Source organism: Castanea sativa, chromosome 3, assembly GCF_040712315.1.
Source record: "Castanea sativa cultivar Marrone di Chiusa Pesio chromosome 3, ASM4071231v1".
Taxonomy (NCBI): Eukaryota; Viridiplantae; Streptophyta; class Magnoliopsida; order Fagales; family Fagaceae; genus Castanea; species Castanea sativa.
Genome location: NC_134015.1, coordinates 1,042,016 through 1,114,104, shown reverse-complemented (window position 1 = coordinate 1,114,104; position 72,089 = coordinate 1,042,016). Strand labels below are relative to the sequence as shown.

Here is a 72,089-nt window from a genome sequence, read left to right as displayed (position 1 = left end):
ATATGGACTTAGGTTGATTTAGAAATTCTGCAGAAAATTGCTGATCCCACGATTCTCGATCCATCGAGTCTATTCTTCGATCAATCGAGCCTTGCAAAAATAGAACAATAATTTTCTGTAATCACTTAATTCCAAACTTACATTAAACTAAAATTTGAGCAAGTCTAAACCTAGACTAAATGTTTTGATCATGGTTTGCTAACATATACAATTTGAAGTTCAAATACATTAATTCCTAAAGTCTTAGAACCTAACACACTCAACATTCGATTGAGTGAATTCTTTAAGAAAAGAACATACATTGGCTTTCAAATCTGTTTCTGTGGCCAATCACACATCATAAGCTATAGTTATAAGAGAAAAAATTAAACATGAATATGATAGAGAAGAAAGACAGCTGGCATAAACCTTGAAACAACTTTGGATTCAAATCCTCTAGATTTCCTAGAGTACTCTACCAATAGATTTCCTTAAATCCTAACCACTATTTATGATTTAAAGGTCTAGATTCTATCATGTTATCATTCCACTAAACATTTTTTTTTTTGAGAATGCACTAACAATAATTTTAATTGTTTTATTAGTAGAGTACTCTAGGAAATATTGAGGATTTGAATTCACAAAAGAATCCTCACCTCACTATTTTATTTTTTATTTTTTTGCAAGGGAGTCAATTTCATACTAGATGTCGTTTCGGTTTGGCTAAGGGAACGAATGTTTCGGTACCAATTAATACCGGTGTACTGTTTCGGAGTTACCTCTATTTTAATATATATATATATATATATATAATTATATGTAACAATAATTATTTTGTTGGGTTAAAATTAAATGACCCTTGGCAAATTAATTAATTACCCAAGTTAATTAATTAGATCTGTTGGGTTCTAAGACTTTAGGTTAAAATGTATTAAAACTTCAATTTGTAATGTTGGCAAACCATGATCAAAACGTATGGTCTTGTTTTAGACTTGCTCAAAGTATGTTTAAGTGTAAAGTTGGAATCGAGTGTACTGCAGGATTTACTGTGTAAATCTGCCTGGCTCAATCGATCGAAGCTCGTGCAGATTATTTTTCTACAGAATTTTCCAACTCAGCCCAAGCCCGTTTGACGTGTAGGGTTTTATGTTTTGTCTTAAGTATAAAAGGAAAATCCTAGCCACATTTTGAGGTTGCTCTTTATGCTATGTGTGAATCTCGTGTGAAATCTAGAGGTGTTTGCCTTTACATACACTTAGGGTTATCAAGATCTAGATTGATGTCAAGAGCTTAGTGATCAATTCAGTTGCAGATTCAAGAGCTTAAAGATATACAAGCGGGAGTGTTTGTGCTTGCTGGGAATCTAAGAAAGAAGTAGTCCGTGGACTCAGAGCTGTCACGTGGTCGTGGCAGTAAGTTTTCTACCTGAGGTAGCAATTGGATGTTAGTGGTCTAAGTCTCTATTGTGTAAACTTCAATTCTTTCATAGTGGATTTGTTTTACCTTGAGGATAGCTAGGTTAAATCCTCCCCAGATTTTTTATCGGTCTAGTTTTCTTGGGTTATCATATCATTGTGTTCTTTATTTTTCGCACTTTACAATGATATGATATATTTGTGTTAACCTAGATTTGTTTAATTTGACTAAGTAATCACTTGGCTAATTAACTAGTTTAATCTGGTTGTGTTTTAGGATCTAAAAACTGTATAAGTGGTATCAGAGCAGGTTAGCTCTAGTGTTTAGATCCTTTAATTTAAGAGTTGATCCTTGACCCCTGTTGTCATGGAACACGGTCACTCTCTTGTGATCCCATCTCACTTTGATGAGAATAATTGTGCTTATTGGAAAGTAAGTATGAAAGCTTTTTCGAAATCTATTGATGAGAGAGTTTGGAACTCCATTGAATACGGATGGGAGAAACCCATTACTCTAGTGATTGAGTGGCAAACTTCTCAGAAAGAAGCAGCTGTTTTTAATAGCAAAGTTATGAATGCTATTTTTAATGCTATTTTTAATGCTATTTCTATGGAGGAATTCAAGAGAACTCTAATGTTGAGGTTGCTCACACTGCTTGAAATATTCTCCAAACTGTGCATGAAGGCACAAGGGCAGTTAAGATCAATAAGCTGCAGCAGTTAACAACTAGATTTGAAAGCATTAAGATGTTTGATGATGAAACTTTTGATGAATTCTATGCTAAGCTTAATAATATTATTAATTCTGCTTATAATTTGGGTGAAATCTATGATCAACCTAAAATTTTTAGGAAGATACTAAGATCTTTAACTGAATATTTTAGACCCAAAGTAACTTCCATCACTGAAAGCAAGGATGTGGACTTCATCTCTGTTGATGAACTTATAGGATCTCTTCAGTCTTATAAGTTGGACCTACCTAAGACTAGTGAATCCAAATTAATGGCTATTAAGTCTGTTGATGATGTTGATGTGAGTGGATTTGATAATTAGCTCTTTGTTACAGAGATTGCCTATCTTGCTAAGAACTTTAGAAACTTTCTTAGGAATAACAACAGAAGGACAAGAGGTAAAAACAATGTTGAACCTAGAAATTTTAGGAGGAATGAACCCACTAAGGTGAACAATAATGAGAAACCTAAAGAAAAGTAGGCCGACCTTCTAATAATTCTATGGGTCAACAATGTTTTGGTTGTCAAGGGTATGGTCATGTGAAATCTGAATGTCCAACATTCTTAAGGTCTAAGGGTAAGACTATGGTTATAACCCTTAGTGATGATGAAGTTTCTTACAATGAGTCTAGTAGTAATGAGGATGGAAACTTCATTGCTTTCACTACTACTGATGTAGTTGATGAAAGTGTTGCTGTTGAAGAGAATCCTTCTAATGGGGAACTCTCTGAGGATGCAGATTTACAAGAAGCCTATAATAAGCTTTGCAAAGTTGCTGCAAAGGATGCTATGAGTGTTGATTTAGGCTTAAAGAAAATTGCATCTCTTAAACTTGATAAGAAAAATTTGCTTGTAAAACAGTTTGATGCTAAGGAATTGTTGAATAATGTGAAGACTGAGAACATGCTTTTACTTGATAAAGTTAAGAATTTGGAACATGACTTATCTGTTGCTAGAGAACGAACTTATAGGTTTGCTAGTTCCAAACTTGAAAATATGTTGAGTGTTCAAAAGTCTCCTTCAGACAAAAGTGGCTTAGGTTTTGTAGAAAGCATCTTTGTGCCTGAACCATATTCTACAAACTTTGTTCCTTCTTCTGAGCCCCTTGTGAGTGGGGTTGTCAAACCTGTAGAAGTTACACCTCCTAGGAAGATTAGGGTTGATCTTTAAGAGTCTAAACCTAAGACTTCCAATCCTCCTAAGGGCAAGTTGCATGATAGACCTGTATGGGTTTGTCATTTTTGTGGAAAGTCTGGGCACATACGTTCACACTATTTCAAGTTGTAAGCTGCTAAGCGAGCAAATAAACCAAAAGTACATGTGCCTTAAGCATAAAATCCTATGGTACTTATAAGTGAGTTGGTAAAGGCTTTAAACCTTTATTCCAATCCTGGAGTTGCTCAGAATTCTAATTTGAATAATAACTCCAATGCTAGAGTTGCATCTAAAAAGCTTTGGATGCAAAATGCTCGATCTAATTGAGTCTTTCTGACATGGTACTTGTGCTTCATGGCTCTTCTCTTTGTGACCATTCTCCTTTGTTGTTTTTATTTTCTTTGTCTTTCTAGGATTTGCATTGCATAACATTCATGCATTTCATTCTAGGTTGTTTTTGTTATTTCTTTTCAAAAATTAAAAAAAAAAAAACACAAAACAAAAAAAGGAAAAGGGAAGCAAAATGTGTTTTGCATTTTTTTTGGATTTGAAATCAAAGTTGGCCAATATATATTTACATAACATGTTTATGTACCTTGTTTAGCTTGGATGAGCTTATTTTATTCCATTTTACTAATTTGAGCTTTGTAGTGCATGTTGTGTGGGGAGGATCTTTATAGTTTTTTATCACTTTTTCTTGATCTTACGTCACATGCCTTTGATTGTTGTACTTGATCTTAATGAGAAAGATAGAAATAACCATCTCACCACTGTTTACTAACCAATCATGAACACCTTAGTGCATATCGTAAGATTTTGTGCTCGATAAAGTGTAGCACACGCACAAAAAGAACATAAGGTGTAGCCTCAGTTTAAATGCTAAAATTGGTGTGTACATTATTGAACTATAATTAAATCAATCAAATAAAATTAGTGTGTAAATTATCTTGGCTATTTTTAATAATTTTTTTATTAAATAAAATTGGTGTATACATTATGAGGTAAATCAAGAAACTTACATAATTGCAAACTTTTATTCTAGGAGATGTGAGAGTTATATGATGTAACTCTTTTGGTGATAGTCTCTTTCAAAATTATGTGATGAATTTTGAAGAAGTTGTGCTTGATTACTATTTACATATCACCTCACATGTATCTTAAGCTTTTGTTAGTTGCACACACTACACAAGTTACTCTTTGCTAAACTTTGTACATGTTATTGTATGCGATTTTGATTTGGCCATCTAAGATTGAAACTTCCTTGAGTTTAAATGCAAAATGTGTTTGAAGTTTGAGAATTTAAGGAAAATTGATTGAAAATATTAATTTTGGGAGATTTGGGTTCAATATATGTGTTTTTGAAAATCATTTCATCTCATACTCAAACATTTTATTCATAAAATACTATGCTTTGAGGAGTTTCTGCATAAAATTTTTCTGTTTTTCAAAAAATTGATTTTTCCAGATTTTCGATTGATCGAACCTGTTTCTTGACTGATCGAAATTGCGATTAAAATTTTGATTTGAATATGTTTTGCTCGATCGATGCTCGATTGATGCTGTATCGATTGAATGTAATTTTCGATCGATTGAATCAAATTTTCAATCAATCAAAAATCGCATAGACCGTTTTTTAAAACCTTTAGCTTTTCACGTGTTCATCACTTTTTCCACATTTTCAAAAGCTTTTCTCTCTCTCTTTGATCAGTCAAGGAGTCAAATAAATTTTTTGTCGTTTTCCTTTGAATCTTTTGCAAGGTTTTTGTCTTCTAAGGCCGGTAAGACCTTTTTGCCCCTCCTTTTTCATTTATTTTCATGTTTCATGCATTTTTTCATGCATTTTGGGGTTAATTTCGAACCTATGAAAATTTGGGGATTATTTTGATTTTAGCCTTTTCTTTGGAAATTGATCAATGGGTTATTGTTGTGGAAAAATATAAAACTAATATTTGTGAATTAATTTGATCAATTTGATGTCTTAGAAAAATTGAAAATTCTAGGGCTTAAAACTACCCGTTTTGGGGTTTTTGTTCAATTGAGCTTAATTTGATGAAATTGGCTTGTTAGATTGATTAATTTGATCATTATTTTATGTTATCTATCTTGTAAAACGATCAATTGATCAATTTGTTGAGATTTTTGAAAGTGGGTTTTCAAATTTTTGGGTTTTTGATATAAACTCTATGCTCAAGCCAATTTTGTGATTTCAAAGTAAAATTGAACTTATTCTCACTACTTTAGAGCATGCATCATGTCTTGATATTGTTCATGCATCATGTAGATTGTTATTTTCTATATTTTTTGTGCTAGCTTGTAGTCTGCCCTTGGGTTTTTTTTTTTTTTGTCTCTTTTTGTCTTTCCTTTTTGCTCTTTAGTATCATGTCTAGGAAGACTAGAGCTAATAGGAAAGCCTCCTCATCCTCTACTCCTTCCTTTGAGAGTGATAGGTCTCCGAGTGAGAAAAACCAGGAAACATATGAGAAGCTGAACCTTTTTAGGAATGTTTGGGCTGAGAGAAAGGTTCTTTTAGATGAGCTTGACCCTAAGATTAAGAGAAACTTTGAGTGTAAGGGCTGGTTACCATTGCTGGACATTTCACATCCCCTTCCAGCTATCTTGATCAGAGAGTTTTACTTGAACCTCTCTGTCAACTCCTATGATTCCAACATTCTTGTGAGAAGTTGGATACAGGGTGATGAGTACACCATTACTCCTTCAGTAGTGGCTAATTCTCTTGGGGTACCACTGGTCCATCATCTTGTTTATCCTTATGTTAAGTCTCCTCCCTTTGATGACATCATGTCATACATTACTGGTGCTTTTATCCAGTGGGGTTTTGATCCTCGGATCACGTTTGCCGAGTTGACCGAGATTCATTAGCTTTTCTTTAGGATTGCTTGTCATTCTTTGTGGCCTATCTCTCATTTGCACAATATTCCTATAGAGAGATATGTGTTTTTATATGCCCTTGTCACCGATGCTACTATGAGCTTTCCTCATCTTTTCTTTCGTTCCTTGATTGAGGTTCATCAGAGTAGTTCTACTGCTCATGCCCTTTTCTTTCCGTTTTTCATTCATCAGATCCTTTTGCATTTGGATTTAGAGGACTTTCCCTCATGTGAGCCTGTCCATATAGTTACCCCTATAGTTGCCACCTTTCTTAGGCAGAGGGCTGCTTAGATGAGAGCAAGCTTTAAACGCCCTAGGGTTGGGTTTTCTGGTGTCGCACCTTCTCCTCCTTCTACAGGTGATCAGCTACAAATGAGTATGTCGATCTGACTGCTGTTGCTGCTCCTCCACTATCTACTTCGGATGTTTCTAGCATTCGTCGTGATTTGGATACTGTTATGACCGTACAGGCGACTTATGGTTAGCTTTTGGTGGACGTGCTTACCAAGCTTCAGGCTTTGCGAGCCGATTTGGTGAGTTTTAGGTGGTCACCTCCACCACCTCCTTTTGAAGATGAGTGAGTGCCCTTTGGCAATTCATCACAAAAAGGGGGAGTACATATGTAGAGGAGTTTTTGTTTTTGTTGGAAGATTTTGTTGTTAGGGGGAGATTTTGTTGTTTTGAAGCTATGGAGCTTTAGATTGTATCTAGGTGCTTCATTCTATATTTACCTTTTTTGGCTCATGATGTATCTTGTTTGGATTTTCCATGATAGGGGGAGATACTTTGATTATATATGTCTCTTGTTTCACATTGTTTATTGATTTATATTTATGAGGTTATTTATGATATATGTCTTTATTTTGTGTTATGTGGAATCAAGAATTGTTTTGTGTTACTTGTATTTTCCACATATGAGTTTATGTGTTTGTTGAGTGTTACAGGAATATACAGGTTGATTCAATCATGCTGCTGTCTACACTTGCAATTGATGAATAGTAGTTAGGTTGAATTTGTTGTGTTGGGCAATGATTTTGTAATGAGCTGTTTTTGTAACTTTGAGCGCTTCGTTTAAGTTTGTGTTTTGTCATGGATTGCTAAAGGGGGAGTTTGTTGGGTTTTAAGATTTTAGGTTTAAATGTCTAAGAACTTCAATTTGTAATATTGGCAAATCATGATCAAAACGTTTGGTCTTGTTTTAGACTTGCTCAAAATATGTTTCAGTGTAAAGTTGGAATCTAGTGTATTGCAAGATTTACTATGTAAATTTTTCTGGTTCGATCGATCAATAATTAGACTCGATCGATCGAAGCTCATACAGATTATTTTTCTATAGAATTTTCCAACTCAGCCCAAGCCTTTTTGACGTGTAGGGTTTTATGTTTTGTCTTAAGTATAAAAGGAAAAACCCTAACCACATTTTGAGGTAGCTTTTTATGCTGTGTGTGTGAATCTCGTGTGAGATTTAGAGGTGTTTGCCTTCATATACACTTAGGGTTATCAAAATCTAGATTGATGTCAAGAGCTTGGTGATCAATTCAGTTGTAGATTCAAGAGCTTAAAGATATACAAGTGGGAGTGCTTGTGCTTGCTGAGAATCCAAGAAAGAAGTAGTCTGTGAATTCGGAGCTGTCACGTGGTCGTGGTAGTAAGTTTCCTATTCGAGGTAGCAATAGGATGTTAGTGGTCTAAGTCGCTATTGTGTAAACTTCAATTCTTTCATAGGGGATTTGTTTTACCTTGAAGATAGCTAGGTTAAATTCTCCCTAGGTTTTTTACTGGTTCGGTTTTCTTGGGTTATCAATCGTTGTGTTCTTTATTTTCTGCACTTTACAATGTATGATATATTTGTGTTAACCTAGATCTGCTTAATTTGACTAACGCTCTGTTTGTTTTAACAATGATGTTTTCTAAAAAATGAGTCATTTTCCAAGAAACATTTTCTATAAATTTATCTCATTTTTCAATGTTTGGTAGCAACTTTAAATGAGTTGAAAAACAACTTCCTAACTTTTCTTATTTAGCTTACTGTGAAATAGTGTTGTTTTCCAAAAAAAAATTAATGGAAAACAATCTCTAAAAATAAGCCATACTTTTTATGTTAACCAAATATAGTTTTCCTTTGACTCATCTTTTTTTATGCTACCAAATAATGCAAAATAAGGAAAACTATCTTTACACAAAGTTTTCCATCGAAACAAACGGAGCGTAAGTAATCACTTGACTAATTAACTAGGTTAATCTGGTTGTGTTTTAAGGGGTCTAAAAACTGTACAAGATCAAATTACATGCAATGCCATGGTAACACAAACAAATTACAAACTAAACTAAATACAGCGGAAAATAAATTTGACACAAGTGGTTTGTTTAGATCTGGTAACACACATCTCTATAAACTAAGCTCAGATCTTAACCCAAAAAAAAAAAAAAAAAAAAAACCCAAACTCACAATTTCTATATTCGTTCCCTCATAACTTTTATTCCATTCCACGAAGCCCAAAACCATAGCCACAAAGCCGAAAACCCAAACTCACAATATCTCCACTCACTTTCTCAACACTACTGCAAAACTTTTCATTAACTTCAATTCATTATCGAAAATTTCATAAACGAAAAATGCAAAAAAAATAAAAAATCTCATGAATATTTACTATCACTTTCCTTTTCATGTTCATAACTTTGTCCCTGGAATCATTTGCACATTGAGAAAAAATCCCACTGGAAAATTGTTGTTGGCTTTTGTTTTTTGTCTGTTTTGTGAGAAAATCTCAAAGGTTCAATGTATTTGAACTGTTTTCACTGAATTTTAGAGGGGTTTTGTGTATGATTGAGATTTGAATAGGTTCTATATCTAGGTTCACGTTCAAAATCATCTAGGTTCATATTTTTAGTTTTTAGCTTTTAAATTTTTTTTCTTTTCTTTGTTTTATTAAAATTGATAAATTAATTTTTGTTTATTCAAATGCTGATGGAGCGTTTTTTATTATTATTTTAATGCCATTCATGTATACCAACTTTTCACACCATTTGTCATGTAGGTATTTTCCATTAGTGAGTTAATAGCAGGGACCAGATTCATCACTAGTTGAAAATAATATGGACCAAATTGATTGCTACAAAAAGGTATGGTTTTGAAACCCGGACCGTTCAATGAACCGTTAAAGGATGAGGTTCAAGGTTTTTGAGATTGGACCGAGGTTGAATTGTAATGACGTCATAATTAATTTAATAATTATTTAAAATATAAACAAATATATTAAATTAATAAAAATTGAAAATTTATCTAAAAATAAAGATAAATAATTATATTCATACATACATGTATATATATTTAAAATTTTTGTTAGAGCTCTTAAGTCATGACAAAGCTCATTTGAGTACCCATTAATTATTATTTTTATTTTATAAGACCCAATAAAATGGTAAAGAGATAAATTAATCTGTCTGCCCATGGCCAAGCCCATTTGAATAGTCCACCATTTATGAATTAAAAAATATATATATATATATATATATATATATATATATATATATATATATATATATATATATTGTGGGGGTAAAAGCTATTGAATAAACGTTTGGGTTTTGGGCCTAATCAGCAGGTACTAGTTTATTTTTATCAAGGGTCTCTAGGCCCGCAGGTCAGTCTACACTGCAGAGGTCCGAGGAGTTGTCCGAGGAGGAATGTCTCCTCGGACAAGCTCAGCAATGATCCTGAGACTTGCTAAAGGGATTAGAGGCAAGCTTATGGAAAAACTTATGGGTAAGAGGGTGATCCAAGCACCCTTTAGAAGTAGGAATGTGTGAGAAATATCTGAGGAAAAAGCTGCTACCACTACATTAATGGGGAAGTGACCTCCCTGGCCGCATTAATGGGGAAGTGACCTCTGAACAGTTGAATTCAGCCTTTCTTCCATTGTTTAAAGACTTCAAGAAGGTGGCGGATGGGATAATTATCCAAGGGAAAGATTTATATGACACGTGGATGAACTAGTAAAGAGGAAGTATATAAGGAAATGAGAGAAGAAAGAGAAAGGGATCTGGACTTTCTACTGAGAAAAATAGGAACTAAGAACTGTAAACTTTGGTATAAAAAGAGAGTATTTATACAACTTGTCATCGGCTTACGTCCGAGAAGATCTCTTTGACATATTCGTTTATCATTTGCACAATTTGTGGCATTCTAGCCTGTTAACCAAACTTCCAACATCCCAAACCTAGGTTTGAAACTCACTCTGTACAAATTTTATTGCATAAGGCTCATTGAGCCTGAGCCCAACACTCACTTTTGGGTCCGGGTACAATTGTACGCTTACATATATATATATTGGATTTTCGCCCATTTAAAAAAGGTTAAATACGAAAGCTAAAGCCTAGAAGTGGTTGACAATAAAGCAACAGCAAAAAAGAGGACTCCATTTACCAAAAAAGAAGAAGACATTGGAGGGAAAATGAAGAAACAACATTTTTAAAAACACAGAGAAGGAGTGCGAGTGAGACAGAGAAGAAGAATAGGAAGATGGCGGTGCGATCTCAAGTCTGATAGCATCTCACGGTGGTTGAAGCTTCAGCCTTCAACAATTGCTGTAAGCGTGGAAGTACCAAAAAAGTTTCAAAAAAAAAAACATTTAACTGTCTGATTGTGAGAACCATTTACGGTTTTGAAACCTGAAAGGTTTAATTGCAATTGGCACGGTTCACTGACTTTCTTGCATAGGCCGGTTCTTGAGGCTTAAAGAACCGTCTTGATAAACGGTTCCCAATTAACTTGGTTGGACTGTATCGTCTGGTCTGGGTTCCACAACCTTGCAAAAATGTAGGGGCCAAATTGACTATGACTCCAAAATGTAGGGACCGAAATGATGTTTTTACCTATAATTTATTTTTTTTAACTCTCATTTAATCTTTTGAGAGAAATCTTTGATTTTTAATGTAGTCACATGTAGTTGAGTGCAAAAAAGTGAATGTATGTGATGAGACTAGAAAAATCATTAAGGTCGTCCACCTTAATGGATGACCTTTCGTTATTTGTAGACCATCAAAGAAAAAGACGCAACCGTTTAAGCACATTTAACACATTAAATAACGACCATTACTTATCGGCCTTAAACTCTCATCAAGACAAAAACCATTACACTCAGGAAAATAACCACATGCAATTATGAAAAGGGAGACATTTATGAGCACAACATCTACCCAAGACACTTATAAAAGTGACAGTCCACCTCATTTGCTTGGATATGAGTAAAAAACCACAAAATATTATCTATATACAAAATACAAAGATTGATACTAACTTAAGCATATGAGGCTCCCCACCAGGAACAACCCAATGGTCTCTTCGATCAGCTTTCTTTTTCTTGTAGAATCCTAAAAGACCTTTCAGAGCTCTTGATTTGGACAAGTAACCCAATTGGTGATTTTTGGCATCAATAGTATGTACTTTATGTACAATAATATGTGTGAAATAAACACCACTCTATAAATGAATTAGTAGTTCCGCCACTCAAGGTTATTAAATCCGGACCGGACCGTATGGTCCGACCGGATTAACCGTGAACCGTTGATGAAAACGGTTTTTTATATACAAGAACCGGGCATTCAAACAATATGAGAGAACCGCTTGAACCAAGGTATAACCTGGGAAACCATTCAAACCGTAAGCCGGTTCAACCGCATGTCTGTGAAGAAATTTGCTCTCTGATTTGAAATTCTGGCATGGATCTAAAGTGAGAAAAAAAAAATAAAAAGAGAAAATGATGAAGGAGATCAGAAAATGAAGCAAAAAATATAAGAAGCACCGATGGTATGGTGAGATTTAAATAAAAAAAAAAGAAAAAAAAGAAAAGAAAAGAAGGAGACGAGATGAGTTCGCAGACGTGAGGAGGAAGAAGAAGATGGTGCTAGGAAACTATGAAGGAAGTAAAGCATCAGGAAAGTAATAATGTGCATAGATAAATTTGAAATGACGTGGGTGGGTGGGTGGAGTCAAAATTTAATAATGAGATTAAAATTGATACTGAACCCTCTTAGGTGTTGAAAAATGCAAATGGTCATTGTACTAACACTAGTAGTACTACTCTGACCGGTTAAAAAAAAAAAAAAACACTAGTAGTATTACTTTATTTACTAAAAGTCCTGCGTTTTTAATTTTTTTTTTCCTTCTTTTTTTTAAAATTTTTTTTTAAAATCTAATCATCTCTACTGTTATTTGGATTTTTTTAAAAACATTATAGGGAATTCATTAATTTATATCATTTAGGTATAATAAGAATAAGTAATAATCTTTTATTTGAAAGTTTATTTCAATTTTTAAAGATATTTTAGTCAAATTTGCTAATATTTACAAATTTAATATCTTTATATTTATTTAATTTAATTATTAAATTAATTATGATGTCATCACGGTTTGACCTCGGTCGAACCTCGGTTGAACCTTTAAAACTTTGAACGTCTCCCTTTAATGGTTCTTTGAACGGTCCTGGTTTGAAAACCTTGCTGCCACTTATCTTAAGTTCCAAAGCCTTGTGGAATATGCTTTTGTCTAAGTGTGACACCGATCGAAAAGTTTTCATGAACTTATTTTCTGAAATGTAAAAATGCCTGTTTTTCAATTTCACTTTTGGCCACATAATAAAAGTGCTTTTATGAACTATTTTGTCTTGTGTGGGTTTTTTTTTTAACCGTTAATGTGAATACACTTTCAGTAACCGGATATTCCAACATAAACATTCTAATTAACGAGGACTTGACTCTTAAAGGTTCATGATAATGCGGTTGGATTTTTTGTCCCAACAAACCAATTGTTGTCCACATAAAAATGATTTAGAATCATATCTCAACGAGAACTAAGTATATTCTTAATCAATGAATCTCATATTATAATCAATTCAGTCTTATACTCTACTAAATTACTACACTTACTGTAGTTGGCCGCAAGAACAACTATAACTAACTAAGAAGCACAACACATTACAACACAGAAGCCTAATTAACACTATACAACACCCTAATGCATGTCCTATGTCCTATCCAACTAACAATTAACTTTGTCAAGACTGTAAACAAGACGAGCTTTGTCGAGTAGTGAATGTTCAAACTCAGTTCGAGAGCAAAAGTAGAATATTCAAGCTTGTACGAGCCTAAAAATAATATTCAAGCTTGAGCTTGTTATAAAGTATAAAAGTTCGAGCTTGTGTTGGCTTGGCTTGGCTTGGTTCATTAGTCAAGCCAAGCTTGAGCTTACAATCAAGCCCAAACTCAAGCTCAATATCATGCTTTTGAGCTTGAGATCCAAAACAAGTATATTATCAAGTCTATATCAAGTTTATTATCTAGCCTATTTGGTTTGGATGAGTAGTCTCAACTTATAATTAATTAAAGTCTTAAAAGGATATGAGTTTACTTGTCAATCTCGTATCAATTTTATTACCAGACTCATAAATAAGCCTAGGCTCAACTTGTTTTGTTACTTTTGTATTGAGCCTTGGTATTCATGAGCTTGTTCATGAACAATATTTTTTACTCAAGCTCGGCTCGTTTATTAAACAAGCCTAAAACTAATGCTTAAACTTGGCTTGTTTATAAACAAACAAACATGAACGAGCTTTTTATCCAACCAAACCCGAGCTGTTTATGAATGACTTAGTTCATTTACAACCCTAAACTTTGTACAAGTATCCACTACACACAGTGATCATAGAAAATGTTGCATTGTACTGGAGCCTTAACAGACGCTAATTAATTTTTGGTATACGCAGAGTTCAAATCTCAAATATTTTATTCGTCATCGAGAAACTTTACTAGTTGAGCTAACTGAAATCCATGTAATTGATTTTACATTAGGTTGTAATATCCTTAGCATCACGTTTTGGTTTCCAAATCCAAAGTGTCCTATAAATTTCCTTAGTCTTAGTTGGTCACATTGTTAGTTGTGTTTTGAATATTTGATTTTAATTAGTTGTTTATGTCTAGAAAATGAATATTGTCAATGTCATTACTCATGCTCAAGAGATTGTTCCAAATCAGTCTTATACAAGTTCACGTATGAAATTAATGAGATTAGCGAGTGTTGTTCAGAATTACTTAATTTTTTGCTTTTTTAGCCTTTTGGTGGATTGCAATAGTTATCCAGTTTCTTGCTTTGTATCTTTTAGGTGTATTTTCAGAGTGGTGAACATTTTTTATCTGTTACATTTATGTTTCTTTTGGTTAACGATATTTAATTTCATTTATATATCAGTATATATAACTATGATACTATAGATACAATGGTAGTTTTATATATAGTTCCAATATTTTAAACTTATAGTGCCATGCTCAGTTGTCAAAGTTTGATATGCACATGAAAATATAAAATTGAATTCGAGTTTCTGTAGGCAATTTCAGACATCAATCATAAGATCAGCATTGGGGGGCCTTGTGGACAAAATGTCACTCCCACACGTTTTCATGATTTCATTTTGTGATGACTGATGAAATGGGAAAGTATTGCTTTTGTGGACAAAATGTCACTCCCACATGTTTTCACTTTTGACTATATAGAAAGAACGGTTCCTAGAAAGGATAGAAACTTAGACACTCGACGTCGTTTCAAATCCAAATTATAAGTCAAGTCGTCTCCAGTCGTGGAAATTTAGAGGTGTTGTGATTTGGTTAGATTTAGTTGTGTTTATGTTTGCTGGGGTATTATCTTCTATTCTTTGGTATATATTTAGAGGTTATGGAAAGTTAGTTACCTGTTTTCTGAATGTTATAAACTATCCATATTTTTACTTAACATTATTTCAAAGAACTAAATAATTGAGGGTGTTCGTTTTTAGACCCCTTAAAACACAACTAATTAACCTAGTTATTTAACCAAGTGATTAACTTAGGTAAATTATGCAGAACTAGGTTAACACATAAATCATATCATACAAAATAGCGGAAAAAGAAAGAACACAATGATATGATGACCTAGGAAAACCAAACCAGTAAAAAACTTAGGGAGGATTTAACCTAACTATCCTCAAGGTAAAACTGAATCCACTATGAAAGAATTGAAATTTACACAATAGGGACTTAGACCACTAACATCCTATTGCTACCTCGAGTAGGAAACTTACTACCACGACCCCATGATAACTCCGAGTCCACGGACTACTTCTTTCTTGGATTCCCAGCAAGCACAAGCACTCCCGCTTGTATATCTTTAAGCTCTTGAATCTGCAACTGAATTAATCACCAAGCTCTTGACATAATCTAGATCTTGATAACCCTAAGTGTACGTGAAGGCAAATACCTCTAGATCTCACAAGAGATTCACACACACAGTATAAAGAGTATCAGCAGCAACTCTAAAAATGTGGCTAGAGTTTTTCCTTTTATACCTAGGGCAAAACATAAAACCCTACACGAAAAAAGGGCTTGGGCTGAGTTGGAAAATTTTGCAGAAAAACAATCTGCACGACTTTCGATCGGTCGAGTCTAATTCTCGATTGATCGAGCTAGACAGAATTGTACAGTAAATCCTGCAGCAACTCGAATCCAACTTTACATAAAAGACCCATACTTTGAGCACGTCTAAACAAGACTAAAACGTTTTGATCATGGTTTGCCAATATTATAAATTAGAGTTCTAATACATTTAAACCTAAAGGTCTTAGAACCCAACAGAGGGTATAAAAGTTATTTAGAAAATTTTGTATAAAAATTAAAAAAAAAATTCACACTATTTTCTTAATGTTTTCATTTATCTCAATTTATAAAGGTCTACACATTTGTTCAATAATATAATGCATTTGCAAACTACTGATATAATCAGGAATGTCATGAAGTTAGCTCCAAAAGATAAACACCAAAATAGCAAATGTTTGTGTGTGGATGTTGATTTCTTTGGAGTTAGCATCTTGACACTCATGTCTATATCAATAATTCACAAATGTATAATATTATTTGATAAACGCGTAAATCTCTAATTAGGATAAATAAAAAAATTATGATACTAAATTATTTAAAAAAAAGTCTCAGATTACACACGAAGCGCATGCAATGAGACTAGTATTTATTTTTTTCCAAAGGACATGTGGATAATTAGATATATACAACTTTCATTTATATCCTCATACAAACACAAAATTTTATTTATAGAAATTATTAAATAATTACATGATAATACAAGATTTTAAAAGAATTATGTTGAAATAGAACAAATATAAAAAAAATGTGTGTATGTGTGTGTATAAATTGAGCGGAAAGTTGAAATCAAATAGTACCCCTCAAAAAAAAAATTGTGCAATAGTAGTATTTATTATAATGGATAAAAAATATATAAATTGAATGGATGTTGAAGAAATTCATAGATTAAATTGTATTCATAATCCAGAAGGAAAAAATTATAATTTTTTAATAATAAGTAAAATAAGATCTGCATTTTTCTTGAGAATTTGCTTTTGAATTCAATGTCCGTTTGCTTAGCCATAAAATTTTGGATTTTTATGCAGAGATGGATTAAATTAATAAAGAAGAAACCTTGAAAATTTATAGAGATAAAAGAGAGATAAGCAATGGGAGTTTAGAAGAAAAAAAAATCCAAATCAAGTTTTTTTTTTTTTTTTTTTTTGAGAATACTAAGTATTTTTTTATAATAATAAGTGGTTAAGGTTAATGGCCCAAAGAAAAATCTTAACTTAATAAACTACCATTACTTTAAAAATTAACCAAAGATATATATAACATAACTAATCATATTATTCAAAAACAATTGTCAAGAAATTATATATATTTAAATCCTTTAAGTTGTGTATTATAATAGCGTCTGTAATTTATTATATATGGTACTACATTACCCATATTTATCATATTTTAATTTCTTTTAGCTTTATTTAATTATTTTTTTAATTTTTTTGATAGGAATGTCTTTTAGGTTATTCTAAAAAAAAATAAAAAAATATGCCTTTTAGGTTACCCAATAAAAAAAACTGAGGGAAAAAACTTAAAGAAAAAGAAAATAGAAAAAAATTGATAGAGTATTTAAAAGAGCTTGTAGTGGGTATTTATTATAGATGGTAGAATTTATTGTTGACACATGACAAAAAAATTAACATATACCAATAATTATCTACCACATGACGTTATCTTTTTTCTTCCTCCAAAAAAAGAAAAAGAAAAAACATGATCTTATCTTTTCAATTTTATGTGTCATAAAATTTTGTGAGTTGTCAAAAAGACGTGTCATTATTGTGTGCATCATTTAGTTTGAGGATCCAACTTTTATATTATAATTATATTATAGATTTGATATGATATGCCAAAATAGATGATACATTTGGTTCACTAGAATGATGATTACTTAGAAATAGGACTAAGTATTCGTATAGATACAAGAAGTTGTATCGAAATAACTACTGTTATTAATCTATTTGGTAATAACAAATTAATAAGACTGTGAATTTATATTTCACAATTTAATTGAGTATGATACAAGATGGTGGAATGGAATTAGATTCAAATCAAATATACCAAAAATTAACCTTACAAAATTATTTTTACTTTTTATAATTAATATCATCATTCATTATTAAAACTAACTGTAAGGACACAATTCAAGTTCCCAAACCACGACTGGGAGGAAAATGGGCTTGAAAGGCCTTTCTTCACAATGAATTTGTAGAGGATGGGTTTGTAATTTAGATTTCAAGGATGGCTTAGACAATTACAAAAAGAACGGGCTTTGGGCCCAATGGAACAAAACAAAGAATCGTTTGCAAAGAGTAAGACTAAGAATTCCTCCTCGGACTGTTTCCGAGGATAGTATCTAATAGTGTTTCTCAAGTTTGGATACAAATATTGATTATCATACACTTTTTCTTTCTCAAAAGGCCTCCCCTTTCTTCGTATGCCCTCCCTCCTATTTATACTCCTCCTCTTCTCTTCATTATCTTCCACTTTCTGGTTGCAACCCTCTTTTTTGGATACTTGTCCCATCCATTCTTCCCTAAAGGCCGCTGGGATTTGGGACCAAGTTCCAAGCTCTATGCTCAGGTCCCATCCTTCTATCTATACTGTTAGCGTATCAATTACAGAGTCTTTAATATATGGGCGGTGGTAGCAGCTTTACTTTAGACATTCCACCGCTCTTTCTACTGCCCTCCACGTATACTGTGTATCCTCGGCTTAACATTCCGAGGACAAATCTACTCCTCGGACGGTATGGGACACTTAAATACTCCACGATCATTTTAATGTTTTCGGATTTGGGTTTCTAGCCCAAAAGACCTCGTTGGGCCGTCCTTCATAAATTACTGGGCCCAATACCCCTACACTAACTATTCCCATACATATTAGAAAGGGGAAAAAAGAAAAAAAGAACCTCTCCTCTAAATTTTAAATTCTGATTACTAACATTTTCATTATGAAAATATTTAACATAAATTTTTTTAATAAAAAAAATACACATTTTCTAAAAAGTTGATACATATTTGAAATTACAAATTATACAATAGGAAAAAAAATGTATATTAGGATTTGTTTGTTTCGACAATAACATTTTTTGGAAAATGAATCATTTTCTAAAAAGTATTTTCTAGAAAATTATCTCATTTTCTTATATTTAGTAGCGACCTTAAAATGAGTTAGAAAACTATATCTTAACTTCCTTTATTTAGATTTGTGTGAGATAAAGTTGATTTCCTTAATTATTTAAATTTTTTTTAGAGAGTTTCAACTTATGGTGTCCGCTCTTAATGATGACTCTTTATCATTAGACTAAGACACCAATCAATTTTTGGAGTAGGTGGGGGTTGAACCCCAGATTTCATATACAACCATTAGAGATTTTAACATCTAAGCTAACTAGAACTCACCTTAATTATTTAACTTTAAGTGAGAAAGAGTTGTTTTCCAGAATTTTTTAGTGGAAAACAACACTATCTCATGTCAAATTAAATAAGAGAAATTAAGAGATAGTTAACCATATTTTCTGATACTACCAAACGCATAAAAATACAAAAAACTATCTTCATATAAGATTTTCCATTGAAACAAACAGAATATTAATTTCCATTGTATAACAGAAGTTGATAAGACTAATATTGGTCAATAGTAATCAAAATACTATTGAACTTGTTAAAATATGTTATTAGCAACGCAACGTGTTATACTATGTTGTATATGGTAGAGTGAATGCGGAAGGGGAAGCATAGAATAGGAACACCGAGAATACGAGGATTACATGGTTCAGCCTTGTCGGCCTACATCCACGGAGGAATTCCTTAAGGGCTACATCTTTATTGCATAAGAGTGTAGTATAATAACCTGTGTTACAATGAACCCTAACATGAGTATATATAGGCGACTAAACCCTAGACTACTAGTACAACCAAGACTGGGCTTGGGCCTATTACGTTGGGCTAATATGTCTAATATATCTCTAACACCCTCCCTCAAACTCAAGGCGGAAGCTCGATGAAGGCTTGAGGTTGGATAAGCATGAGAAGATCCCTCGGAGATGCCTTGAAGAATGCCTTTGAAGAAACCACAATGAAAAATATGCCAATTGTCCAATTTCAGAGTTTTCAAACGAAGAAACGGAGTCAAAAATTGGAATTTACGTGAAAAACTGAGCAAGATAGGCCATTTTGGAAAATTTGACTTTTGGTCAATGGTCAACGCAAAAGTCAAATCCAAAAGGTCAAAGTCAACGGTTAGCAAAAGTCAACGGCACATGGTCCGAGTCGGTTTTGGGTTTCCGAGTTGGTCCACAGATCGAGTTGCAAAGAAGCTGACGTCATCCTATGACATGGCGATGACGTGGCTAGGGCTGACGTGGACGTCCTTGCGTGGCTGATGACGTCATCACGTCAGATGACATCATCAATGGTTCTTCAGCGCGTGGCAGGAGCGTGACGGCGTCCACCGGCGGGTGGAGGATAACCAGAAACATGGCGGCGCGTGGACGCACGTGTAAGAGAGATTAACGGCCAGACTTCTCGGGTTTTGCAGATTGGCAGGCCACGAGTCCGACAGAGCAGTGCGTGTGGCATAAATCCTATCCGAGATTTGAGATTTGTGGCGGCGTGTGGGAGAATTGCCAGAGCCAACTGCGGCGCGTGGTGGCGTGTGGCTCTTATTAGGGTGATCGGATTTTTGGGTTTTCCTCATGGGAGGCTGAGGAGCACGTATGTGGGGTTGATTTCGTCAGGCGATGGCTTGATTTGCACAAATCTGAAAGGTGAGTGGCACGGCTTGCTTGAAAATCAGAGACAGCAAAGCAGTGACGGAGTTTTCGTGGGAGCTACGTGATGCTATAGACCCAGATCTGAAAGAAGGCGTGGGCATTGTTGTGGATTTATGTTACGCGTGTGGGAATCTTTTTTTCCTGTGTAGAGATGTTTGTTTAATGCCAAGAACGAAGTTTGGCTCTGATACCATGTTAAATATATTTTTAGCAACAGAATGTGTTATACAATGTTGTATATGCTAGAGTGGATGCGGAAGGGGAAGCATAGAATAGGAACACTGAGAACACGAGAATTACATGGTTCAGCCTTGTCGGCCTACTTCCACAAGGAATCCCTTAAGGGCTACATCTTTATTGTATAAGAGTGTAGTACAATAACTTGTGTAACAATGAACCATAACATGAGTATATATAAGCGACTAAACCCTAGACTACTAGTACAAGCAAGACTGAGTTTGGGCTTATTGCATTGGGCTAATATGTCTAATATATCTCTAACAGAACCTTTTGATAATAAATATGCAACAAAATACCGAATGATGATTTCAATGGAATAGTTATTCCTTTTCTTCATACTAAACAGTAAACAATGGAAAATAGAGATTATAGTGTTCATGCATTACACAGTATAGGACTTATTTATTTATTATGGGATATAAGACTGGTATTTTTATTTTATTTTAAATATGTATAGGACTGATATTTGTTAACCGTAAAAGAACTTTGTGGTTCATTTTATCGGGCATTATTTATTTGTATCATAGGATATGCTATTGCACTTTATTGTAGCAAACTTTGACACCCAAAACAAAGAAATAAAAGGTATTTTGATACCATACGTCACTCATAATTAACTAAATGAATGATTTCTCAAAAAAAAAAAAAATGAATGAGTAAAATATTTTAAGATTAAATAAATTCATCAGAAATATACATCACTCTTTTTTTCAATTTATTAATATACTTATAAATTTATCAATTGTTCACTGCTCACTACTCACTACTCACTACTCACTACTCACTACTTTATTAAGAAATGTATAAAAATTTTCTCATAATTCTAAGCTGTAACCCATCTTTGGGTCACATATGGGGCTTTGGACCGAGCATCTCATTGGTTGGACATGAAGCTTGGGAGCTTTCGCAGGCCTTGATGGACTTAGACTAAAAAGATCCTCTAAGCCCATGCTATAGGCTTGGGCTTTAAAGGGCCCAGTCTTATCCCCTCGAATATCACTTTTCAAGTGTAAAAGTGTATAAAAAAACATCTGTAGTGCAATGAGGATTGAGGAAGTATGGATAAAATATTGAATAAATTTATTACAGTCCACTCACATATATTTTTCACAAAAAAACAAAATAAAGAAAAAAATGGAAGAAGAAGAAGAAGAACACCTTGAAAAAAGTTAGAAGTAAAGTAGTACATAAAATTTCTAAACTAGTTTAATTCCCAACAACTTTATTCTTCATGGCTCATAAGCATCTCTACCACCTGAGTCATGGTGGGTCTTTCATCTTTATCTTCTGCAACACATTGCAAAGCCACTTTGACTAAAAGTTCCATCTTAGCCTTGTCACAATTGTCAGTCAGCATGGGATCTATAATTTCTTCAATCCATGACTTCTCTGAAGTTCCAATGTTAACATTCTCCCTTACCAACATGAGCAACCTTTTATGCTCCCTTATTTCTCCATTGTACGAGGTATGCATGGCATTTGGGCTCTTTTCAGTTACAATTTCCAACAGCACAATTTCATAGCTGTACACATCCACTTTAGAAGTGATGGGAAGATTATAGACCCACTCTGGAGCCATATAACCTCTAGTTCCTCTCATCCTCGAGAAGTTTGAATGATCAATCTTACTTCTACTTTGTAGTTTAGATAAACCAAAATCGGCTACTTTTGGTTGATAGTCAACATTAAGGAATATATTATTGTAGCAAACTTTGACACCCAAAACAAAGAAATAAAAAGGTATGTTGATTCCTATAAAAAAAAAAAAGGGTATGTTGATACTTGATACCTTATCAAAAAAAAAAAAAAAAAAAGAAAAAGAAAGAAAGAAAGTATGTTGATACCATTACGTCACTTATAATTAACGAAATGAACGAGTGAGATATTTCAGGATTAAATAAATTTATTACATATATAATAAACTTAATAATTTTAATACACTTAGAAATTTATCATTTTTTAAAAATTTAATTTATTAATATACTTAATATAAATTTATCAGTTGATCATTACTTAATTAAGAAATGTATAACTTTTTTGTCATAATTGTAAGCTTTAACCCATCTTCGGGTCGCAAATGGGGTTTTGGATCGAGCATCTCATTGGTTGGACACGAACCTTGGAAACTTTCTCAAGGCTTGATGGGCTTAGCCTAAAAGATACTCTAGGCCATGCTACGCTTGGGCTTTAGAGGGCCCAGTCTTATCCCCTTCAATATCATTTTTCAAGTGTATCAGCTGGTATAGAAAAATCTATAGTGCAATGAGGAATGAGGAAGGATAGATAAATCCCTTTATTACAGTCCACTTACCTCTTTTCTTCACTAAAAAAAAGAAAAAAAAAAGAAAAAAAGAAAAGAAAAGAAGAACATAATGAAAAGGTTAGCAGTATTTTATAGTACATAAAATTTCTAAACTACTTTCCCAACAACCTTAATCTTCATGGCTCATAAGCATCTCTACCACCTGAGTCATGGTGGGTCTTTCATCCTTATCTTCTGCAACACATTGCAAAGCCACTTTGACTAGAAGTTCCATCTTAGCCTTGTCATAATTGTCAGTCAACATGGGATCTATAATTTCTTCAATCCATGACTTCTTTGTAGTTGTTCCAATGTTAACACTCTCCCTTACCAACATGACCAACCTTTTATGCTCTCTTACTTCTCCGTTGTCCGCAGTATGCATGGCATTTGGGCTCTTTCTAGTTACCATTTCCAACAACACAACTCCATAACTGTACACATCAACTTTAGAAGTGATGGGAAGATTGTAGACCCACTCAGGAGCCATATAACCTCTAGTTCCTCTCATCCTAGAGAAGCTTGAATGATCAATCTTACTTCTACTTTGTAGTTTAGACAAACCAAAATCTGCTACTTTTGGATCATAGTCAGCATTTAAGAGTATATTCTGAGGCTTTACATCACAATGTAAAACCCACTCTAAGCATTCTTCATGCAGATAAGCTAGGCCTTTAGCAGCACCCACTGCAATTTCAAACCTTTTATTCCAATCAAGTGAATTAGAACTAAGATTTTCAGCTAAAGATCCATGCTCCATGTATTCATACACCAAGAGCTTATGCTTTCCCTCTACACAATATCCCCACATCTCTATCAAGTACATGTGGTTCAACATCCCAATGGTGTTTACTTCTGCAAGGAACTCTGCTTCTCCTTGGTTAGCTTCGTTGAGTCGCTTGATTGCTGCGACTCGTTGATCAGACAATACACCTTTGTATACTATCCCTCCTGCTCCTTGTCCAATCACTTCTTTGAATCCTCGCGTTGCCTTTCTTAGCTCATTAAAGGTGAATCGTTTGAATTTAGCTGTTAGGCCTAGGTATCCTTGTGCAGTGGAGTCTGGACGTTTACTAGTTTTTAACAAAAAAAACCAGACCAGGACAATACAACTCACCTCCACACCTCCCACTGCTGTGGCGAACCAAAGCAAAAGCTTTACCGTCTTATTTTCATATGTGCTTCTTTCTTGCTTAGAGGCAATGCTTGAACACTGCAATCTAAATTCTTCATCAGGCATCTTGTGATTGGAAATACCAGCTTTGGGTATTCTCAAATAAAGATCTCCATCAAAATTTGGTGAACGGCGTCCATTTAGTAGCCGAGACTTGGGGTAACAGTTATAGCCACCATCTTCCATGCTAAATCTATATTGAAACCCTTTGCAATTGCACCTATATAGGCATTCTTGTTGACAATCCTGGAAGGTAAAATTCTGTAAGAAGTCGATATCTGAGCCATAGTATTCAACATGAGCAAGCTGGACAAAAGTAGACTCATCTCCATGGTCGCAAGAGATACTAAATTCTGGTTCGCACCCAGAGGACCAATCAGTATGATCTTTCATCTTGAAGCCTTGCAAGCAAAAGCATCTTCTGCCAGAGACATGATCATAAGTACACACACCATTAGGTCCACAGATGCCATGAATCCTGCATGGATCAGAGATGGCTTGCCATGTTACAACCCAATCCCAACTCCCATTCATCTCATGCAGGCTGTATAATCGAAGGTTGCCATCAGGATCAAGCGTTAATCGTCTCTGAGTAACTGTACCAAAATCTGTTGCATAGAATTCTAAAAAGTCAGATGACCAGAAATAGCCTGAGTCATTTAGTAGTGCAGCTCTACTAGTATTGTAGATAGAAATCCCAGCATCTGAAATGTCTTCAAGGGATGGATCTGGCCAGTATAGACTTGAAAGTTTGGGACCTTGGAAAAGCAGGTGGAGCGCATTATCTTCATCGAAAAAGAGCTTATAGTAGCCAGAAGAATGGACACCTTGGCCTCTATTTGAGATCAGGCTTGTACCAAAGGTTAGTAGTTGTTGAGGAAGAAGTGTATCTGTAGATGAATCAAAGCTTTGCCAGATAGCAACACTTGAGATATTATAAAGCACAAGATTGCCTGTGTTCATTAGCTGTAGTTGCAAATTGGAGGCCTCTGATGTGGTCAAGGCTTCTGTTTTAGTTTTCCAAACGACACTGCCAGTTGAATCGGTTAGGTGAAGCTTGCCATCTTTCAAAACTGAAAGCTTTGAACCTTTTTCATCAACAGGATCATCTCGGTTTGCTATCCAAACAACTGTGGGAACAGAGGGTTTTGTCATCCATATGGCAAAGCAGAAAGCATTATCACCAACAGGGTAAAACCCTGCAGAGAATTCACCATTTGCTGAAACCAACTTGTCACTTGGTTTCTCAACAGACAGAGATGTACCTATGAGAGTGTCAAATGTTTTAGATGAAGCAGATGAAGAAAGAGCTAGCAGCAGACATAGAAGAAAGAAGAGAGTTGAGATATCCATGAGAAATGCAACAGGCTGAACAAGATGTTTCTTTTGGTTAAATCTTCTATATACCGCATATTTATTATTTAATAGAGGAAAGAAATTGCTCGACTAATAAAACCTTTGCATCCCCCCTAGTGGCGCAGAACAAGACTCTTGGACCATGACACTATGAACACCTTTGGTTTTACTGTTGTTATTACATGGTTAATTTGCATTGATTTGTATTAGGTTTTTGCGTCTTTTGCTATATATAGAATAAATAAATAAAGCAGTGTTAATAACACTTTCACAGTTTCACACAAGCATACACAAAACAACTGAAATTGTGCATTGAAGACAAGATTTACTTCAAGCGTTACCATTACGGCTATATTAGTATGTTAATTGGTTTCTTCCCTTTCAGTTAGAATGCTGTGTTTGACGGTGTGCGTACCTACCTCATTGTAACATTAAGACTCATTTTTCACTTTCAATAATATTCTCATCCATTTTAGATTGAGAGAGTGAGAAAGATAGTTAGACTTCAACAGGTACGGTATGGAGACTTTCTAATTGACGGGGGAAAATTAGCACTAGCTAAGTATAGTCAAAGCACTAAGTATTAAGTCCAATTATGGTCTTGTTTAGTGGGAAGATTAGGGGAGATATGTCTTGTTTAAGTATTGTGTATTATTAGCTTAGCTTTTATTTTAAATCGAGCTTGGAACATGGATTCTGTGTACATTATTAGCCTATCGTTTTGAGGGATCTTTTGTTGTCTTATCATTTTTGAGACCATTGATGAATAATTTTGATCCAAAGCTAAAAGTTTAGGGAAATGTTAACAAATGCTTTAAAGACATTGATTTGTGAACTATTTTTAAAATATTTTATAAAATATAATAAATGAATTAATATTTTTTATGGATTCTATAAAAATAGTGTCAAAACTTTCTTAAAATGATTTATTAACAATTGCCTTAAAATTACTTGTTAATATGACCCAAAAATTTATAGCGTGTTGATCAAAATGGTGGGACAAGTATTCAATGAATGTGGGATGATTTTTATAATAAAAGTATATTGACCATCATATGATTTATATGAAAAGGAAGTGGCAAAGATGGGAAATTAATGAATAAATTGTCGACAAAAAAGTTATTAATTTGTCAGTAGAAAAAGAAATAATCAAATTTGAAAAGTGCACACAAACCCTAGATTATGAATTTAGTGCACATAAACCAATTATAAAATATATCCACGATCTTTTTTCTTTTTTTTTTTGAGAAAAATATAACCACGGTCTTGTGGGCACAACAGAATGTTGGAGTCGCCACCTAATTTTTGCGTGGTCTAGAAACTATATATATAGTGTCCTTTCGAGAAGTACCATTGATTTTATTACCAAAAATATGAGTTCGGAGTTAAGGTACGGTCTTGGGAAGATGTTAGGCACCCAAAACCGTCCAATTCTAAGGTCTTAACCCTATTAAAGACCAATTATGGTCTTGTTTAGAGGGAAGATTAGGGAGATGTCTTATTTAATTAAGTATTGTTTATTAGCTAGGCTTTTATCTTAAATCGCACTTGGAACATGGATTCTATTTACATTAACCTATCATTTTGAGGGATCTTTTGTTATCTTATCATTATTGAGACCATGATGAATAATTTTGATCCAAAACTAAAAATTTAGGGAAAAGAAAAATATTGGTTTAGAAATTATTTTTAGAAACATTTTATGAGAAAATAATAAAACAATTAATTAATATATATATATATATATTTACAGTTTTTTATATTTTCTATGAAAATTGTGTAAAAAATTTCTTAAAATAGTTTATTAACAATTGTAGGACACTTATTAACATGACTCAAAAATATATAGCATGTTGACCAAAATGGTGGGACAAGTATTTGATGAATGTGCACATATGATTTATATGAAAAGGAAGTGGCAAAGATGGGAAATAACGAGGAAATTAATGAATAAATTGCAACAAGAAAAATTATTTGTTAGTAGAAAAAGAAATAACCAAATTTCGAAAGTGCACACAAACCCTAGATTATGAATTTAGTGCACATAAACCAATTATAAAATATATCCACGATCTTAAGAACGACTTCGTCAGGCGTCAGCTAAATCACTAGATTTGTAGGCAAAGGAATAGGGAATTTCTCTCAAATATTTTATAAAACTCAACCCAAAAATTGCTTTCTATTTTACAGTTAGTTGTTGACTGGTAGCTAGGCCTATATAAAGGGACCGTAAACCTGATTACCAAGAGAACAAAATATCTAGGAAAAACCGCAATATTAATGTTGGGTTAGGGGAGATAATAGGAAACACAATTAATGTTGGGGCGATCATAATTAATGTTGAGTTGGGGAGATGATAGGAAAGACCGATTAATACTTGTGGCATAAGTTGTGGCACTAGACTTATTCCTAGGTAGATAATAGAAATACCAATTAATGTTGGGGAAATAATAGGAAAGACAAATTTTCTATGCAAAAGACCTTCTGTCACTTCTTAATAGAAATTTTATCAGTTGAGTTAACTATAATTTACAAACATTATAAAGTTTTATTCTTCATATATAACAAAATCAATTGCTGGTCATTCATTAACCTGACCATATCTTTTTAAAATATTTGAAATATCTTTTTAAAATATTTGAAATAGCTAAGATTTGATGTGATGCTTGATCTTCTTTATTCAGCTGTATCTTTTGATTGGTAATGGTAAGTCTTGAGAAAAGTTTGGATTATATTATCTTATACAATAATAGATAACTGTACTGTTGTTTTCCATGAATCCCGTGCATCTCCACTAGTGAATAATTATTTTTTAAGGAAAAAAAGTTTCATTCACGGAAAAGCAAGAAAAGGACAATAGTATATGTTAACGTATAGCATGCGGCACGGGTTATGAAGGCATCCTAGTATTCCCAGTACGTTAGGGCAAAAAGAAAGAAACAATACAATGACTACATGATTAGAAATTAGAAACAAAAACGCTACGCTATCATGAGCATGGTCCATACTCAGATTTTGGCTGCTTCTTCATTTCGATGAGGTAGTTATTTTGTTTTCCGATCGAGTTTAATTTGAGTTTGATCACTTGCTGCGTCTTGATGATGGGGCCTGAGATTTTGAGGGGAAGGATCATCCGCTAGATTCTAGATGCCAAAATTCAGTAATAAGCATATATACGGAATCAATTTGACATATAGTACAAAGAGAAAAACTTATGCATCCTTTTTCTTACAAAATGATATGATGAACTATTCCATCGAATTAACGGATGATATATAGGACTTTCTGTTTCATGTGTCATAATGAAAAAACTTAAAACACTATTTTGAATTGAATTTTTTTTTTTTTTTTAAGTAATAGTATTATTCTATAGAGAAAAAGAAATACAATGTTCAAATCCCACATAGAGAAAAAGGAAAAAAAAAAAAAAAAAAAAAATTTCAAAGATATTATAAGCTTATAATATCTTTGAAATTAAACTTAATTTCTTATAGCTTCAAGCTAAGTTGAAACACCAAAATAGAAAAATTAAATGGCCAATAAATTATTTTTATGAGTCAAATAATCTGATTAAGTATTAGAATGAAATCGTTGATTTAAGAAAAATAAAATTGCACAAAATATGGATCTAAAAAAGACAAATACAATTGCAGCTAAGGATGCAAGTTTTCCAGCCCTTGTTGATTTACACATAGATGTGACAAACATCAAAATTTCATTCTTAATTATTTGAATAGAAAACAAATGTGATAGATTAGCAACAATAACAAACAACCAAAACATCGAATTCCATTTTCTACACAAAAATTTCACTTATTAATTGGAGAATTTAATGTACTACACTTAAAGAATTGTATCTAAGTTTTACACTAAGAATTCATAAAAGTTTTTTTTTTCTCCTTCAACACTAGTAAAAAAAACACAAATTAAACCAAAATTTATCACTAGCCCCCTTGAAAATTTAGATTTTAGAATTGGCTGAACAAATTTTTTAACTAATCCAATAAAAGTCAAACCCAATCAAGTGAAATTGATATAAATACCCAAAAATGATAAATTTGGTATGATAAAAAAACCTCATCTGGTCCATTTCCTCTGCCCATGGCTTTCCCAAATGCTAACAAAATCCTAATTCTTCCTTTAATTGATAAGCCAAGAATGTATTGATCCCTTGTGTTGAATTAACCAATTAATTCAGCCAAGTTAATTAATTAATCCAATTAATATGCAATATGCGTGGTAGCACAAACAAATCGCTAACTAAATTAATATGCAGCGGAAAATAAAGTTGATACAGTAATTTGTTTATGAATGGAGAAAATCTTCAAGGCAAAAACCCCACTGGGTGATTTTATGGTCATCACTCACGAGAATTCATTATTATCACAACAAGCGGTTAAAAGTAAAAGAATCCCAGTACCTTATACCAACCTACAGTTGAACCCTTACTCCAATACATAATTGAATTTGTTCTGTAGTGACAATCTTTCATTTTCAATGCAAGGCTCCCAGTACGTGACTAACCTATTGATGCATGAATCCATATACGTGACTAACCACCAACTTGAGAAGGATGTTGGCTGCAAAGTTCTTCAGTTCATTATATGATGAAGATCACGAAACTTATTGGTTACAAAACCCTACGACGTACAAACGCAACAGCTTCAAAAGGACGATGAACTAGGGCATGTGTCTCCGGTCACAATATGCTTGTGAAAAACTTTTTCAGTAAGTTGTATCAGCTTGACGGTCCTTAAAATATTCCTTATGTATGTTTAGGGTTGTAAGAAAAGAAAGCCTAAAAAAATATACATGGATTGGTGTGAAATCAGATATGAAAAACTGATTTTCATAAATCTTGATAGATAGGTTATCTATCGAGCAACTGTCGAGCATCGGGCTAAACTGCCTTTTAAACCTTGATAGATGCTATTTGTCGAGCTAGCTATCAAACTTTAAAATCCAGCACTTTTTCACTTAATTCTTGGACAGATTTGCATGGCTTTAATACTTGTACTTGAACTCTTGTTCCTTGAAGTATTAAACACATCCTAGATCTACCCAATTACAAATAAAGTGTGTTTTGTCAAAGGATTAGTTAATTCTAAATGACATATGCTCCTAACATGATTCACATATGTCCTAACAATCTCCCCCTTTGGTAATTTATGACAAAACCACAACAAACAAATGAACATATGAGAGAAGTCATAAATCACTTAACTCATACTCACTTGTTGAATACAATAAAATCTATCATAACACAAACTCTTGAAAAACTTTGCAAGAAGAGAGTTCATGGCAAGAAAGATTTAAACAACTTGTATTTCTGAAACACTTTAAACAAAACTCATTACGGCATCTTAGTGTGAAACAAAAATAAAAGATTGCATACAATAAATAAGAAGCATGTGAATAAAGAGAGAAAAGAAACAACACATGAAGAGAAAGGTGAAAGAATGTAATAACAACCTCAATATATATATCAAAATGAATACAAGATTTGCTTTCACAAAGTAAGAACAATGTATCTAAAAAAGATAGAAAAGAAAAGATAGAAAAGAAAAGATACAATAAGTCCTTACTACATCCCTCGTAATAATAAATAAATAAAATTCCCCCTAACAAAAATATTTCCTATAACTAAGTCTCTCTCTAAATACATGACTACTCTCATACCCAAAACTACTTCCCTTTTTTGTCACGAATGACAAAGGGTAAGTCACTGAGAAGCAGTCATCCCATCATGACTAAAAGAGCTAGAAGCCTCATCTCCATCAATAGCACCACTAGGGTCACCACCATCGTCCTCATTCTCAGAAGCCTCTAGAGAAGGAAAGGGAGACACGATGAAGTCACCAAGGCGAGCCTGTTGTCTAGCAATACGACCGACATGGGTGTTCACCTGATACATCTGAGTAGTGAGAGTATCAAGGCGAGCATCCATGTGCTGATGCTACGCCATGACAGCCTCGAGGGTTACACCACCCGCAAAAGAAGAAGGAGCAGATGTAGATGGAGCGGAAGAAGCTGGAGGAGTCATCGTCCCAGTCCATGGCCACTTTGGTCAAAGTTGGGCCTCGCTCCATCTAACGGTAGCAATGTCTATGGCACACATCATGGAGAACTGAGGAAACTTGGGATAGGAGACAGACACATGACGAAGAATTTGCATGATAGCAAAAGGAAAAATGAGCGCATCATGGGTTGTTGTATCCTTATAGACATCTATAAGGGATAGTATGAAATGAGAGGGAAAATCAATAGTGAGTCCCTCAAATAGGGATAACAAAAATCGAGCACGAGGCTCAGTAATAGAATTATAGTGAGACAAGGGATGTAAGGTAAATGTCATCACCATATTCAGAAACCTCAAACTTTTAGTAAAGGCCAAGCAAGAGGTGTTTTGATGCTCACCCCAAGATGATGATGTCCTATAGAATCGGGACATGAGTTCGTCTTTAGACATAGTCTTAAGACGATCACAAACAGGATAGTCAGGATGCGCTACCTTCGGAACGTGTAGCACCTCAAATATAAGACCCGGAGTGACTACAATGCATGTACCTCGAACACTAGTGATAAAATGAGGTACAAAATAGTCGAATCCGTGCATATGGAGTAAAACTCATATATGATCATGAAGGGACAAATGACTGGGATGTCACATAGTGACTCCCAACTCCTACGGTAGATGACAGTGGGAAGGTCAGTATCGAAAAATTCCAATATAACGACTTGGCATTCCGAATGAATGCCGCATTGGGAAAAATTCTCCAAAAAGTATGTACGGGCCTTCTCATCAAGGAACCGAATGTGAGAGGGTGTAGGATCAGTAGAGGGAGAAGAAGAAGCTACCTCAGAACGAAGAGGATTCCGTCTACGCTTAGGTGCCATAGAGCAAGCTATTCAAAGAAAGAGAAAGAGAGACAAATAGAAAAGTACCAAGCACAGATTAATATCAACAGATAGAGAATAGAAGGTACGTATGCATGAAAAATGCATGAGCATGTGACATGTAACAGTAAAAACACCATGGGCTCAGCCCAATCCAATCCTACCAGCATACATGATTTCAACATATTAAACACACATCTATAATACATGAACCATTGTGAAAATGCAAATGTGATGCAATGCATGAACATTTAAGATCATTGAAACAAAACCCAACCCAAAAATTTTGCAAAAACCTCATTGATTTTGAGAAACCCCAAAATCTTTCAAAAACCCCAATAGTTAGGTCACAAAAGATGAAATGCATGATAAATGAGAGAAAGAAGATCATACCAGAGGAAGAGTTCACCCTTGAGGCCGAAGATTGAGTGAGGAAGAGGTTTAGAGTGAGAGAAGGGTGTTTGGGGAGGTGAGGAGTCAGAAAGAATCAAGAGAGATCGAGAAAATGAATGAAATTTTCATTGAAGCTATATATAGAAAACCACGATTCTCAATGGATTGAAAGGTATTGAGAGGTGTCGAGATTTAATTTTCAACAGATGGAGCTATCGAGAAGCTATCGAGAGGTGTCTACAGCAAAGTGACCTTGATGGATCAAGAAACTATCTAGCAACTATCGACGAGATAGAAACTTTCTCGATAGATCGAGAAGCTGCCGAGAAGCTATCGAGACAAATTCTCAAAACCCTCGATGGATCAAAATTGCAATAACAACTATCGAGAAAGGAAGATCAAGAGGCTTGATAGATAGCCTAGCTGTCGAGAGGTATCCAGCAGCTGTCGAAATGCTCAAAAACAATTTTTCAAAGAAGAGAAAAAGACAGATATAAATGCAATCAAGCATGCTACTCAACTAAAGATCCAAAAAACATTTTAAGCTTTCAAAATCATCTCTCAACACAAAAAATGTTAAGCATATAGATCCAAAACACACACACACACACACACACACACACACACACACACACACACACACAAAACAAGTCTAACCAATTTTATATTTAAAAAACAAGTCAAGATAGTTTAGTGAGCATACATTAACACATGTATTCCTTGTACTTGCACATGTATCAAAAATAGCAAAAAATATTGTGCGTTATGTGTGAAAAACATCGCAAGATTGCATAAGTGTCTTCATGTTATGACGATTAGAAATATGAGAGAATCACTTTAACTCACACACAATCATAACGGCTTGATGGGACTATCACCTTCGAGGTACATCCTATAACTCTCACATCTCTTAGAAGACACGCTTGCAATCATATATAAAGCATTTTGATTCTTTTTGCTTTTATTTTTCTTTGCATATTTTTCTTTTAAGTAAACCATGCATGGGCAAATAAGAGAGAGAAAAGAAATACCCAATGATGTTAAGCTTTTGACATTGCACTTTTGTTATGCCGAAGCATACATATGTCATTTCATGATTGGCGGGTAATAGTGGTGAGATGGTTATTTATGCCTTTCTCTTACGATTTTCTAGTCCTTCTCATCAAAAAGAGTGATACGAGTGTTAAGTATAAGAGATTACTTAATCTTACTCATCACAAATACGAGCCATAAAGCTCACTTGCTTAGTTGTGCATAGAGATGCTCATTTAAGTGACAAGAGATACAAAGTTTAGAAAACTTTGTTTTAATGACCATCCAAGGTACACAAGTACCAATGTACACAAAACACATATTGTTTTTGTATTTTTTTGATTTTTCAAATTTTTTTTTTAAATTTTTATGAAAAAAAAAAAGCAAAACTGAAAACAAACAACCAAAAACATGTTATACAAAGTAAAGCATAAAAATAGATGCAAATGCATGAGGAAGGAGGAGGAGAAGAAAAGATCAATCCATGGAGATAAGACCAATGTTTTTGGGAAAGAATTCAAACTGTTTTCTATCAAGAGGTTTGGTGAACAAATCAGCCCTTCTAATCATCAGTATGAATGAACTCAAGAGTGAGAGTACCATCTTCGACAAGCTTCTAATTGAAGTGATGTCGAATCTCTACGTGTTTAGTTTTAGAATGTTGAACCGGGTTCTTAGAGATGTTGATGGCGCTAGTATTGTCATAGTAGATGGTAAGATGCTCTTGACGAATACCATAATCAAGGAGGAGTTTTTGCACCCATAGAAGTTGCGTGGAACAGCTACCGGCAGCGATGTATTCAGCCTCTGCAGTGGAACAATTTTTCTTTGATTTCTTTATAATTTATATATTGTGTTAGTTTTAATGAATTTTTTCTCAAGCTTTCAAAGGATGGACTTTAGATAAGATGTTCAACTTTTATATGCCAAGCATTGATTATAAGTTTTGTACATGGAACAAATAGAGATAAGAAATTAAGAATATGGTCCATTTTGGTTAGCCTTAGCTTGATTTGTCTAGACATCAATTTTCCTTGATTATTACTTGTATACAAAATTCCAGAAACATTAAATTAGAATAGGTCCCTTACTAACCTAACCAATTGGAATTGGATGAAATTTCTTCTCATTCATACTAAACGTTGTGTACACTCCAAATTTTCTCTGCATCTCATAATGATATGTTGTTCACAGGTATCATCCAAGTCCAACATGATTGAGAGTTGTAATTGAGACTATGGCCCAGAAGCTTTACTATTCAATACTTTGCGAGAAAAATTAAACACTCATTTGATGTAACAGGAGACTATGAAATTTGACATTGTATACACTAGGGTTTGTTTTTGATGTTGTGAAATTGCTGTAGGTTCTAAAAACTTTAGTTTGATTAGTTGGCAATTCATGTTCTTTAATCGTGAAAAGTTTACAATGGAAAGCTTTTACGTTCCTACAACAAATGTTTTGGAGAGAAAATTGTTAGCCCCCTCATCCCATTGGGACCCTTCTATTTATACAAAGGAAAAATGCTCCAATATTCCTAAGTGTGACTTAGTTACATGGAATTTTTGTGCAAATGTGCCTAAATTTCTTTTAAAAATTTAGTTATAATTTTAAACTCTAATTTGGTGATTTTTATATGATTTCATGTGTTTTTAAACAATCTAAATGCTATTTCAGTTTGTGCAAATTATAGAACATAGAATCGGTAATTTAGCAACATAGGTACAGGAGAAGGCATGTAGTGGTTTAGGAAGAGTAGGCATTTAGTTATAAGGGAAGAGGAGTAGGCATAAATTTAAGAAAACCTTAGGATGGAGGAATAAGGAAAATAAAGAGTTTTTGATGATTAACATCCCTCTATCTTATTCATTAGTCTTATTTATTACTAATTAAAATCAGTTGAGTTAGTAAATAACTGATGTTGCATCTAATAAGTGTAATTAATTAAAAATGAAGTATTTTATTTCAAAAAAAATTCAATTATCTTTTCAAATAGAGTGCCATTTGGCAAAACTTCGTGCTTTCTCAGATGAGGTCTCTGCTTTTATATATACTAGCGTTTAACCCGCGCAATGCGCGGGGTCATTTTACTTATTAGAAGACAATAAAATACATTAAAATTCTTATGGGGCATGTATAATTTAACTGATTGTTAAAATAAACCATCATCAAATTTTTAAATTTTAATTACAGAAACAATATTTTATAACAACTCTAAAAAAGATGTATAGAACAACCTAACATAAAAATTATATACATAAAAAATCAATAGACATATACAAATGTTATAATGAATTATAGAATCAATTTAAAATGTAAGATAAATATATATGGTACAAATAGATAAATATAAGGTTTGTCAAGCAAGATGAGGTTTGGGAAGAATAAAAAAAAGTCTATCTACATCTTCTGATAATGACGAAGACACAGCAAGGTATTAGTGTAATTTCTATCATTGATAAGGGTAATTTCTATCTTCACCTTCTAATCATGATGAAAATGCAATCACCAACAACCTATTATGATATAGCACATCAAGGGAAATAATTAATAACTCTACCAAAGAATAAAACATACATACATACACATAAACAAAAGAAAACATAACTCTAACTAAAGTGTTTTAACTTCCTTAGACAATGTGGCTCAAGCCACAGCAAACCCTTACATGTAAATTAATGGGGGAAAAAACCCAAAGACTATGACACTTCATAGCAAAGATTGAATAATTATAAAAATGCAAAATAAATTGAATCGAAATTAAGTCAAATAATATTTTTCACAGCAAATTCAGTATAGAAAATTAAGTATAGCACATATATAGCACTGAAATAGTGAAAAGTAAAAACGGAGAAAAGGGAAATATACATTAATTTTGAATTATATCACATCCCAGTAAAGAAAATTGTAAAAAAAGAAAGAAAAAAACTTTCAAATGCTCCAAGTTCAATCAAACAAAACTATCAATTTATATAAGAAAAAAAGCTGAAATGGTAAATTCACCTTTTTGCTTAGAATCAAAACAAAACAACTAATTATGAAACTCAAAGGTTACTCCAAAAGAATATGGCCTAAAGCCTCATCCTTGGACTTGCTCATAATACAACAATAAATATAATTAATAGAAATAAAGAAATGCACTTGTTCAAAAATAATAATTAATTAAAATAAAAAATAAGATCTACTCATTAAAATCTTTCAAATACTTTATTCCTTGCTTAATGACTTCCTGTTTCATCTCTAAATCTTGTAGGTCCAAAGTTGTTAACAACCGTGCTTTAGAACATTGCATTTAATCTCATAATTTCTTCATCGGCTAAACATAAATTAAATATCATCAGCCAATGTAAAAAATATTCCTAAACCTAGAAAAGCTTACATAATGCAAGTTCAATCTTGACCAAGGAAAATCCAATAAATAAGAAAAACAAAGTAAAAATAAACATGATATGATAAAAATTCTAGGATAGTTTGGTTATATTTATACACACAAAAGTAAAAGTAATATTTTAGCCTGGTTATATTTATACATGTAAATTATAAAGCAAAAAAAAAATAGTAACAATAATTAGTTTAGAATATTTGCAATTGCCTTTGATAATCACATGCTTCAATCTATTATATAATTCAGTCTTCAATATACATTCATCCATATTTAACTAAAGAAAAAATTCACACAATATTCATAAAATTTTAAAATAAATATAGTAAGAAGCACAAAGTTTGACTACAAACTCACTTACAACCAATGTCTACAACTCCCACTAAAAAAATTAACATAATTATATATTTTGAAAATTGAACTGTTGGATTGCATATTTTTTATGTTTTTAACACGAGTGTCAAATTTCATACAAATTAGATTTACTATTCAATATGAAAAGACAACTGTAAAATAAGAAAAAATGACCTTTGAATTGCTAAATCAAGTTGTTGCGTAAAACCACAGCTTTCCAAAGTACTATGAAATCATAGGTCGGTACTTTGGTGATACTTAGTGTGAAAGTATTCAAGTTCTCTAAGTGCTACATAAAATCACAATGTTAGTTAAAATTATTTGACACACTTAGAAAGAATTTAGTACCAATTCAAACTGATAATTCAGCATTTATAAATTAGAAAGCAAAGATGATCAGTATTAAATCTGGATAACCCATTTTACCTAAAAAATGTTCATATCCTTACACTAATTGAATGCCCTTACAAACACAAAGTGTCATTGAGCAGCATAAAGAAATTCACCCAGTGAAAGATTTTTAAAATTCTGTACTTTGAAAAATTAAATTGAAATCTTACAAACATGAGAATGTACTTAGTGACTCTAGTGGAAAAAACTTGAACAACATGACTAACCCTCCAAGATAGCAAAGTATTATAACAAATTAAGATGCATCAAACATGAAAAGAGCAAGAAACTAAATGCATATGAATGGATAAATAAGAAAGGATAACGCGTTAAAATTTAAAACAACAATTCCATAGTGAAAGAGTAAAGGTTTCTTCAAATTGTTCATATTGTTAAACTCATATCTCAAAGGAAACAACAATTTCTGCAAATTTTATTGATTCTATTCTTTTAAAAAACAGGTGGAGCACATCACTAAACAAATATTTGAAATAAATAAATATTGGGACTTCAAGCTCAAATATTTGACATCTAAAAATATTTATCACGGTCTGTATTGCTCTGCACCTGTTGGTCTGCATTTTCTGCAATCTGCATACTTGTTGCTCTGAATTTCTCTGCGCGTACCTATTGGTCTGTACTTCTCTACTGTATTTAGCTTCTGGTTCTTTTTGTTTTCAGCTTCTTGTTTCCTCTATATTTGGATTTCAGGGCTGTCTTATATGTATTTGTTTTCATCTCTTATCAATAAATAGGAACGAAAATCCAATTCAGATGCAAAGTCTGCAATCTTAGCCCTATTGATCAAATATGGCCAACCTCATTCTAAATTACAAAGTGTGTGTATACCAACGTAATAAAATTTAAAAATAAAATTGACACAATCATTGTGATATGTGAACTATATGGGAAAAAAAATCTAATACACAAAAGTATATACTGAAAAAACTTGATAACAATGCTAGAAAAGAAACATGGGAAACGAAATTGTAAAGGGAAAAAATGTTTCAACAAAAAATTTAAAACAAGATAAATAAAATGAAAGCTTTAAAGTGTAGAGATATACTCAGAACAAATTGAACCCAATTATCCAAAAGGAAAACCAAATCCAAGACAAATAACGGATATTAAAAACCATTCTTAACCCAAATTCCTTATTCAAAACCAAATCTAAGCCAAAAAACTCTATGCAATCCAATCCAATCCAATCAAAATACCCCTGCCTAAATCAGATTTAACCCCAAATTAAAAAATAAAAAAAAAGTAAAAAACCAAAAAACAGAGACGATACTGGTGGAGGGAATGGGTTTGATGATGGCAGAGACCTGGACTGTTGCTTGACGCAGTTGGGGGTAGATTTCTCAGTTTTTTTTCTCTCTCTCTCCACTCTCTGTGCCTAATAGACTCATTCTCTCTCTCTCTCTCTCTCTCTGCAGATTGTAAACTTTGTTACAGAACAGCCCCAAAACCAATTCAATTCCTAATATCCAAAACCAAAACAAATACTCACTAAACAAATTCTAATTTTCTAACCCAAATACCTGAATCAAAACCAAATCTAACCCAAATGACTAAATCCAACCAAATACCCAAACATAAATCATACTACCTCTGAGAAAATTATCTTTTTTTGATAAGTATATCTCTGAGAAAATTATTCTCTACCATAACATACAAAGTAATCAATTTTGTACAAAGAACATCCTTCTTTCAGATTTAAGAATGTAAAACATGCAAAACCTAGAAAAACCCAACATCAAAAATAACAAAATCATGACTTAAAAGTATCTTTTAAATAAATATCGTCTAAAATCTTCAATGTATAAACAAAATTTTTTCAGATTTCAAAATCCCACAATTTCAATCCTCCTTGCAAATGACAGAACATGTAAGAGAGGTAAAGTTGGAGAATATTAGGAAAAAAAATTGGAACCTTTGCTTTGAGGAAATTAGAGACTCCAAATTGAAGAAAGATTCCACTTCATCTCTGAAGAGAAAGAAATTGAATGTTTTACATCCAAAAGAGACGAATTTAAACAAACCCATTACTAAAAATATCTAATAAAATAGTCACATATCAGAATTTCAAATTCCTTAACCCTAATTTCTGGAACCAAACCCAACTGTAATTGTAAAAGTTTGAAACATACAAGTATAACAGATCTAATTTGTGAGGAAAAAATCGGAGAATGAATACTAACCCCATCGGAGGCATTGTTAATAATGCTAAATGTAAAATTAGAGCGTTACTTGGCAAGACCTCACGCACTCCCACATGAGATCTCTACTTATATATATATATATATATTCATGATTATTCCTTTATAATTTCTAATCACTAATCAACATGAGTCTCAAAAAACTTTGTGATAGGACTTTATCATACGGACAAAATAAGTATAGATTTTTTTTTTTATCTTTATTTAAAAAAAAATAAAGGATATTACTATTGTGTTCATCCTTATAAGAATTTAAGCATAGATTAAATTTTCATTATTTTTGACAATTTTTCTTTAATTCCTTTATAATTTATATATTGTGTTAGTTTAAATGAATTTTTTCTCAAACTTTCAGAGGATGGACTTTAGATAAGATGTTCAACTTTTATACGCCAACATTGACTATAAGTCTTGTACATGGAACAAATAGAGATAAGAAATTAAGAATATGGTCCATTTTGGTCGGCCTTAGCTTGATTTGTCTAGACATCAATTTTCTCTCTTGTCAAAAGTCCGACTTATTTTAGGTGGAAGTTTCCTTGATTATTACTTGTATACAAAATTCCAGAAACATTAAATTGGAATAGGTCCCTTACTAACCTAATCTATTGGAATTGGATGAAATTTCTTCCCATTCACACTAAACGTTGTGTACACTCCAAATTTTTTCTGCATCTCATAATGATACGTTGTTGATAGGTATCATCCAAGTCCAACATGATTGAGAGTTGTAATTGAGACTAAGGCCTAGAAGCTTTACTATTCAATACTTTGCGAGAAAAATTAAACACTCATTTGATGTAACAGGAGACTATGAAATTTGACATTGTATACACTGGGATTTGTTCTCGATGTTGTGAAATTGCTGTAGGTACTAAAAACTCTAGTTTGATTAGTTGGCAATTCATGTTCTTTAATCGTGAAAAGTCTATAATGGAAAACTTTTGTGTTCCTACAACAAATGTTTTGAAGAGAAAATTGTTAGCCTCCTCATCCCATTGGGACCCTTCTATTTATACAAAGGAAAAATGGTCCAATATTCCTAAGTGTGACTTAGTTACATGGAATTTTTGTGTAAATGTGCCTAAATTTCTTTTTAAAATTTAGTTATAATTTTAAACTCTAATTTGGTGATTTTTATATGATTTCATGTGTTTTTAAATAACCTAAATGCTATTTCAATTTGTGCAAATTATAGAACATAGAATTGGTAATTTAGCAACATAGGCATAGGAGTAGGCATGTAGTGGTTTAGGAAGAGTAGGCATTTAGTTATAAGGGAAGAGTAGGCATAAACATAAGAAAACCTTAGGATGGAGGAATAAGGAAAACAAAGAGTTTTTGATGATTAACATCCCTCTATCTTATCCATTAATCTTATTTATTACTAATTAAAATCTGTTGAGTTATTAAATAACTGATGTGGCATCTAATAAGTGTAATAAATTAAAAATGATGTATTTTATTTCAAAAAAAAAATTAATTATCTTTTCATATAGAGTGCTACTTGGCAAAATTTCGTACTCTCTCACGTGAGGTTGCTGCTTTTATATATATATATATATATATATATATATATATATATATATATATATATTGATTAGAATTTCCGGGAAATTGTTTAATATATAACAAAAGTTTAAAAATAAAAAAAAAAGTTATTTATGCGAGGGCGGAATATGGATGGATATCGGGTTGGGTAAATCGGCACTAGCAAAGTCTAGTCAAAGTAGTAAATATTAAGGTCAATTTTGGCCTTGTTTAGTGGGATATCGGGGACACGTCCTCTTTATGAATTGTTTATTAGCTAGCCTTATATTTTAAATCGAACTATTTTTTAAGAAATAAACACACCCACACAACGGTAAGGATTTTAAATCAAACATATATTCTATGCACATTGGCTTGTCCTGGAGATTTGGAATAGAACTTGAGGGATTTTTTATTTTGTTTTTCATTTTTGAGGCCATTGATTAATATTTTTGATGCAGTGCATTTATTAAAATGTTGAGACTAGTATTCGATCGTTGTGGGAGGATGTTTCCAATAAAAGTGTCCACAATAATAACAAAAGAATAGAATGGGACATAAAAAGAAATGACTTGTTTGGATTGAGAGAGAGTGGAGGAGAATAGAGTAGAGTTAACTGAAAATAGGTTAATTTTGAGCCAATTTTAATATACTCTACTCTACTCCTCTCAATTCAAAGGAACATGAAATTAAGAAACTAGCCACTTGTGTTAACCAAAAACAAAAATAGTGGCCAGAGAAATAATAAAATTTTGAAAGTGCACACAAACCCAAGATTATGAATTAATTCGAAGTATAATATTGCATGTTTGCGCAAAATGCATAAAGATTCGAAATGCTTAGAATGTATAGACTTGTTGTAATACATGGGAATTTAGAGTGACCTGAATATATATATATATATATATATATATATATATATATATATATATATATAAATAATATGACAAGTGTTTGCATGCATCCTTTCATAAGAGTCACAACCTTTGGAGTTTGGACAATTGTATATTTCTTTATAAAGGATTCTAACCCTTCATCAATTAATACAATCATGATGTGAAAAACCATCATATTGAGGGTATATGATGAAGTACATAACGCTATTCTATAGTCCAGCTTATAATTGCTTGGAAACACTGTTTAATACGTCTGCTGGCCTCTTACTTCTGCTGTAACAGGTATTTTTGATTTGGGGCATGGCCCTCCTGTTTTTGTAAACTCTGTTTCTATAAGTTGGCGAGTCCTGCTCTGTTCTTATATTAGGCATTTGCTATGTTTTATAAAAATTTGCATTTCATCAAATAAGCAATATTGTAAATTTTCAGTGTTAATTTACACAACTAATCCATAAGATTTTTCTTTAATCTTGAGCATTGTAGGATATGTTATTGACTTGTTGGACTCAATTGTAGCGAACATTGACTCCAACATATATATATATATATATATATATATATATATATTGTGACATCTTGAGATATATTGTAGAATTAGCTTAAAATATCCAATATTCTTATAATACTGTGTTCCCAATTCATTGTTAGTTGGGTTAAGAAGTTTTAAGTGTACAAAATAAACGGGAAAAAGGTATTGACGGATTGTTCACGGAATAAAGAGAAAAAATGAAATAGAAAATATAAAGAGGAAAAAAGGGAAGAGCATGGAGTTAGAGCAATCATAAATATAATGCGTTAAGCACAAGTTTTATTATATAGTAAGTTCGCTACATGACATAAGCATAACACCACTATAAAAGTAAGTGTATATTTATATCTTCAAGATGCATGCTCAATTTCTATGTCCCTCTTCTCACCTTTTTTTGTACCCGTTGCCTCATTCCAAAGGTCTTCATCAACCAATCCCGCTTTCTTGTTGCCACAATGTTGCCAATTATCACTCCAACGATCAGTCCAAATCCGTACCCAATCAAAACTATTTTCCAACCAAATTCAAAGGGAGACCCAGTAGAATCATGACTTTCTTCAGAAACTGTTGCTAAAGGTGGTGAAGAATCAGAATTCCAACATTTCTTTGATAATGGATTCCCACACAAACCTAAATTTCCCCCAAACGAACTGTTTTCAAATGTGTCAAATTGTTTCCCATGTGGTATAGAACCATTGAGATTGTTATGAGAAACATTGAACCATTCGAGAAAAGTAAGTTGTGTTAACTGTTGTGGAATCTCCCCTGATAGCCTATTTTGAGAAAGGTCTAATGATTCTAGATTTGTAAGATTCCCTAGAGATGGTGGGATGTACCCAGTGAAAATGTTATTGGAAAGATTGAGCATATTAAGGCCCTTTAAATCTCCAATAGATTTTGGAATCTCTCCAACAAACCTGTTACTTGACATATCAATGGCTCTAAAAAATTCTTGGACCTTGTCGTAAACTCTAGCTTGGCCTTTGTTTGTTATTTGCATTGACCAATAGTATGTCCCACCAGATGCAGATATTGCTGTATGAATATATGTCAAGTGGTCTTCATTTTCTGATTTTAAGGCATTCCAATTTTCAAATGAATTTATTGGCAACTTTCCAATAAAACTATTGTATGAGAGATCAAGTATTTGCAAGTTGGGGAACTCATAATTGGCTTCAGGACTCTCAAACATTTGACCATGGAATTTATTGGAGCGCAACATGAGAACCTTTAAATGTGGAAGGTTTCCCAACCAAGAAGGAAAAGTGTCCTTGAATTGGTTATTACTAACATCAATGGCCTCTAGCATCGAACAATTGGCCAATGATCTGGGTAACAATCCTCGGAATCTGTTTTCACTCAAACGAATCACCCTCACTTCACTTCCTTGGAAGACATCATGCAAGCATTGGGGTAGTGAACTAGAGAATCTATTATTCGACACATCAAGGATACGAAGAGAAGTGTTGCAAATCGACACAATACCACTAAGGTAATTATCAGAAATATCAAGAAGATGAAGATTCTTTAGGCTAATGATGGAGATTGGAAACTGGCCTTGAAACTGATTGCTCTCAAGAACCAAGATATTTAATTGAGTGAGGTTCATAAGTCCAAAAGGAATTGGACCAGTTAATTGATTGAAGCCCAACATAAGGATAGTCAATTGTGTCAAGTTTACAAGGCCGAAAGGGATTGGACCAATCAATTGATTAAAACCTAAGCTAAGGATATTCAACTGTGTCAAGTTTGCAAGCTCATAAGGGATTGAACCAGTCAATTCATTGTAGCACAAGCTAAGGATAGTCAATTGTATCATGTTTTCAAGCCCAAAAGGGATTTGACCAGTTAATTGATTCGAGCCCAAGCTAAGGATAGTCAATTTTGTTAGGTTTGCAAGCTCAGAAGGGACTGGACCAACTAATTGATTGGAACCCAAGTTAAGGAAACTCAGTTGTGTTAGGTTTGCAAGACTAAAAGGGATGTGCCCAGTTAATCGATTAGAGCCCAAGTTAAGGATAGTCAATTGTGACAAATTTGCAAGCATAAAAGGGATTGGACCAATTAATCGATTTGAGCGCACGCTAAGAATAGTCAATCGTGTCATGTTTGCAAGCCCAAAAGGGATTGAACCATGTAATTGATTTGAGTCCAAGCTAAGGATAGTCAATTGTGTCATGCTTTCAAGCCTAAAAGGGATTGGACCAGTTAATCGATTGGAGTTCAAGTTAAGGATAGCTAATTGTGTCAAGTTTGCAAGCCCAAAAGGAATTGGACCAGTTAATCGATTGGCCATCAAGCTAAGTATAGTCAACTATGCCAGTTTTGCAAACCCAAAAGGGATTGGACTAGTTAATACATTGGAGCCTAAGCTAAAGATAGTCAAATTTGTCAAGTTTGCAAGCCCAACTGGGATTGGACCAATCAATCGATTACCATAGAGGTCTAGAAATGTAATGTTGATGAGATTTCCAATTGAAGCTAGGATGTTACCCACCAAAGTATTATTTGAAAGCTTAAGGTAAATGAGATTTGTGAGATTATCGATTGAAGATGGAATGGACCCTGATAAGTTGCAACTTGACACATCCAAAACAATCAGGGAGCCAAGGTTTCTCATTGTAGCCGGTAGCTCATTGGAGAAATTCGTGCCTGCAAGGCTCATTTACTCAAGGGGACTACTCCAAGATTGAAAGTCAGGCCATGGGACAGAGAGATCTTTATTGAACTTTATGTCAAGAACTCGTATATTTGGTAGTTTAAAGATGCCTACTGGAAATTCCCCACACATTCCACCATCATTGAGATAAAGGAACCTTAAAGTAGACATGTTTGCAAAGATGTTAGGCACCATGGAGAATATGTTCACCCCACTCAGATCAAGTTGTTCTAAGTGGATTAAATTTCCAACAAGGCCTGCTAGGCTCTACTCTTTGAATTGCAAGAAGAATTTGCCCGAAGACAAATCATAATTGCAACACTGATCCAAGGATGACAATTAGGACAACTTTGAAATTTCAAATGGGATTTGAACATAAAACATAGAAGAAGAGAGATTGAGATATGTCAGTCTTGAAAAATTGCCTAGCTGGGATGGGATTTGAGAATAGTTAAAGTGATTGTAAGCAAGGTTAAGGCTTTGTAGGTGAACAAGACGGAAGAGAGTGTTGTTGGAGTTGATTGAACCATATAGACAACTGTTACTAAGGTCGAGGCCAATCACATGACCTGTGTCCTCATCACAGTCAACACCATCCCATGAGCAACAATCACAGTTTTCACCTTCTAGTCTCCAAGATCTGACCCTAGGAAATGCAACAGGATCAGAGGAAGCAGAGTTGTTTATGATAAAGCTTTCCTTGAATTGCAACAAGGCTGAGCTCTCATAATCATGGCATAGTGGCTGCTTGGAAGGAGACGAGTGTATAAGATAAAACAAAGGGAGTATGTAAAGAAAGCGCATCAACAGGGAGCAACAAAACGAAGGCCCCATGATGGATGTCCTAATAATTAAGTTTAGCACTCTATTAAGCTGCGTAGGGTAATGCAAATTGCAATGCAACCATGCGAGAACTTATAGACACAACATAAATGAAGTACTCAACTATTTTGTGTTACTGCGAGCCACTCTTACGTCTTTATGTCAAGGTAAGTCACCCCCCTCTCTAACGTCTTTAAGTCAAAACATGTTGCATTAGTCTTTATACAATGATGGACTCATGACAAGCACAATCAGTGGCAGGATTTCAGCTTAGGGAAACAAGATTGAAAGAAAAAATTGGAAGTAGGAGTAATTCATAAAATATTAATGGATACTAGCTTCATCACAAGTTATTGAGTTTAATGTCATAATTTTCCAATTTGAATTTGTCTATTGTTAATGAGGTTATATGGGAAGGTACTTTTAAAGAAGCTCAAATTTAGGATTTTGAAAATTAGTAAAGTGCTAGGTTTAGTGTGTGCTAATTTTTAGGAAAACATTTATTAAACGTGTGTGAGATTTCTCTATTTGAGAGGTGCTACATCCACAACATTTTTACAATATTTTTAAAAATGCTACGTCCACAATATTTTTACAACAAATCATAGGTGACTAGTTGTTATTGGTTCAAATTTGAACCTAACACTAAGATTACTTTTTTGCCATAATAATAACAACCATTAACAATCTACCACTTAAGATTTGTTGCAAAAATATTATGAAAATGTTGTGGACATATCATTTTTCTATTTAAATAAAGAGTGTATGCTCATTTTTAGAAAAAAAAAAAAAATTTCTTCTATAGTTTATTGTTTTTGAAACTTGTTGAATTATAATTTTAACTCTATTTTTTATTTTATTTTTTATGAATAATGATTATCTAATTAGATTAGAGGTATTTTTGACATTTTTTTAAAGTCCTAACTAACTTTCTGAGTCTTCTTAATATATAGATATTAATATAAATAAATGAATAACTATATGATAAAGAGAAATAAAAATAATCAATTCATAACTAATAATAAGAAATTCAAAAGATTAATCTAATTTCCTAAATTTTAAACTATTAACTTGATTGCCAAAATAAATTTAAAAAAGTCAAAATAAAAAAAGCATAGCAATATACTACACTGCCTTGATTGCTTTTGAAAAATGTTAGAGATAAGTTAGAGATATATTGGCCCAATGTAATAGCCCAAACTCAAACCTTCTATGTGTGTAAGCCAAATCTCCTACTTATATTAAAAGTCTGTTAGTCTAGAATTTCATCTACAATATATACATATCTTATAGTTCATTATAACATAGGATTTGTACTATATTCTCATATATTAAAGATATAACACTAGAAACCACCACATACCCTTGGTGCGATGATCACTCCACAAGTATAAGTGTTTGTGAAGTGTGGGGGACAAGGGCCGGTATTCAAGTCTCTAGAAGAGAGCTTCACACACATATACACTTAGATTAGGCTACAGTAGAATTCTATCTTGTATAAAAAAATAAAAAAAAAGATATAACACTAGAAGGATTGGACTTGGGCTAATATATCTCTAACACATGTTTAACAAAAAAATAATATAGAATTAAACTTTCTTTCTATAGCTGTTTTTCTAATTATTAAAGGCTTGAGTCGATAGCAAAAACTCAGAATTTGAAGCTATTTAAAAGTCAAGAGATTAAAGAAAAAATAATCAGTAGAAGGATAGGGATGTATGAGGTGGTGCCATAAGAAAATAAGACATAAGCAATTTGACTAAGATGAATAAATCATTAGTCTTATTTATTTTTTTTTTTAGAAAGAATCATTAGTCTTACTTCATGGGTATTTTTTGCCCCTCCTTTGGGGTTGTGAAGAAATTAGTTGACGCCTGACTCGGCGTCATCAATGCTTTTCTTTTTTCTTTTTCTTTGTCGTTGAGCAAGAGCGACAATTTCTTTGTCGTTGTGAATACAAACAATTGGCCAATATTCGGGAATCGTGTGAATTCAGTTTTATAGGTGAAGTGGTAAAATAGTTTCAATATATTCCTCTTAAAACATTGTACCATTTTATTCTTCACATTTAACAAAATTTATCACAAGCCATTCATGAATATATATATATATATATATATATATATATATATGACCATATTAAAAAAAAAAAAAATTAGGAATGATTTTATGTTATGTTTGGATCCTCTCTATTTGGTGTTATGGGTTTGATTGGTGAGTTTTGATAAAAATTTGGATTATTATGTGTAGATCATTGTGATATTATTTTCCATTAATTTACCGTGCATCACGCAAAAGTTTGGGACAAGTGTGAAACTGTGAAGTGACAATAGTGAGGGAAGACAAAGCGGAAAGCAAGAAAATGATGCAATTAATTATTAGATCCAATTAATGGAAGAAGGGGGCCTTTGTGTTGAATAATCTTTTGTACCACTTTTTACGTTTCACTTTAAGTTCCACTAATCACAATTTGCTATGTATTTGTTTAAATTTTCTTATAAAATAGTCAAAGTTAAAAAAAAAAAAAAAAAACACATGACAATTTGGAATTGGTGGAACATAAAGTAGAACACAAAAAATGATACAAAAGATCTATATATATTCGTGTTACACCACGTGTCATAATGACAAAAAAATTTTTTTTTTTTTGAAATTTTTACAGGTATTTTTCACAAGAAAAGCATTTTTCCTTGTGTAACAACTAATAAGCATGGTTTTAAAAACCTGACCGAGGCAAAATCGAATTTGCCTCCAATTCCCAATTTAACACAGTTTTTGACCGGTTTTAGTCGGTTTTGACAAGTTTTAACCGATTTTTAAGGTTTTTTCTAGAGTGGACTAGTGGTCAATACTGGGTTCAACTGGTCGGACTGGCCGGTCCAATCTAGTTTTTAAAACCATGATAATAAGTTCTGCAAAGTTGCTAGTTCATGTGTTATCTTTAATTTTTATATGAGTACGGAAGTATGAGATTGATTGAATTTTACATCCCAAAGTTTTAAAAATTAATTTGATTTAACACTCTGAAGTTTGGTTTTGTTAGCAATTCACCCTTACAATTAGTTTCTGCTTATTAAGTGATGCATCATCATTTTTATGTGTTTTATTTTTGCCAAACCAGCCCCAAAACTACGTCCTTTCAGTGATGACTAAGTGAAGAGCTGGCATAATCAAAACTATATCATTTCAGGCCTAAATTTAAAGCAAAAACGGTATCTTTGATTTTAGAGTTTGACCTGAAAATGTGTAGTTTTGATACTGATTTGGCAAATATAAAACACATCAGTAGAATGATATAATCCAATCAATCCTAAATTTCAAAATTTCAAGGATGTAATTTGAAATTTACCCATTTTATATTATGCATATAACTTTTATTTTTAATCTGTAACAGTCAAAAATCAATTAAGGAAATGAAGATTACAATGTTCGTGGTTTGCCGCAATATAGAGCTAATACTTATACGAATGCAATCTGAAAAAAATATCCGACTAACTCATCCAAAAAATAAAAATAAATAATAACCGACAAATAACAAAATAAAAAATAAATATAGAACCTAAATTACAATTCTCAAATTTTTACCCTAACCTCACTCTTCCTTCACTCAATTTTTACCCTAATGCCTCCATCACTGCTGCTGCTATTCTTTTCTTCAGATCAGATTTGGGTTTTGCTATTGCTGCTCTCTATTGCCAGTTGGTTTGGCAATTTTATCCATCTCACTATTACCAGGACCAACATTTCCTATTTGTTCACTTAATTAGTCAACCAATTTTATCCACATCTCACCGTTGTTCTCTCTTATTATCACCAAACCAGAGATCAAGAAAAATCAATCTAAAGAAGGTTCCATTGAAGATTGGAGATCAATTGTTGGAGTCATAGAACCAACGAATTTAGTTGCTATGAAGGGAATCTTCGAGGCGGTCCTCGAAATAACATACGAAGTTCATGAGAAAAATCCATTTTGTCACTACCTTACTATGTGCTTTTCTTTATGGCGTTATTACTTTATTTGGTGACTCGTTAAATCTGTGGTAGTAACCTAAAATCGATTGATAATCATAATTGGTTAAATTAGGTTAATTTTTTTATTTGATGGAAAAAAATAAGACTTGTGTGGTCATTGTCTTTGTTCACTTAAACCTTGTTATACACGGTGTAAGACCACTTATCCAATATTGGTGACGGTCACTATTGTCCTTGATTGAAGGCTAATAAAAAGACCCATACAAAGATTACAATATTCAAACGTTCAAAAATTTTGTTCAAAATTTTGTTCTGTCTATTCCCTTCAAATCTACAAATAAAAATTTTTTTTCTCATTCATGGAAGAATTCTATAAAAATATATAAATATAATAAATTTGTTAGGAATACACGTATTAGTGAAGTCTCATTGTAGATAAGAATAATAAAAGGAAGTGGGGACCCAAACTCACAAACTTAAGTCTTTTAAGTCAAGTAATATCCCTATATGTTATTTTCCCAACAAAGTTGGTTGGCATTTGGTCCTCTAATCTCAAGTGAGAGTATTTTGAAGTTGGAAGCAGATCCCATTGCTTGAATTCCAGCTGCTAATAGAGAAAAATAGGGCCCATTTGTTACCATTGTAAACAATAGTTTTCAGTATTTAAACAATATTATACGTATTTTCACATACTTTTTCATCCACACGTATTTACAAAAAATATAAACAACATTACTAGAACAACATTACTAAAGCTGCTCTTAATTAGCAAACCACAATGCACTGTACTATTGACCAAAATTTTGAACTTACATTTTAGAGCAAGTTGCGTACGTAAGAGAACAAGAAGTTAGTTTGTCAAAAGTTGACTGACATTTTTGGTCGCAGGTTGATATAATAGCTGTCTTACATTTTGCTTGAAAATCAACTGAAGAAAGAGAATGTTGCCCAAAAGAGGCCATTGTTTATATATATTCGACTAGACTTGGACCTGATTAATTCTTCCAATAACAAAGTCTCCAAGATGCCGTACTCGCAGGAACAAAATTACTATATTTGGCATATTAATTGTTAAACACTATCCTCAGCTCAAGTTCTTCTAAACTAGATTATATAAGCTTGTGATTAAAGATAGAGTTTAAAATATCAATATTGTGCGTGGACTCATTATTTCAATTAGGCATCAATTCGGCAAATATATTACAATAGAGAGCTTGTTATTCTTTATTGGGCTTATACTCTGTTGGTCACTGGTCAGTCTACCCAGCGTGAAACACAAGGATGCATTGGTCTTGCTGTACTATAACAAACTTGAGTTTTTTCAACATATTTTTATCTACTGTTATTAAAAAAAAATGTTATTAAAAACTTTAAGTTTCTACAATTGTACTAAACTAGTAAGTTGTCTGTGCGATGCACGGATAATTTTGTGATATTTTATGTAAAACAGTTTTAAATAATGTTGTACACAAAGTATATGTATATATATATATATACATTTTGAGATATTAAAAATTAGTTTGGTAGCTTCACTGTATATTTGTAGCCATCTTAAGGTAAGATTATTATTTTTTAAAATCATGAAACCAAAAATAAATGCAAAAGAGTAACGGGACCATGAAATAAACTAATTTGTGTTCTGTTCACATATTTCATACTATGAAATAAAAGTATACCTAATGTGGGGAGTAAAAGGACCTGAGCAGGCATTTGGGCCTTTGGGCTCTAACAAGGAGGGCCAATCTGTTCATAATTAAAAGCCTGTTAATACTGCAAATCGGCCTATACGCCGAGGGTCCGAAGATACATCCGAGGATGAGATTCTCCTCGGATAGACCCAGGAAGACTCGGAGATTCGCTAGAAAGATCAAGACAGAGTTCTAGAAAGACAGTTGGTTAAAGGGGGGATCCCTGTACCCTTTAGAGGCACCGGAGTTAGAGAAATATCTTAGGAAAAGGCTGCCACCTCCACATTAAAGATCTTGTACCTTCCTCCCTAGCCGCATTAATGGGGAAGTGACTCTTGAACAGTAGATAGGAGCCTTCTGGTTACTATTTAAAACACTTGAAGAAGGTGGTGTCAGAGGGGAAAAAGAAGATTTGGGCAACACGTGGATAAAGCACCAAGAGAATAAGTATTTAAGGGGAGTAGAGGCCAAAGAAGAGGGGGGATCGATCAGTTACCAAGAAAGAAACTAAGAATTGTAACCTTCAAGAAAGAAAGAAAGAGAAATAATACAGAAACCGTCCTCGGCTAATGTCCGAGGAAGCTTCTTCGCAATAATCTTTTACTATTTTCAAGTGCTTTTACATCTTAGCCTGTTTATTAAGTTTCCAGTGTCCCTAACTAGATTTCAGATCCACACTCTATAAATTTCATTGTTTAAGGCTCATTGGGCCTGAGCCCATAGTTGTCTTTGGGTCCAGGTGCAATTGTGCACTTACACCTAACTCTTTAACTATCTTCCACTCATCGATAGTGCAACATTAAGACATAGTATAGGCAAGTATGTATGCATGTTTTTTATAGATGATTTAAAATTAAATCATGATAGAATATGACTTTACATTGCACACCAAATATTCTCTCTACTTATATACCCAAAACAAAAACTAACTAACCAAATTACCTAACCTAAATCATATTTAAGCCCCTAATTTAAAAAGAAAAAAAGAATACCCATAGGGGTTTTGGTGTCTTGATGGTGTTGAGAGGTCAGTATAACGGAGGTGGTGACCCCTCAGATTCCCCTTTTTCTCTCTTTCAAATGTTTTGTTAGTCTTAGGTCTTTTATTTTGGTAATATATAGTGAAACAGTGCATTTTATTTAACAATTTACAACATTTTTGTGTCTCTCTATCTCTCTCTAGAGTCTTATCTCGTTAGTTATTATTATTAGCCCTTATTTATTTTTTGTTTTTTTTTTAAAAAAAAATACTAAAATAGTGGGTATGATAAAAGACATGAAAAATAGTGAAATGTGTGGTGTAAGCTTAGGCAATTAGTGAGATATTAATGAGATAACAGTAAAATAAGATAATGTGAACTTTTGGGTAACAATAAAAAAAAACTTCATGAAAGAGGTAAAAAAAGGCTAAATGCAAAATTAGAGTGCTACTTGGCAGGATTTCACACACTCTCGTATGAGATCTCTGAAGGATAGACATTTTGTAACAAATTTTATTTTACAATATTCCTCCAAATTTTTTTTTTACTCATTCCTTGAACTTAATAATTATAATGGTTATGTGTGTGCAATTTACAATTGTTGTTTCACTGCATATTTATAGCCTTCTCAAAGTAAGATTAATTTTTCACCCTAAAAACAAAGGTAAGATTATTATTTTTTTTTTAAGTCATGAAACCAAAAAAAAAAAAAAATGCAAAAGAGTAATAGGACTGTGAAAATCAAATAATTTGTGTTGTGTTCACATATTTAATACTATGAAATAAAAGTATGTCCAACTCTCTCACTGTCTTCCACTCATTGATAGTGCGACATTAAAACATGGTGTGGGCAAGTGTGTATGCGCGTGTCTTATAAATGATTTAAAACCATGGTAGAATATGGCTTTACATTGCGTACCAAATATTCTCACTACTTATATACCCAAAACAAAAACTATCCAACCAAATTACCCAAACCTAAATCATATTTAATCTCCTAATTTAAAAAGAAATAAAAATACCCGTACAGGTTTAAGGTCTTGATGGTGGTGGGGGGCCAATATTACGAAGGCGACGTCCCCTCCAATTTTTCTCTCTCTCTTTCAAATGTTTTGTTAGTCTCAAGTCTTTTATAGTGAAACAATGTATTTTGATTTTATAGTGAAACAATGCGTTTTATTTAACAATCGACAACATTTTTATGTCTCTCTATCTCTCTCCAAGGCCTTATCTGGTAAGTTATTACTATTAGTCCTTAACTATTATTTTTTTACTTTTTTAAAAAATATTAAAATGGTGGGATGCTAAAAGACATGAGAAAGAGAGAAATGCATGATGTAAGTTTAGGCAATTAATGAGGGACTAATGAGATAACAGTAAAATAAGTTAATGTAAACTTTTGGGTAATAGTAAAAAACACTTAATGAAAGAGGTAAAAAATAATGCTAAATGTAAAATTAGAGCGTTACTTGGCAAGACCTCACGCACTCCCACATGAGATCTCTACTTATATATATATATATATATATATATATATATATATATATATATATATATTCATGATTATTCTTTTATAATTTCTAATCACTAATCAACATGAGTCTCAAAAAACTTTGTGATAGAACTTTATCATACGTACAAAATAAGTATAGATTTTTTTTATCTTTATTTTTTTAAAAAAAGGATATTGCTATTGTGTTCATCCTTATAAGAATTTAAGCATAGATTAAATTTTCATTATTTTTGACAATTTTTCTTTAATTCCTTTATAATTTATATATTGTGTTAGTTTAAATGAATTTTTTCTCAAACTTTCAGAGGATGGACTTTAGATAAGATGTTCAACTTTTATACGCCAAGCATTGACTATAAGTCTTGTACACGGAACAAATAGAGATAAGAAATTAAGAATATGGTCCATTTTGGTCGGCCTTAGCTTGATTTGTCTAGACATCAATTTTTTCTCTTGCCAAAAGTTCGACTTATTTTAGGTGGAAGTTTCCTTGATTATTACTTGTATACAAAATTCCAGAAACATTAAATTGGAATAGGTCCCTTACTAACCTAATCAATTGGAATTGGATGAAATTTCATCCCATTCACACTAAACGTTGTGTACACTCCAAATTTTTTCTGCATCTCATAATGATACGTTGTTGATAGGTATCATTCAAGTCCAACATGATCGAGAGTTGTAATTGAGACTAAGGCCTAGAAGCTTTACTATTCAATACTTTGCGAGAAAAATTAAACACTTATTTGATGTAACAGGAGACTATGAAATTTGACATTGTATACACTGGGATTTGTTCTCGATGTTGTGAAATTGCTGTAGGTACTAAAAACTCTAGTTTGATTAGTTGGCAATTCATATTCTTTAATCGTGAAAAGTCTACAATGGAAAACTTTTGTGTTCCAACAACAAATGTTTTGAAGAGAAAATTGTTAGCCCCCTCATCCCATTGGGACCCTTTTATTTATACAAAGGAAAAATGGTCCAATATTCCTAAGTGTGACTTAGTTACATGGAATTTTTGTGTAAATGTGCCTAAATTTCTTTTTAAAATTTAGTTATAATTTTAAACTCTAATTTGGTGATTTTTATATGATTTCATGTGTTTTTAAATAATCTAAATGCTATTTCAGTTTGTGCAAATTATAGAACATAGAATCGGTAATTTAGCAACATAGGCATAGGAGAAGGCATGTAGTGGTTTCGGAAGAGTAGGCATTTAGTTATAAGGGAAGAGGAGTAGGCATAAACATAAGAAAACCTTAGGATGGAGGAATAAGGAAAACAAAGAGTTTTTGATGATTAACATCCTTCTATCTTATCCATTAATTTTATTTATTACTAATTAAAATCTGTTGAGTTATTAAATAACTGATGTGGCATCTAATAAGTGTAATAAATTAAAAATGATGTATTTTATTTCAAAAAAAAATTAATTATCTTTTCATATAGAGTGCCACTTGACAAAATTTCGTACTCTCTCACGTGAGGTTTCTGCTTTTATATATATATATATATATATATTGATTAGAATTTCCCGGGGAATTGTTTAATATATAAAAAAGTTTAAAAATAAAAATACAAAGTTATTTATGCGAGGGCAGAATATGGATGGATATCGGGTTGGGTAAATCGGCACTAGCAAAGTCTAGTCAAAGTAGTAAATATTAAGGTCAATTTTGGCCTTGTTTAGTGGGATATCGGGGACACGTCCTCTTTATGAATTGTTTATTAGCTAGCCTTATATTTTAAATCGAACTATTTTTTAAGAAATAAACACACCCACACAACGGTAAGGATTTTAAATCAAACATATATTCTATGCACATTGGCTTGTCCTGGATATTTGGAATAGAACTTGAGGGATTTTTTATTTTGTTTTTCATTTTTGAGACCATTGATTAATATTTTTGATGCAGTGCATTTATTAAAATGTTGAGACTAGTATTCGATCGTTGTGGGAGGATGTTTCCAATAAAAGTGTCCACAATAATAACAAAAGAATAGAATGGGACATAAAAAGAAATGACTTGTTTGGATTGAGAGAGAGTGGAGGGGAATAGAGTAGAGTTAACTGAAAATAGGTTAATTTTGAGCCAATTTTAATATACTCTACTCTACTCCTCTCAATTCAAAGGAACATGAAATTAAGAAACTAGCCACTTGTGTTAACCAAAAACAAAAATAGTGGCCAGAGAAATAATAAAATTTTGAAAGTGCACACAAACCCAAGATTATGAATTAATTTGAAGTATAATATTGCATGTTTGCGCAAAATGCATAAAGATTCGAAATGCTTAGAATGTATAGACTTGTTGTAATACATGGGAATTTAGAATGACCTGAATATATATATATATATATATATATATATATATATATATATATATATATATATATATATATATATATATATATATAATATGGCAAGTGTTTGCATGCATCCTTTCATAAGAGTCACAACCTTGTGGCCCATATTTCACTTGGATGAAAGCCTTGTGTACCCGTAAAACCAAGTCCATTATAAAAATAATAATAATAATAATAAATAAATAAAATGAAAGAATACTTCAAGCCTCGTCTTCCTTGCATCAGAAAGATGCAAAGCCGAATCTTGAAGTGAGGGCATTTGTAGACATCAAAATTTTATGATGTATTCACGACCATCCGATTATTCATGATAAAGTATTTATGATCAAATTAATCCCCAATTGATGACGTGGATGATCAGCGAATGAAATCAAGCCACGTGGCAATGTCAAATGTAGAAAGCCATATGGCAGCATCAGAAGAAAAGACCTATATGGAAAGTTCTTATTAGATAAAACATCAAATTAAATTCATAATTCAACTCTCAATAAATGCTGAGAGGAGATTCCAAATTGAATACTATTGAGTCCTATAAATAGAGGCTTCTCTTATGAAAAAAGGACAGACACTTAGAGAGAAAAGCCTACTGACACTCTGTCAAAATAGAAAGTCATCTCTAAGTCCATAAGCATTCCATTGTTCATCAAGGTTGATTCCTACTTCTTCAAATCAAAGTAGGGATTCTCCTTTGATTGAGTTCAAGATTAAGCCAAATCAAATCAAGCACGCTCAAATATTCATTCAACTTGGAGACATCAAAGCTCGATTCAAGATCAAGCCTCATAGCCCCTTCGGATCGTAAAGTTACTTGGAGATCGAATCAGAGGAGTTTTATTGTATTCTTTCATTGTAAAGAGTCATACAAAGGATTGTACTCACATATATACAAATCAATACAATTGATAATTTGTTACACTATTTCGTGATCGTGTGATTCTTCTTTTATGAAAATTGTGTACAGATGGCTAAAATTTATATATAACTTCTTGATTAAATAGTTAGTAATCAGTATATTAGGCTTTCTGTTTCTCAAAAAAAGAAAAAGAAAAAAAGAAGTATATTAGGCTTTCTAATTAATCTTAAATCCAACTGAATTGAATTTAATTATTTTTGAAAAACATATTATTATTTATCCAATTAAAAGTTATTAAGTAGTGTAACATTTTTTAAAGTTATACATAGGGGTGGCTTGATACATTTGAGAGCTTTATGAGAAAAACTGAATTGAGGCCTTTAATATAATTAAATATGATTTTTTTTAAATAAAAAATTAGATATTACTTAAAATCTATTTTCTTGTTTTAGATGCAAGAAAATTGAGGCCTTTTATTTTTTTTTTTAAGCCTATAGACACAAAACATTTGACAAACTTATCACACTAGTTGATGTGGATACTTGATAGTGGCAAGTAAAAATGCGATGTTAGTGGTGGACCTAAATGAGAACTAATAAAAGTTTATCAAATTAACTGTTGTGAAATTTTTTGTGTATTACCCTTTTTTGTTTTTTGAGAAATGTTACATTTACAAAATTTTCAACAAATCCCAATTGTTAAGTTGTTACTAGTTCTAAATTGAAATCACTATTGAAATTACTTTTCTGCTCCACCAATTACAATTAGTAACAACTTAACACTTTAGGATCTCTTTTTTTTTCTTTTTCTTTTTTTTTTTCCAGTAACAACTTGACACACGCTCGATCTATCAAGATTTACGATTTCTAAATTTCTAAATTTGAAATTCGGCCCATGATGACTTGGATGATTAGAGTTTCTTTTCTTACAACTTTAGTTATATATAAGGCTTATTTTAAAAGTCATTATACACAGAAACAGAGACCTAGAACTCATATACTCTGTGTGAAGCTACTGTGTTTGTATGCCTTAGGATATTATAATCAAGTGCTTCCTGATCTTCATTGTTGATGAAGTAAAGAACTTTGCAGCCAACAACAATCATTTAAGTTGCTGCAGTTTGTCACGTATTGAGATTCGTGCAAAGAAGTTTGTCACAGATTGGAGATTTGTGCAACAAAGGAAAGAAGACCACTACAATATCAAATTCAATTGAGTATTGAAGTGAAAGTTCAACTTTAGGTTGGTATATTGGGATAGGCTAAGGTAGTGGTAAGATTCCTCATACTTATAACTGCTTGATTATTGATTAGAGGATTATTAGGAGTGGTGACCTTAAATTCATTCGATGAGTTTTTTGCCTTGCGAAAGATTTTTCCCATTTGTCAACAAATCAACGTGTTAATTTAATTTCTACTGCATTTCGTTTATTTGGTGAATTGTTGGTGCTTTCATGATTTGCATGTAATTTAACTTAATTAATTAACTTGGGTAATTGAATTAATTAACTAGGGTCAATCTATCTTAATCCAACACACATTAAACATAATATGTAGAACACAATTTTTATTATATGGTAAGGAAATACATGACATTGTAACATTTCAAACATAATTATATCTTTGCAAGGTGCAAGTTTAGTTTTTCACAAAAAAGAAAGAAAGAAAGAAAAAAGCGTCAGTTTCTAAGTTGCCTTCTCATGCTTCTGTGTGCCTATTGCTTCATTCTAAAGGTCTTCATCAACCAATCAAGTTTTTTTATTATTTATTTATTTATTTTTTTTAGCCACAATGTTGCCAATTATCACTCCAAAAATTAGTCCAAATCTGTACCCAACAAAAATTATTTTCCAACCAAATCCAAAGAGAAAGCTAGTTGTGTCCTGATTTTGTTCAAAAATTGAAAGGGAAGGTGGTGAAGAATCAGAAATCCAACATTTCTTTGATAATGGATTCCCACACAATCCTAAATTTCCCTCAAACGACCGGTTATCAAATGTGTTGAATTGTTTCCCAAGTGGTATAGGGCTAGTGAGTTTGTTATAAGAAACATTGAACCATTCGAGGAAAGTAAGTTGTGCTAACTGTGATGGAATCTCCCTCAAAAGCCTTTTTTAAGAAAGGTCCAATGATTCTAGATTTTTAAGATTCCTTAGAGATGGTGGGATGTGTCCTGTGAGGATGTTATTGGAAATATTGAGCATATGAAGCTCACTTAAATCCCCAATGGATTCTAGAATCTCTCCAACAAACCTATTGCTTGACATATCAATGGCTCTAAAGGATTGTTGGACCTTATGGTATGCTGTCTCCATGCCTTTGTTTGTTATTTTCATTGAATAATAGTAAAAGTAAAACAAATTAAAACTCCCCACATTGAAAGATTTTTCTACTTGAATATTTGTCAAGTTGTGTTCTTTGTCCAATTTCAAGGCATTCCAATTCTTGAAAGAATTTATGGGCAGTTTTCCTGTAAAATTATTGTAAGAGAGATCAAGGATTCTCAAGTTAGGAAACCCATAATTAATTTCATTACTCTCTAATATTTTACCATAGAATTCGTTTGACCACAAGAGGAGAAGTTTTAGAGTTGGTAGATTTCCCAACCAAGAGGGAAATGTATCATTGAATTGGTTATTACTAACATCAATGACCTCTAACATCATACAACTAGCCAATGATCTCGGTAACAATCCATGAAATTTGTTTTCTCTCAAACTAATCATCCTTAATTTACTTCCTTGGATCATATTGTGCAAGCATTGAGGAAGTGAACCACCAAAGCAATTATCAGACACATCAAAGATATGAAGAGAAGTTATGTTGCAAATCGACATAGTACCACTTAGATAATTATCAGAAACATCAAGAACATTCAAATTCTTTAGGTTAATGGTGGAGATTGGAAAATGGCCTTGAAACTCATTGCCCAAAAGAGCCAGTTTTTCCAATTGTGTGAGGTTCATAAACCCAAAAGGAATTGTACCAGTTAATCGATTGTAACCCAAGCTAAGGATAATCAGTTGGGTCAATTTTGCAAGCCCAAAAGGGATTGGACCGGTTAATTGATTGTTGACTAGGGTAAGGATAGTCAGTTGTATCAGGTTTTCAAGCCCGAAAGGGATTGGACTAGTTAATAGATTGTTGAACAAGCTAAGGGTACTCGATTGTGTTTGGTTTGCAAGCCCTGAAGGGATTGGACCAGTTAATTAATTGTCGCCCAAGCTAAGGATGGCCAATTGTCTCAAGTTTGCATGCCCGAAAGGGATTGGACCGATTAATTGATTGAATCCCAACCTAACAATAGTCAATTTTGTCATGTTGGCAAGCCCAAAAGGGATTGAACCAGTCAATCTATTACCGTACAGGTCTAGAAAAGCCAGTTGGATGAGATTTCCAATTGAAGATGGGATGTTACCCACCAAACAATTATTTGAAAGCTTAAGGTAAATGAGATTTGTGAGGTTACCTATTGAAGATGGAATGGATCCTGATATGTTACAACCCCACATATCCAAAGCAGCTAGGGAGCCAAGGTTTCCCATTGAAGCTGGTAGCTCATTGGAGAAACTAGTTTTTGCGAGGCTCATTTCCTCAAGGGGACTGCTCCAATCTTGAAAGTTGGGCCAAGAACCAGTGAGATCTTTGTTGTGCTTCAAGTCAAGAACACGTAATTCTGGTAGCTTAAAGATGCCTATCGGAAATTCCCCATGCATTCCACAGTCATGGAGATAAAGGAATGTTAAAGTAGACAAGTTTGCAAAGATATTAGGCACTGTGGACAATATGTTCACCCCACTCAAATCAAGATGTTTTATGTGAGTTAAATTTCCAACTAGGCTTGTTAGGCTCAATTGTTTGAATTGCAAGAAGTATTTGCCCGAAGACAAATTATAGTTGCAATAAAGATCCAGGGATGACAATTGGGATAGCTTTGAAACTTCAAATGGGATTTGACCAGAAAACATAGTAGAAGAGAGATTGAGAGTGTAAACACAAATTTCTCAATTGAAGAAAAATCAAACAAATTGAAAAAAAAAAATGAGTTCTACAAATATATTTTTTGTATTAATCAAGTAATGAGTTCAATCTCAGTTTTGACAAATGCTCCTCTGATTTTATCTTCTTTATGGTCTTGACTCAAACGCGAAATTTTCTTCAATTTGGTTGAAAGATGGATCAAATGGTCTTCACAACAAATCTCTGGCTTTAAGCTTGTTAGAGATTTGTTGTCCTCCAAGTTCTTCGAGCCCTTCGAATGTTCTTCAAGTTCTTCAAAAATTCTTGAGATAGAATTTCTCTAGAGCTTGGGCCTCTTGAAAACTTCCTTCAGAAAATGAGAAGGGATGTCCTCTATTTATAGTGATTTTAGAGGATAAGCTCTACTATGAATTGATATGCTTGAAAGTATGTAGTAGACTTTTGATTGACCCAAATTCTTCTTAGAGATAATTATTTCTATTTATCTATTTTGATAAAGATCATATTTTGATAAAGATCATATTTTGATAAAGATAATAATCAACAAAGATAAATAATTATCTCTATTTAATTTATTTAATAAAGATAATTATCTACCAATTTTGAATAGAAAATTTATCTTTATTTTATTTATTTATTTATTTTAATAAAGATAATTACCCATAAACTTTGAATAGGAAATTTATCTTTATCTTGTGGGCCAAATGACACGTGGCAAATTTTGATATGCCAACGTGATGCCAATTTGGATGACACATGTCATCATCTAATTTAATTAATTTAATGACATTAATTTAGAATTTGCCACTAAACTTTGATGTGGCATTTTATAATTAGCTGAAAATTTTACCTCTTACAAATGCCCCCTCGAGACTTGGTCATGTTCACAATTTTGAATGTGGTAAGTGATCAAGTCTCGACAACTTCATGCTTTGATGCAATTAGTTTCAGCACCTTTCATTTATCTAGAAATTTGCAAGCAGGCATTTCTCCAAGAGCTTGAACATGTGTAGGAGTCTACCACTATGAGAAGAGCTTTGCTCCTAATCGATTTGTCTTGCGAAGATAACTTTAAGAAGGAAATTTGTTTCCTAGTCAAAGTAGTAAATCAATAAGGCTTCCTCAACTCTTTCATGCCAATCTCTTTTTGACTTCCCTACAACTTTCATGAGCAAATTGCATAGAGTCTTGTTAAAGGCTTCTGCAAGACCATTGGCTGGATCATTATACATGAAGGAATTATGCTGCTTAAAACCAAAGTCATTGCAAAGTTTGTCCATCAACTTGTTGTAGAATTCCTTCCCATTATCAGTGATGATGTAACGGGATACACCATACCTAAAGATGATATTTCTTTTGATGAAGTTCACGACAGTTTCCTTCTTCACTTCACGAAATACAGTAGCCTCAGCCCACTTTGAGAAATAATCTGTCGCAGCTAGGATATATGAATGTCCATCAGAAGATTTTGGCGTCAATAGCCCAACCACATCTAATCCCCAAGCATCAAATGGCCATGAAGCTACAGTAGGATGTAGGGGTTTTGGAGGTTGATGAATGAAGTTTGCATGGAATTGACATGCTGAGCATCTTTTGCATATTCCATACAATCCTTGACCATAGTGGGCCAGTAATAACCCATCCGCTTAATTTGAAAATGAAGTTTAGGACCTGACTGGTGAGCACCACAAATCCCTGAATGAGCTTCTTCAAGTGCCTTGGCAGCTTCCTCATCATCCAAGCAACGAAGGAGAAGACCATCAAAAGAACGGCGTTATAAAGTATTCTTGTAATAAACAAAACGTGGAGCTCGTCGCCGAATTTCAATTCTATGTCGAGGGTCATTGGGCAATTTTCCATGTTCTATATAATCAATGATAGGTTGCCGCCAATCTTCTCTTTCTATGTCAAAAACTGAAATTGCGTTTACTTCTTCTTCTATCTCATCCTCATCAAAGTTTGGAGGTATTACCCATGTTTGGCATATTGGAATCTTTATTTCGGGATCTTGTAAGGTAAGAGCCATTGCAAATTTTGCCAAGGCATCAGCTTGTTTATTCTCATTTCTTGGGACATGTGTAATACTAACGTGATCAAACCATCCCAAAAGCCTCTTGGCGTATTTGCAATATGGTATCAATTCTGGCTTTTTCACGTCATAGTGCAGAAGCACTTGATTTATGATTAACTTTGAATCACCAAAGACTTCCAAACGAGTTGTTTTTGCATCCATTGCCATTTCAAGACCTAGGATTAGTGCTTGATATTCAGCAACATTGTTTGAACAACATTCTGTAAGAGTAAATGCATATGGAAGTATATCCCCTTCTGGAGTTACAAACACTACTCCAGCACCGGCACCACAACGTTGAGCAGCTCCATCAAAGAACATCCTCCAAGGTTGTGAAATTTCAACAAGCATTACTTCTTCATCAGGAAGGTCATCAGACATCTCCCAATCATCAGGAATAGGATGGTTAGCAAGGAAATCGGCCAAAGCTTGTCCTTTCACTGCTTTTTGTTGGACATATATTATCTCGAACTCTTGGAGTAAGAGAGCCCATTTTGCTAGCCTTCCCAAAAGAACTGGCTTAGTCATAATGTATTTAATGGGATCTGCCCGTGAGATGAGCCGTATTGAATGGGCATGCAAGTAATGTCTTAGCTTTTGAATGGCAAACATCAAAGCCAAACATGTCTTTTCAATTGGTGAATAATTGAATTCAGCACCATGCAAGGTTCTACTCAAGTAATAGAGAGCGTTCTCCTTTCCTTCTTCATTTTCTTGAGCCAGAAGCATTTCTAATGATCATTCTTGTGCTGCTATGTAAAGAATAAGTGGCCACCCCTGTATGGGTGCTCATAGAACAGGGGGATTTAGCAAGTATGTTTTGATGCTCTCGAAAGCATTTCTACTTGCTTGATCCCACTTGAATGGGACATCTTTCTTCATAAGGTGACTGAAAGGTTGACAGCGTCCTGCCAAGTTAGATATAAACCTTCTGATGTAAGCAAGCTTTCCTTGAAGACTTTTGAGCTCGTGAATATTTCGAGGTTCTAGCATTTTTTGAATAGCATCAATCTTCGATCTATCAATTTCAATTCCTCGGTGTCAAACTATGAATCCTAGGAATTTTCCTGATGTAACTCCAAATGCACACTTCATGGGGTTCATTTTAAGTTGGTACCTACGAAGTTGCTCAAAGACTTGACGAAGGTCTTGCAGATGCTCCATTCTTTTCTTCGACTTCACAACCAGATCATCAACATAGCACTCTACATTCTTGTGAAGTATGTCATGAAATATTCTTTGCATCGCCCTTTGATAAGTGGCGCCTGCATTCTTTAATCCGAAAGGCATAACTTTATAGCAGTATATTCCTTTTGGAGTACGAAAAGCAGTGAGCTCTTCATCTTTTGGAGCCATGCGAATTTTGTTGTAACCAGAGAACCCATCCATAAATGAAAGAGCTTCATGGCCTACTGTAGCATCAACCATAATTTCTGTTAAAGGAAGAGGAAATTCGTCTTTTGGACATGCCCTGTTAAGGTCACGAAAGTCGACACAAACACGAATTTGCCCATTCTTCTTTCTTACAGGGACAATGTTTGATACCCATGTGGGATACTTGACTTCACGAATAAAGCCAGCTTCAATAAGCTTGTTGACCTCTCCTTCAATCTGGGAGATTAACTCAGGCCGGAACCTACGTTGTGCTTGCTTCGTTGGTCGCACCCCATGCCTTACTGATAAATGGTGAACAGCGACCTTTGGATCCAGGCCTGGCATTTCTTTGTATGTCCAAGCAAAAACATCCCTATATTCTTTGACAAGACCAGCTACATCTTTGCTTGCCCTTTGTGTAGACGAAGCTGTTCGTGACTTCTGAGCTTTAGAAGCGTTGGAAACAAGTGAGGGCCGAGATATAGGTGTTGTTTGAGCATAAACCTCTGCGAGAGCCTTTGTTCTTCCCCTTGTCATAGGTCCAGCATAGGAAGTGTCAAAACTTGATGAAGAGTTTGAATCCATTATAGGATCAAGTTCACTTGTTCCAAAAAGAGGGTTGTTGATTTGAATATTCTTTGAAGCCATAGGACTTCAAATGATATGACAAATTGATGAAGAAGAGATGAGAGGCAGAGATTGTCCCACTGGGCGTGCCAAAAATTTGTAAACACAAATTTCTCAATTGAAGAAAAATCAAACAAATTGAAAAAAAAAAAAAAGAGTTCTACAAATATATTTTTTGTATTAATCAAGTAATGAGTTCAATCTCAGTTTTGACAAATGCTCCTCTGATTCTATCTTCTTTATGGTCTTGACTCAAACGCGAAATTTTCTTCAATTTGGTTGAAAGATGGATCAAATAGTCTTCACAACAAATCTCTGGCTTTAAGCTTGTTAGAGATTTGTTGTCCTTCAAGTTCTTCGAGCCCTTCGAATGTTCTTCAAGTTCTTCAAAAATTCTTGAGATAGAATTTCTCCAGAGCTTGGGCCTCTTGAAAACTTCCTTCAGAAAATGAGAAGGGATGTCCTCTATTTATAGTGATTTTAGAGGATAAGCTCCACTATGAATTGATATGCTTGAAAGTATGTAGCAGACTTTTGATTGGCCTAAATTCTTCTTAGAGATAATTATCTCTATTTATCTATTTTGATAAAGATCATATTTTGATAAAGATAATAATCAACAAAGATAAATAATTATCTCTATTTAATTTATCTAATAAAGATAATTATCTACCAATTTTGAATAGAAAATTTATCTTTATTTTATTTATTTATTTATTTTAATAAAGATAATTACCCATAAACTTTGAATAGGAAATTTATCTTTATCTTGTGGGCCAAATGACACGTGGCAAATTTTGATATGCCAACGTGATGCCAATTTGGATGACACATGTCATCATCTAATTTAATTAATTTAATGACATTAATTTAGAATTTGCGACTAAACTTTGATGTGGCATTTTATAATTGGCTGAAAATTTTGCCTCTTACAGAGAGATGTGAGTCTTGAAAGATTGCGTAGCTGGGATGGGATTTGAGAGTAATTAAAGTGATCGTCATCAAGGTTAAGACTTTGTAAGTGAACTAGAAGGAAGAGAGTGCTGTTGGAGTTGATTGAACCATATAGCTGCCATGACAACTGCTACTGAGGTCAAGGCCAATCACATGACCTGTGTCCTCATCACAGCCAACACCATCCCATGAGCAACAATCACTGTTTCACCTTCTAGTCTCCAAATCTGACCCTAGGATATGCAACAGGATCAGAGGAAGCAGAGTTGTTTATGATAAAGCTTTCCTTGAAGTGCAACAAGGCTGAGCTCTCATCATCATGGCATAGTGGCTGCTTGGAAGGAGACGAATGTATAAGATGAAACAGAGGGAGTATGTAAAGCAAGCGCATCAACATGATGATGTCCTAATTATGTTTAGCATTCTTTTTTTGTTTGTTTAAAATGTTCGTAGGGGAATGCAAATATTTATAGACACTGCACCAGAAAATTAGTGCTCAACTACTTAAAAGCGCAAGCGTGAAAAGAATGAAATGAAGAACTTATGAGAAGCATAATGGACGTCTTTATCCATGATGAACACAACAACCATGACGCTTGAGTGTCTCACGACCAAGTAAATAGCTTAGCAAACGCAAACACTCAAAATTAAAATTGAAGATTTAACAGAATCACAATCAGCATTTTTGAGTTCTTATGAAAATTACTTTTGGAGTTATTTAGAACTAAAGAATTAGCCAAAAACGCATATAATTTTTGAAAGTTGTGTCTGTACTTTCCAACACATCAAAGAATGTGTAGTTCGGAGTTTTGTAGAGTTCATTATAGTTTTGTGTCTCTATTATCCAACACATCAAAAAATGCAATCTGTAATGTAGCACATTTTAAATTTTCTTGCCTTTATTTATGTCTCTTTGGTTTCCGAAACTTCCTATCCAGTTCTTAAGTCTTGTTTGTTGTGTGTTGAATATTTGATCAAATCTTTGATTCTTATTAAATATTTTTGCCTTGAAAATAAGATTTGGCACTACTCATGTTTGGAGGGCTGTTGAGGCTATCTTTTTCTTTGACTCTTTGACCCTTTTACACTTGTTCCAAGTTTTTTTTCTTCTTAAAATATAATGATCAGATAATTTAGATTTATATGTAATGGATTGGGCCATTATAGAAGGACAAAAAATAATGATGAATTGGATCTAATATACATAGAATTTAAACTACTATTGATTGGTCATTTTCAACCCTATGAATATGACCAATCAATATTTAAGTATAAGCATACGAAACTTAGACTTAGTTGATCATATTGTTAGTTGTGTTTTGGATATTTAATTTTAAATAGATGTTTATGTTTAGAAAAATGTAAGTTGTCATTACTCGTGCTTGAAGGATTGTTCCAAGTTATTCTTATACAAGTTCTATCTCACGTACTTTCTCAACAAAAAAAAAAAAAGTTCTATCTCACGTATGAAATGAGTTTAGTGAGTGTTCTCAGCAAAAAAAAGATTAGTGAGTTTCGTTCTGAATTAATTTGTTTTTTAGCTTCTGAGAATAAATAATTTTTTTTGTTTGTTTAACTCTTATCTTATGGTGAATTCCACTCAATAGTTATCAAGTTTCTTGCTTTGTATATTTTAGGTGTATATTCAGAGTGGTGAACATTTCATATCTGTTGCATTTATGTTTATTTTAGTTAACGAAATTTTCATTTATATATCAGTATAAAGATAGATACAATGGTAGTTAGAGTTCCAATATTTTAAACTTCTAGTGCCATGCTGATCAATTGTCGAAGTTTTGTATGCACATGCACATATAAAATTGAATTCCAGTTTGTGTAGGCAGTTTCAGACACGTTTTCATGCATGATTTCAATTTGTGATGAAATGTGAAAATATATGTGTTTGAAAACATGTGTGAAAATATGTGTAGGTGAAAAAGTGTATAAAAGCGCGTGTAATGTCATTTAAAAACTAAAAATATATGTTTGAGTGGATGTACCAAACAACCCCATAGACTCTCGACATCGTTGCAAATCCAAACGCATAAATCTCTAATTTGGATAAATAAAAAATTATGATACTAAATTATAAAAAAAAATATATAAAAAAGGCCTCAGACTACACATGAAACGCATGTGATGAAACTAGTATTAATTATGAGAATCTAAGAGTTTGATTTGCATATTATTCAAACTCCATTAAATATAATTCTATATATATATATATATATATTTTTTTTTTTTGTGAATAAATTTCCTCTAGTCTTCCATTCCAATATAAATTTCTTTATGGAATAGAAAATACTTTTTATTTTTTGAGTCATTTAGGAGCCTCAAATTGGAAATAGAACTCAAATTCAAAATCTACGCCAAAAATAAATAAATGGGAAAACGATTAGTTTGAACAAACTTGATTAATTTTTTAGAAGTTTTTTAATTGTAAGTCTAATTTGTGTGAGTTCTTGGGTTTTGAAAATGAACATTTTCTCAACTAAATCAATATTTTAATTTGGTGTTATAGTTTACACAAAATAAAATTTTAAGTGAAAGACGTAATTCATACAACCTATTTCTTTTATGTTTTGTTCGGATTTATTTGTGTTGGCTAATTACATGATAAATTTGATTATAATCATTAAAAAAAATTTAATTGTATTCTTTTGGTGCTATTGAGGATAAAGACAAAATAATTATCATTCACTATTCAAAATCTGCATAATTTGGTCATGTGAAATTTGCGATAAGTTGAACAAAACTAATAAGTTTGGATGAAAACTTGCGTTTGACATTCACTCTGTTAAGTTTAGACCCCTTACTAGAATATGTTTAACCTAATATTATACTAAGTTGATTGACAAGATTGTTATTCAAGATTAGGTTAAACACAAATAAACACAAACTGTAAAGTAACGAAAAATAAAGAATACAAAGATGTGATGACCTTGGAAAACCTAACGGGTGAAAAACTTGGGAAGGATTTAACCTAGCTATCCACAAGGTAAAAACAGATACACTATGAAAGAATTGAAGTTTGTATAATAAGACTTAGACCACTAACATCCTATTGCTACCTCATGTAGAAAACTTACTACCACGACCATGTGACAGCTCCGAGTCCACGGACTACTTCTTTCCTTGATCTGCAACAATCACAAGTTCTCCTACTTGTGACTTTGAGACACCTCTCAAAGGTTTTGGATCTTCTTGAAAGTTCTTTATACAGCAACTGAATTCACAATCAAGTTCTTGATGCAAATCTTGATCTTGATAGCTTTATGTATGTGTATGAAGGTAAACACCTCTCAGATCACACAAAAGATTCAACACACAACTCAATAAAGACCTCTAAAATGTAGCTAGGGTTTTTCCTTTTATACTTGGAGTGAAACACTTAACCCTACACGCCATATGGACTTAGGTTGATTCAGAAATTCTGCAGAAAATTGCTGATCCCACCATTCTCGATCAATCGAGCCTTGCAGAAATAGAACAATAATTTCTTGTAATCACTTGATTCCAAACTTACATTAAACCAAACTTTGAGCAAGTCTAAACCTAGACTAAATGTTTTGATCATGGTTTGCCAACATATACAATTTGAAGTTCAAATACATTAATTCCTAAAGTCTTAGAACCTAACACACTCAACATTCGATTGAGTGAATTCTTTAAGAAAAGAACATACATGGGCTTTCAAATCTATTTCTGTGGCCAATCACACATCATAAGCTATAGTTATAAGAGCAAAAATTAAACACGAATATGATAGAGAAGAAAGACAGCTGGCATAAACCTTGAAACAACTTTGGATTCGGATCCTCTAAATTTCCTAGAGTACTCTACCAATAGATTTCCTTAAATCCTAACCACTATTTATGATTTAAAGGTCAAGATTCTATCATGTTATCATTCCACTAAACAATTTTTTTTTTTTTTTGAGAATGCACTAACAATAATCTTAATTGTTTTATTAATAGAGTACTCTAGGAAATTTTGAGAATTTGAATCCACAAAAGAATCCTCACCTCACTATTTTATTTTATTTTATTTTTTGCAAGGGAGTCGATTTCATACTAGATGTCGTTTTGGTTTGGCTAAGGGAACGAATGTTTCGGTACCAATTAATGCCGTTGTACTGTTTCGGAGTTACCTCTATTTTAATATATATATATATATATATATATATATATATATAATTATATGTAACAATAATTATTTTTGTTGGGTTAAAATTAAATGACCCCTGACAAATTAATTAATTACCCAAGTTAATTAATTAGATCTGTTGGGTTCTAAGACTTTAGGTTTAAATGTATTAAAACTTCAATTTGTAATGTTGGCAAACTATGATCAAAATCATGGCCTTGTTTTAGACGTGCTCAAAGTATGTGTAAGTGTAAAGTTGGAATCAAGTGTATTGCAGGATTTACTGTGTAAATCTGCTTGGCTCGATCGATCGAAGCTCGTGCAGATTGTTTTTCTACAGAATTTTCAAACTCAGCCCAAGCCCGTTTGACGTGTAGGGTTTTATGTTTTGTCTTAAGTATAAAAGGAAAACCCTAGCCACGTTTTGAGGTTGCTCTTTATGTTGTGTGTGAATCTCGTGTGAGATCTAGAGGTGTTTGCCTTCACATACACTTAGGGTTATCAAGATCTAGATTGATGTCAAGAGCTTGGTGATCAATTCAGTTGCAGATTCAAGAGCTTAATGATATACAAGCGGGAGTGCGAGTGCTTGTGCTTGCTAGGAATCTAAGAAAGAAGTAGTCCGTGGACTCAAAGTTGTCACGTGGTTGTGGTAGTAAGTTTTCTACTTGAGGTAGCAATAGGATGTTAGTGGTCTAAGTCTCTATTGTGTAAATTTCAATTTTTTCATAGTATATTTGTTTTACCTTGAGGATAACTAGGTTAAATCCTCCTCAGATTTTTTAACGGTCTAATTTTCTTGGTTTATCATATCGTTGTGTTCTTTATTTTTCACACTTTACAATGATATGATATATTTGTGTTAACTTAGATCTGTTTAATTTGACTAAGTAATCACTTGGCTAATTAACTAGGTTAATTTGGTTGTGTTTTAGGATCTAAAAACTGTATAAGTGGTATCAGAGCAGGTTAGCTCTAATGTTTAGATCCTTTAAT

At 33.0% G+C, this 72,089-nt stretch overlaps 2 protein-coding genes and 2 pseudogenes across 2 annotated transcripts; all 4 read right to left on the bottom strand.

The window, feature by feature from the left end:
• Window positions 1-21,847: 21,847 nt before the first annotated feature.
• On the bottom strand, window positions 21,848-22,694 carry LOC142627852 (putative receptor protein kinase ZmPK1). The gene is made up of 2 exons (XM_075801740.1): window positions 22,691-22,694; window positions 21,848-22,340 (listed from the first exon to the last, which is right to left on the bottom strand). Exons 1-2 carry the CDS (start codon window positions 22,692-22,694, stop codon window positions 21,853-21,855), a joined length of 492 nt encoding a protein of 163 aa, XP_075657855.1. The 3' UTR covers window positions 21,848-21,852.
• Window positions 22,695-23,062: 368 nt separating this feature from the next.
• On the bottom strand, window positions 23,063-25,468 carry LOC142629995 (putative receptor protein kinase ZmPK1). The gene has a single exon (XM_075804052.1). The coding sequence runs from the start codon at window positions 25,457-25,459 to the stop codon at window positions 23,063-23,065; it is 2,397 nt and encodes a 798-aa protein (XP_075660167.1). The 5' UTR covers window positions 25,460-25,468.
• A 17,986-nt stretch (window positions 25,469-43,454) lies between these two features.
• On the bottom strand, window positions 43,455-46,577 carry LOC142627850 (receptor-like protein Cf-9; annotated as a pseudogene).
• Window positions 46,578-59,709: 13,132 nt separating this feature from the next.
• On the bottom strand, window positions 59,710-61,908 carry LOC142627849 (receptor-like protein 54; annotated as a pseudogene).
• Window positions 61,909-72,089: the final 10,181 nt, after the last annotated feature.

Excerpts from the sequence above, each read along its gene's own strand:
- LOC142629995 (XM_075804052.1), bottom strand. The coding sequence starts at position 25,459 with ATGGATATCTCAACTCTCTTCTTTCTTCTATGTCTGCTGCTAGCTCTT.